This window comes from Gopherus evgoodei, chromosome 17 (genome assembly GCF_007399415.2).
Source record: "Gopherus evgoodei ecotype Sinaloan lineage chromosome 17, rGopEvg1_v1.p, whole genome shotgun sequence".
Lineage (NCBI taxonomy): Eukaryota > Metazoa > Chordata > Testudines > Testudinidae > Gopherus > Gopherus evgoodei.
In genome coordinates this window covers 6,130,842-6,202,205 of record NC_044338.1, presented here as the reverse complement: position 1 = coordinate 6,202,205, position 71,364 = coordinate 6,130,842, and the positions used below count along the sequence as shown (strand labels likewise).

Here is a 71,364-nt window from a genome sequence, read left to right as displayed (position 1 = left end):
TAAAGAGGCACTAGGTAAAATAGGTCTATTTTATAAAATAAGCTTGGCCATTTTTGCTGGCATCTCCTTAAATTACACCAAATTCCATGATGATGCAAGGAATAGATTAGAGAAAAATTAAAACCTTTAACAAAATTTAAAATCTAAATGGCTTCCCCCCCCTTTCTGCTCTTTATTTCCTTTTTACACTTCATCTTAAACAATGAAAATAGACAGGTCTGTTTTTCTTTTGTTGCGAGCCAACTCTTAATGCTTCACTTTACGTTTCTCATACAACGCAGGATTTTGATTCATTAACATTCAGTTACCAGTGGTACTTTTTCCTCATAAATTGCAAAATCTTCCACTTTACCGTGTCATTTTCATACTGTGTTCCCCAACAGAGAAGGAATTGGTTTTCCCCTGCTGATAGAACTAGGTAGGCAGGGCCGGCTCCAGGCCCCAGCGCGCCAAGCGCGTGCTTGGGGCTGCATGCCACGGGGGGCGCTCTGCCGGTTGCCAGGAGGGCGGCAGGTGGCTCTGGTGAACCTCCCACAGGCGTGCCTGCGGAGGGTTTGCTGGTCCCGCAGCTCCAGTGGAGCATCCGCAGGCACGCCTGCAGGAGGTCCACTGAAGCCACGGGAACGGCAGAGCGCTCCCCGCAGCGTGCCGCCGTGCTTGGGGCGGCGAAATGGCTAGAGCCGGCCTTGTATGTAGGACAGTGGAGGATCATTTTAAAACAATACCTCACAGCTGTTAGATAATGAGAGTAGGGGTGAAATCATGTCCCTTTGAAGTCAATGGGAGTTTTGCCATTTACCTCAGTGGGGCCAAGATTTTATCCTATGGGCCTGATCCAAAGCCCTTTGAATTTAATGAAGACTCCCATTGACTTCAATTGGCTTTGTATGAGGCCTAGGTTTGTATCCATGCTTCTCTACCAATATTAATCCTAATTGGTGCCTTTTTGTCAGTGCTGCTTTACAGGCTGACCAGCAAGGAGAGTAATACTACAGCAGTTTCATTTCTGGAAAACTTAGAGAAGACCCTCTCCGCAAGTGCATTCATAGTTCAGCGTGTGGGATTTCCCAAAACCTCTTAATCAAAAGCATATGATTTCCAGCAAACTTAGTAGCCATGTGAATCTAACACAGCATCTAGAATTAGCTAGACTGGTTATTTTAGAACACCTACGAAAATTCCATTACTGCCATTGGCACAGGCCGCATTTGGAAAAATGTGCCTGTTAGAAAGGTCTCTTTCCACCAAGGAAGTTGTTTGTACTGTTTTGCCTCCAAAAGCATGTGAGCCCTTCTCCCAGGAGCACTCCCATAGTAAGTGGCTTGTTGGCCTTTCCATTGTTCGATAAGCGTTTTCAAGATCTGCTCAACAGCTGAACTTTGACTGTTGTATTGAAGACTATACTGTGGTCTTTAGAGGGCCGCTGGGGTGGGACACTGCACCTACAGGTGTTCCTGTTGTTGCGTTTTTTCTGGGAAAACTCTGGGCAGGAAGAATGTACCCAAGGGGCCACTAAGGGAGAGGACACAGAATTAGCAACTGTTCCCACCCACTGCAAGGATGTGTGCTCCCTCAGCTCGGCCCACATGCTCCAGCATGACATGTGACGGGGGGGTGAAAAAACTTCAGTGGAGCTATAAAAGCAGAGTACATTGCAGGACTCTAGTCCAGAGGAGACTAAGATGTGGGTGACTGTTTCAAGAGAGAGATAATGGCAACCTGCTAGCCAGCTTGAGATAATGCAAAGCCTCTGCGCCCTCCTGCCTACCTCAGAATCCAGATGTTGCCTTCTCCCATGTGCTGAATAGGAAATCCCCCAGAGTCTCTCCCTGAAATGCTCCTTATTCCCCCAGTGCTGTCCCAATTCAGACAACAAAACACATCCCACAGCTTCCTCTTTCCATTGCCAGAACACCCGGTGCATGCTTTAGTCTGGTCTGGGAGATCTTCCCAGAGAGTTCCCTGTTCACATAGAGAAATTCCCTGGTCTTACATGAACTCTTCTAGATGTCATCCAAGAGTTATTTTCAGCTACATGCTTGTTCAGTCTGCAGTACATTCACACATTTGGCAATGTTTTAAAATGTGGAACTTAAAAAAAAGCCTAAAATGTTAAAATCAATATTTTAATGATTCATAAAATAAGATTATTCTAATTAAAATGGATCCTTATTTTAAGCAGTTGACAGCTGCTCTCTGCTTTCATGAGAACAAATATGAATATGCTGCGCAGATGCATCTAAGTTAACTGAGGGCCAAATTATGCCTTCAGATATAGCTTCCGTCAGAGCTCCTTTGCACATGTATTTCCAAGGTCAGAGTTTGGTACTATATGGATAAGACATTCTGCAACCAATAATAAAAAGATAGGGCCTGGTTTTGGTTTTAAAAGAGTCTTGAGCCATCTTTTAGTTTGTGCCTAAAAATAACTGAATCCACAGGTTGGGTTGTTTGTTTTGGCAGGCACAATCAAACAGTTAAACTAATTAAATAGTTTATTGTGGGTGCAATTATTTGTGGGCCTGCAAAAATTAAAAGTCATTTCAGCTGCTTAAAGCAATGCCATCAACTTTAATCTGTAAAAACTGACTAATTTGAAAAATGTTGAGATCCTGGTGGAGCGGACAGCCCAGGTGTTCACCCCTCTTCTGCCATTTCCTTTCCCTCTCCCCCGCAACCCCAATGACTCATCTTCACTTTCTAGCAATGGTGAAACTTGTATGGACAAAGTATGTTCATACACTCCACCTTTCCAGCCCTCTCTGCCTCTGGGCCCCTATTTAGAACCAATCTCAAACATAGTCCCTTTTGAGATGTTTGTGAAGTATTTGGATACACATTTGGGGTTTTCTGAACCTCCAGTTCCTGGGTGGAACTGGGACTAGGATGGTGGACATACAATAGAAAAAAAAGCCTCCTCTCTTGATTTCTATCTGAATGTTTTAGATTCAAGAGGCTCAGGTAGTTTAAATAAGCATCTAGGACCAGATCCTCAGCTGGTGTGAATTGTGACTCCACTAACTTCAAGAATTATTCTGAGTTTCACCAGATTGTCATCTGGCCTCCAAACTTTTGTCTGTTTCTCCAAACCAAAGCCACACTCTGAATCATTTGAGCTTTCTCCATCAGGGCATCCTTCTCTCTCAGGAGAAGAGCACTGAGTCCTTCTGTAGCTCTCCTTACAGAAGGGTCACTATGTCATAGGTGTTCTGTTGTTGGAATCTATACCAGGATGATTTTGCTCTGCAGTACTCCAAAATGAAGTGCAGAGATGAGGAACTCAACAATACTGTTTTTGGCAGAGGTACACACTTTAACATACCCCCCCCCCACACACACACACAGACAACAAAACTGTAACAGCACAAAATGTGTCCATTTCCTGAGTTATACAGTACCTTCTTTTTCTAAATTTGGATAGTTAGGGGATCCAATCAGATGGAGGTGGGGGCAAAGCAAGTTTTAGACATGAAAGAAATTGCAATGGTTTTGAGGTTTAGGCGTGTCTGAAATCTCTCATTCAGTGTATCAGTGAAATGATGCCCAGACTGTGAGGTAATCACCATATTTATTATGTTGACATTGTGGAAGCTTTTCCATGATCAGATTGTTTCCTAGGACTGTTGAGTTGGGGATGGAAAAGCAGGCAGTGCTCATCTTCTCACTCGTTGATTGTCTTGAGCTGCTGTGATCAGATGAAAATAAGATGTGCTGTTGTATTGGTGGGGGACGTGGGCCCAGACCCACAAGGGGCTGAGTGCTTTCAGCTTCTGTGATTTTAGCGGGAATTGAGGGTGTCCTGCGCTTTTCAGGATCAGGATCATACTGAATAGACATGCTTTGAGCCTCAAGCAGTAGGGGTAAGCCTGTATATTTCCTCCAGGACTTTTGGGCAGAACCAGGCAACCTGTGGAGCTCTGTTTCCAGCAAAGTGGCAGAACAAAGTTTCACAGCATGGAGTTGTTAAGAGTTGTGAACATACAGAATAACATTTGAATTTGAATTTCCCTGGGAGAGGGGTCTCTAATGAGCAGTTAGAGGCACTCCCACAACCCTAGAACAAGAGACCAGAATCAAGGGTTTTAATATAGTGTTTTCTCTGTAAATGCTTTTTGGTTTCAAATACACAGATAGGCTGCTTGTGTAACTGAAGATAAAAGATAATTCTGCTTAATTACATGAAAAACATATATGCACACTGGCTTGCAGCAGGAAAACAGATATTAAATATGAGAAGGTACATTGTAGATCTCAAGATTTGAAAGCAGATGAAACCAGTTGGGATACTGAAGAGTAAACTTTTAGTAGCAGCATATTGTGACTTTGAAGTTCGGGATTGTTTTTTTCCCTCCTCTTAAATCAAAACAATTACATCTGCTTCTTCATTTACAAGGGAGAGAACACACACTTTTGGAAATCTTGCATGAACAGTTAGTACATTTCACACTGTGTGCTTCGGCTAAGGAATCTGTTTTCTATAACTTTTAGATTGTTCTTTAGCTTTTGAAACTTCACATACTAGCTAAAATGAGCAACTTGTCTTTTGAAAGTGCCATTTAAGTAGCAAAATGTCCTAAACCTCTTTATAAAAATATACAGCTGTATGAAACTTGAGATTCGTTTTTAAAGCACTGCAGTCATCGTGAAAGTGCCTATCATGAAGAATATTGTCTCTCTAAATGCTTAGTCCTTTATCTGGTGCACTTTTAACCTTCCATAAAATGTTCAGAGTTGAGCCTGGCTGTATGCCAAACATTTGGGTATCTTACTGTTTATGTACCTAGTTGTTGGGGGTGTTTGGGGTTTTTCTTTTTAAAGAAAACCCAACTAAGCTCCATTTATTTTTGCAGACAGAATGCTTTAAAGGTGCACACATGAAAATGTTTTATTCTTGTCTCCACCATCTCATCTTGCTTGAAGTCAGTCCAGACATTTATGTAAATTCAGACGTCCTCTTAATTTTTGTACGTGTTATTCATTTGGCATTTTAGCATTGAAATAATGCACTACAAAGTAACTGTGCAATCTCAGTTGACTTTTGATGTTCAAAAGACTCTGTCTTCAGCCCTTGGGGTACGTGTTATCTTCTATATCCCCTCCTCCAAGTCATTGGACCCTACCGCCTTTTTTTTCCTGACACGCCAGCTTTCATCTCCCGTGCGTTACATTATAGAGAATTCTAGTGGATTCAGCCTTAGAGTTGTTGTAAGATAATTTGTCACTAATATTTTGTATAGGCCACTGATTTCCAATTTCAAAGACAGTGTTTGCATGTCTTTTCTATTCTGAAAATGTAATGTAGCCCCTTCTCTTGGGTCTCAGTATCTTTCCCATTGGAATGGTGTGAAACAAATTCAATACAGCGATATCTCTGCATTTCCTCTTTTCAAAGTTGTCTAAGGTCCGTTTACTCAAACAGCTGGTAAAAAAAAAATTGCTACAATTTTTAGTTCTTCTGGGAATTTAAAATTTCCCACTGGAGCGTCTTTAAATCAGAAATTAACAATCAGACTATGGTTCTGCTGCTCCCAAAGCACAGCCCCTACCACTTGAACTCAAGGAGAATCATCATTTAGCTCTGATCAGGCCTCTGACACACATCTAAGCAATTCTTATTCTGTCCAATAGAGGGCAATGGTGCACCTATATGTTACCCATTTCATTGCCACGAGTTAAAATTTTAACACCTGAGAAGGACACCAAGTTTAACTATTTTCAAACTTTATAATCTGATGCGAAACATCCTTCCATTTGCGTAATTGCTGATAAATTTATGACAAAATCTCTTTTTATTACTGGATCTGAATAAAGGGTATGCCCCCAACTGGCTGTGTAGCAGTTATACAAACACAGAAATGAGACAAGCCTTCTAATTTCCAGATAGAGGAGACATACATGCCACTAAAAACAGCAGTGTAGGGGTGGCGACATGAGTGGCTGGAGGAGCTAGCAGCCTACGTATGTACCTAGTGTCTTGGACAGGATCCTACTTGGGGCAGCAACACTTCTATTTTTAGCACACTAGCTCAGTCAGAGCTAGTGCCGGTATGTTTCATTGAGATGGAAATTGCACCTCCAGCTTGAGGTGTAGACATCCCCTTCAAGTATAGATCTCTGTAAATGAGAGCAGACTCTGGTCTTTGGAGCTTCATGAAAGTTCTCGTGTGTGAAGATATCCGGTTCAGTTCAGTAACTGTAGCAACGTTACAATAAAAATGCTTTATTAATCCTTGTGTTGGGAAGAATCATGTAGTTCATAAACATCTGCAAAAGCAGATCCTCAAGACTTCCGCTGTGTTAGTATAAGTTGCCTTTTACCCTTCATTGTACATGGGACCCTTTTGGACATGAATCCAGATGGCAGAATCCGCATAATGACTATTTATTATTTGTAATAAACAGTGCTTAGGATTCAGATAGTGGAGACCGATTGTGGCAGACACTGTACAAACACGCATTAAAACAGTCCCTGCCCCAAAGATTTTACAATCTCATAGACTCATAGACTTTAAGGTCAGAAGGGACCATTATGATCATCTTGTCTGACCTCCTGCACAATGCAGGCCACAGAATCTCACCCACCCACTTCAATAACAAACCCCTAACCTATGTCTGAGTTCTTGAAGTCCTCAAATCATGGTTTGAAGACCATCTAGGTTAATAACAAGAAGATATAGAGCATCCCTACTGTCTAATACTTGGATATTCTAAGCAAGAGGACATATACAGTGCTCTGATTCTGAATAGCATAGCTCCAGGGAGGGCTATTTGCTTTTCTTCAAAACAAAAGAAAGTTGCTTTGATTGTTAAATGAGTTCTAATTTTTCCCTCTGAACGGTTCTTCCAAAAGTTGCTCGTGTCCCCAGTGAAGTGTCTTCTAACCTGGCCTTTTTAAAGAGCGACATCTCATTTCTCTTTTCCTATGGTAAAACCAGATACCGGGTTTGCATCCTAGTTTCACAAAAAGGCGGAGTAAATTCCAGTGCTTCTAAGCACTTTCCATTTAAATTTGGATTGGAAAGGACCCTGTGCAATAATCGCGGTGAATGACAGAAATGGAACTCAGAGCTTCAAACATGAGTTGCTAATATGCCATGCCACTTTCTCAGTTCCTAGCTGTTGATGGAGTAATTTCCAGTGAATCTTCAGATGTCTGATAGACTTTCCAACGTGCACTAATTCTTACACTTCCCTCCCTTCCCCCACATCTCAGACCCTTGCCGGAGACCTTGTTCCTTTAAAAATGCTGTCTCTATAACTCAAAAATACTCAGCACAGAAAAAGAAAAAGGGAACTTGACATTAGTTGAGCTTGAAAGGTTTGGTGCTGTGAAAAGTGACTGACGTGTGAAAAGAGGCTACAATTAGTTCTTTCCCCAAGCACTCTTCCATTCAGTCCAGGGTCACTCCTTCAGCAAGCTGAGGGCTTGAGTGTAATGTGTTGTGACAGTTTGAGATGATGAAGAATAATTCTTGTATTCAGAGTTGCGGCTGCTTCCCCACTACCCTGACACATCAGGCTGGCTGTCATTGTATCATTTATCCAGGCTGCATCTCTGCCATGCTGTACAGGAATTTGTGCAATTCTCAGTAGGTAGAGAAAAGGGTCAGCTCTTCCAGAAATGATTTTTGAGGATATTTTGAAACTGGGCTTAACACCCTGTTGTAGGGGAAGGCAAACAGAGAGAAAGGAAAACCCATTAGGAGAATAATGTACTAGAGATGAGATTTTTGAGTAGACATAAAGGAGATACCATGGCTTCAAGTGGACCACTACAGAGAGAGCACGAATAAGAAAGGCAGCATAATTTATAAGTGTTCCGGGCAAAAGAGGGCCATATAGATTTTCTTCAGGCATTGAATTAATGTGCCATATAAAATGGCTTCACATTTAGGCTTGGCAGGACTTTCTACCTTTCTAGATTTGCTGTAGTCCTTTGACAGTTCCTGAAGCTTTTTCGAATTGAATGTACAGCAACCTGGCCTGGACTGGTGCCTGATGTAGCTTATTCTGCTCCGACACATTCCTGAGGATCACAAGCTTTGAGATAGGGCCATGTCCTGTCCATTTCCCCCTTCATCCCCCCGTTTGTCACAAAGCTTAATAAAAGCAGGGGACTATTTTTGCTGTACGATGGGACTGCAAGGTAGGATCAGGCTTGGTATTTGAAAACCGAAGGTAAATATTAACAGAAATAAGTGTTTCCTACCAGTTTCTCACAATTAGCTCAATAATGCAACAGACTACAGCATGCACTGTGTGCACTGAAGGAAATGTATCACTGATGCAGTTTTCAGCCTTTGGCAGGGATGAAAACAGGATGGCATGGGGAGGGAGTTAATGGAACACACACAGCCCTGCATTTGAGTTCCTATTGCTCTGTTAATTGCAGTAGTACCTGAAATGTGATCCACACTTTCCAAGCCCAGAGGAAGACATGCCTACTGTCTAACCCTGGCTCACTCCCTGCAGCTGTCACTCAGTGGTCATCCTCTCACTACAATTCCACAGCTCTTAGTACAGGTGCCCAGTTTACCCCAGCTCTCTGATTCAGCGCAGCCCCGGATTGACAACAGGAGTGAAAGGACGATTGATGAAAAAAGCTGGGGCCTAGGGAAGGCCAGAAGAAAATCAGGAGTGTTATAGTTAGGTGCCTCTCTGGGGCACCCATCACTGTGCTGTTCTCTCTGTATACATGGTGACTGCCTGCACCCCCTGGCAGGGTTGGGCCTGAATCTAGTGGCCTGTTTATAAATGAGAGTGGGGAGGTCATTTGGTTTACATGTGGGACAGAGGCCAAGATTTTCAAAAGTGACTCGTGCCCAATGTGAAACGCCTTAAAGAGGCCTGATTTCCAGGAAGTGCTGGGCCCCCACCCTTTGGAAATCAGGCCCCCTTACGGTGTCTTCCTAAACCATTTGTCACTTTTGAAAAGAGTGGCCAGAGTGAAAGCAGAGAGAAGCCTCTTCTATGAAAACAGATGACCAGGCTTTGTACCATATACCCTGAGGATGGAGGAATATCCTCTCAGCATAGATACACAATACGGTGAGAGGCGGAGGGATGTATTCATCTGTGTGTAGTGCTTTGAGTGTATGAGCACCAGCCCTCTTTCCCTAGGAACTGTTATAAACAACCACTGATAAAATGAATATCGTCTCGGTGGGCATACAGACTTTACACATCATCCCACTGCGTTAGTGAGTCGTTGCCAAATCTGGTAAAATAGCTGCTATTTCAGTGTGCCTGGTGTTTTGAACTTCATCTGCAAGGCTTAGAATGGCTGCAGTGGTATTGGTGTAAGGAGTGGTGTCTGTTTTCTGAGCATGAGGAGATGTGATAGCGTTCGTCTCTGAAATTTACAGTGAAATAAGTTTTGCAAACTAGTCACCTCCCTGCTGTAGCCACTAGAAACACTGCTTCCTGCAGCATTTCCACTCACGCCTTTTCAGTCCTGTCGACTTTTTTTCAGGAGAAACGAATTCTCTCACTCCTTCTGCACTGGGAGATATTGGTCCTTGTTCTGGTCTGTTCTACACTAACATGCCTCCATTGATTTAAGAGGAGCTTAATCCCGATTTGCACTAGCAATAGATGAGAATCAGTCCCACAGCCTCCCAGGGCCACAGAGCCACAGCGACACAAATCTGCACATTCGCTGGTAGAAGATCATGGCTGACAGTTTTGTCTTTCTTTCCTTATTTTTTTGAGCCCTATGGAGCCTGTTTCCTTTGAAATCTGGTAGATGTGCAGCACTGGAGATTAGTTTTTTGTTGTTGTTTCTCTCCTCAACACAGTTCAACTCACATGTGCCCTGAAGCCCTCTATTATTCTGTGCTTCCCATTTGCTCTGCTGGTGGCTGTTACAGTGAGCATCAAAAGGGAGGAGAGCTCCCCTGCTTTGAGCTCCCCTGAACTGGCTCCCTCCTCATCTTTTCAGCAGATGTTTCTGCCTATTTTTTTTTCTAGGCCAATCAGAACTTTGAGTCATTTCCTCTAGGGATGCAGGCAGGTTTTCGTATTTATGTTTCCAGTGTTAGAGTTTATTTATATTTGTGTTTATTTTTCACGGGCTTTTTAATTCCTCAGGGAGCCATTTAGGGGGCCAAAGTAGTGCAAGTGCTGGTCTTCTCACAGTATTTCATTTCCTTGATAATGGAAATGCTATGAGAAGAGCAGGTCTTGTGTTATTTTGACCCCATAAATAACTCCCAGAGGCCCCCTTTTTCCTTCTCCTCTCCATTTTGCAGACCCTGATGACTCAACCCCGATTTTCTTGCCTCAGCAGAAGCAAATTGAAGTTATCGCAAATAGCCAGCAAATCTATAAGATGGAATGTGTTTTATGTGAGACACGATTTGTTGGCTAGTGTACAGGCCACTTAAAGTGTATCATAAGAAGTTGTTTTACAGCTACATTTAAGGAAGTTAATACATCTTGGCAGTATATACCTATGGAAATGTAGATGAAATAACCTGCAGACAACCTAGGGCCAAGTCCATTCCTGTCTTAACTCACCACGGAAGCCAACAGAATTACACCAGGAACAGATCTGTCTCCCAGTATTTGAGCACTGCTAAACTTGTGACCTCACACAGCCAACATAAGCAAGGATGTGCCAAGCTGAGGCTGCCATTCTGCCTTTCGCTCACTTCCTTCTGCAGCTGGACTTTGGGTTTCATTTTGAGTGAACTTGGCCCTCTGTTTATCCACAGGACAGGTACAGCACAGGCAGCGGCTGTGCGAGCTTCCTTACAGCCAGGCCAATGACCTGGGGGAGTCACCTCTGGGGTTGAGAAGGTACTAGAACAATATGTTACACTTCCATAGTGCTGTGCAGTAAAGGATCTCGGAGTGCTTTCCAAAGTTGGGTTAGTAGAATTATCCCTTTTTACAGACGAGGAAGCAGACATGGCAAGATTAAGGGCTTGTCTACACTTAAAACACTGCAGCTGTGCAATAGCACCTCTGTAGCACTTCAGCGAAGACACGACCTACACTGATCAGTGAAGCTCTCCCGTTGGCAAACGTGCTCCACCTCCCTGAGAGGCAGTAGCTAGGTTGACCCATTGACCTAGAGTTGTGTGCACCGAGGGTTAGGTCAGCCTAGGAGTGTGGATGTTTCACACGCCTAAGCGAGGTAGATATACCAACCTAACTTCCTAGTGTAGACTAGGCCTCAGACTTGCCCAGGGTCACAGAGGAAGGCAGTAGCTGAGTAAGGAATAGAACAGAGGTCTCCTGACTCCCAGTCCACTAATAGTCCTCTTTCTTCAGCATTTAGGGTTGCACCCATTCAATCCTTCAGCTGCCTGCTGAAATTGCCAGTGAGACCAGCATGTGAAAATGGTTGTTTTTATGTGAGCATCCGTAGTATGATTGCCAGATACACTTCACATATGATCGTAAAGACCGTTGTGATCTGCCAACCTGGGCTGGATTTGAATTCGCAACCTAGCAAAAAGGCTCATTATCCCCTGAGCCATCCATGCCCCCAACATGATGTCACTTTTGAGGTCTATGCATATTTTAGAGGTGTGCTGTCCCTCCCTCTTCCCCACTGTATAAACAGAATAGTTAAGAACAGAACTTTTAGGAGGGAGATTTTCAAAGGTACAAAAAATCTAGTCCCCATTTGTGCCTTTGGAAATCTCCCCCAATTTCACCGGCTTTGCTTGGTTTATGTCACAACCTTAACATTACTTAAAGGAGCTTTTTGTTTTAATTCCTTTATATTCTTTTTAAACAGTAGATTTTAAAAAGATGGAAAAGGGAAGAAGTAGGAAGTAAAACCTCCATCATTTAACATTTTTCCCTGTTTTAATCATGATCGTATTGTATTTTTTGAGTGTTAAACAATATTGGACTGGGAACCTTTTATTTTCTTTAAAATACATAGCATTTAAAAATCTATTGGTCCTTTGATAAATTAAGTCCTATGCTAATGCCTCATTTCAAGAGTTTCGATTGGCAGAGATTTTTTTTCCCCTCTGAACTGTACATACATGAAAGAAAGACATGGTTTAAAATGAAAATGCTGAAATGTATTTAAATAGGCACCTCCTAAGGATTGTTTGACAGTCGTTCGAAGGAGGATTTTTGTGTGCTCATGATGGTTCATAGTATTCTCCTTGGAAGCGTAGGTGGTTGTCTTACCAAATTTTGATTTTGTCTCTAGCACACATGCACGTTGCTTTGTTACTGCAGGGTTCTTAATATTTGCTGCTGGAATTGATTTGCCTTTAAGGAAAACAATATTGAAAAAACTGCTGTAAGGAAGATAGACATATTGAAAGGCTTTCGCACAGACTGCAATGAGATATGAGAGAAAGATGGCCAGAGGTTGAGTGAAAGCTTGCTCTCATTCAGATCAATGGCAAAACTCCCATTGACTTCAGTGTAACCAGGATTTCACCCTCGGACATTTTCCTTTTAACCATCAAGGGTACTGTTACTGTAAAGGGTAAACAGTACAAGACAAATACAATGATTTGTTTATTAACTAGAACGCAGCCTTTCTGTGAGCCTGCATCTCTTGACGTACACGAGCCCCAGAAGACCATGGAAGCTGGTTCTGTCAAGTCTTTTCAGAAGATAGACTGGCCATTTGGCCCTTCCCCTCCCTACAGCTGGGTAGTGTGAAACAGCGTAGTTACGGAATATTAGCACTTTTTACTCCACTACTCCCTATCCTGAGCCTGTCCTCTGTTTTCTACCCCAAAAGCTGGAGGACAGTCTTCAAGACAGTGGGCCATTGTGTTGTCCCTGGCAGAACTTCAAAATGGAGCTTATGTTGACTTTGAACCACACATCCTTTTGCCTAGGGAGGTTCTGGTATCTCCATCGTTGGAGGTTCTTAAGAACACCTGTCAGGAATGGTCTAGTTATTACATAGTCCTGCCTTGTGTGCGGGGGACTGAACTAGGTGATCTCCCGAGGTCCCTTCCAGTCCTACACGTCTATGATTCTCCCCCCCTTTAAAATGCTTCCTTATCTGATTGACATTCAGGGATGTAATGACCATGCTGACTTTGTCCATTGATGTAATAGCCGTGAGCCTGATGGCCATATTTACAATGAGGTTGGTCTCTGGTGACCAGAAAATGCCTACGCCCACATAGTATAGCTGCTCTGAGGGGTGGAATAGGGAGCAGCCTCCCCAGGTGCATGCAGGGGTAGAGAGCCTGGGTTCCTCTTAGTGGTGCTTTATTATATAGCACTTGCGATTTGAGTAATGGTACCTTACATACCAAAGTATGTTGCACCTCCGCCTTGCTGTGTAACTGGCTCCAGACAGAGCAGAATGTCCGTAGGCTCTAGGCCTCGTTGTTTCCTGTGTTTTGGATGGATCCCTGAAAGGAATCCATCTATGAAACTAAAAAGACCTCCCCCTCTGCAGAGGGAAAGGGCCAGAAGCAAGCAAGGGGATCAGCTAAATCTAGGAGACAACAAATGAAAATACAGGAAGGTAACATAGGTCATAGGTTTAAAATCAAGGCTTCCAAAGGGGACACAGAGCAAAGAACCCCAGACAGTGCCCACTGCTCCTCAGAGGAGTCCAGGGAGCCACTCAGAGGAACTCTGCCAGGAGACACACACAGGCTTCAGGGTGAGAACTTCCACCCAAGGCCGGTTGGTTTTCTGATGTGCTCCTACATGCAGCCAGAATTTGGGCCTTTGTTTCTACTTTAACCTTTAACCAAGTCATACTTTGTTCATTCTCATTTTTAACCTGATTTGTGTATTGTTGCATTACAGCAGCATGTAGAGGCCTGAACTGAGAGTGGGGCCCCACTGTGATGGGCAGTGTACAAACACTTAGCAAGCCTGGCTCTGCCCCAAAGAGGTTATATCTAAATAGACAAGACAAAGGGTGGGATGGGGAACGGAGGCAGAGAGAGGTGAAGCAGCTTGCCCAAGGATCACACACGGAGCTCGGTGTCGCCTGACTCCCAGTCCAGTACCCCATCCCTAAACCTCAACTCCTCTCCAATTTTCTTATGCTTTTCTCAGTGCTGTTTTACTCTCCTTGGCACTAGCCCCCACGGTGTCCCTAGCGGTGATGAGAAGTATTGCAAACAGCCTCCCACAAAGAGTGCTCTTCTTCAATGACTGTATATTGGTTTGTAATGGAAAGGGTTTTTTCCATTTCATAGCAGCAGTAAACTACGTACAGATGAGTGGCCTAATCTGCAGAGGTGATGAGCACTGAGAAGAACAGGAGCTACCATTGCTTAGCACCCCTGAAAAGCCTTAAGACTTTGATTCTCAGGAAAGAAATCTCACTTTAAGATACTAAGTAAATCTCTGAGGAATGGCAAATATAAAGGCACTGTTACTAAAAGAGGCTGGAGTTCTGTAACACCTCTGCCAGAGTCTCATGCACTCTTCCCCCCACCTATAAGCTAGCATTTTGCTGTTCAGCATTTGGGCTTTGGGAATCCACAGTACTGAGGAAAAATAAGGGCTGCTTCTTCCTCCTTTTTTTTAATGGTCCTGAAAATGCAGCACTTGCCTGAAAATCAATTATGGTTTTTAAAAAAACGAGAGAGAGAGAGAGAGGAAAGTAACCTCGTTAGGGGTTCAACAGTCCTAATGATGTTTGATTGGAGCCTACCCGGGTTCTGTCTTCTTGGTGATGGCTGCACAGTGAGTGAAAGCTCTGACCTGAGACATTTAACCAAAGCCAGCTGTGTGCAAGGGGAGATAAAAGCACAAAATCAGCCAGGATCAGTGCAGTATTCATGTGGAATATGAAGACATTTATACATTGTACATTCCTTAACAAAACGCTGGCAAGAAAACCATGATTAGGGCATTGTCACTGCTTCTTACAGGTTGACAGGCTTCCTACAGATCTGTTTCTTCGTGTAACCTATGCCAATTATCTCCCTTGCAAACTACTTCCATGATCAGGTACTAAATTTGCCACATCTTACTAGATGAGGTGTGAATTCAAATGGATCTATGATCCCATCTATGCACATGTACCTCGTATTAATGCTAAGAGGAACTGCTAGAAAGGTACTTGGGTGGGATGGTTTTTGTCTTAGTGATGAAGCTTGTCACTGGGGCAGTGCATTTTACTTATATGCTTGTCCTTATCTCTGAGTCTCAGCACAGCAGAGGGACTGTTATTGTGTTTATAATTGAGGTAGAATCCCATTGTGAGACTGAACTCCGTGAATGCAGCAATACAGTAAAATTTGGCAGTGAACAACATTTAGAATCATTCACCCAAATCCTGCAGTCCTTGACTCACTTCCTAGCCAGTCCTTGTTCATGAAAAACTCCCATTGAAGTAAATAGGGAAAACTCTGTCTGTCTGTCAGTCTGTGTGCTCCATGTGTTTATCCTATACCCATCACCATAGTACCACAAGTGCCTTTCAACATTATACCAGTCCGGTCAACGGCCTACAGATAGACTGAGGGGTTTTTCCCTCTCCCCCCCTTTCCCATAGCAAAATTATTAGGGGCTTCACATCATAGGTCTTACCCCTTTTTATCCCTCCAGCTTGAGTAGAAACAGAGTGCAGAGCGTGGGCGTTGGCCCTCACTTTGCAACTCACCAGAATATTTGTTGTAATCTGTCACTGAGTGGCTGGGAGAGGATGCTTGTGCTGTCCGTGGGGTCCTGCCTAATATCACCGCTGCGTGCCGTCGCTGAGTGCTGCAGAGTGTGAGACTTCCCAGGCAGCGTTTGGATTCAAGTGGCTCACGCAGAGTCAGAGTTAGAAATGATGTTCTGCCCACACAAAAATATGAGTGTTTCAAGAGTTAAGACCAGCCCGGGAAGGAATGATACCTGTGTGATTGCAAGAGTAGTAACCTTAGATCCCTGGGCCTGTTTACAGGCTCCTCCAGCCCTATGCAGTCAGTACAGTTTCATCACCTTTTAGTGATGTAAATGGATGCTAACCATGATCATTTCTGCTTTCTTCTTTTGCTTTGAGATAGTAGTCCCAGCAGACAATCACCCAGGGAAGTTTGTCGTTTCTGTTTGCCTCAGAAACCACAAAGATGCTTTCCACTGTATGTACAGCACAAAGAAGTTGTGGAAAATCCTTTTTGAAATAGGCTGTTGAATTGCATTGGTTGCGTGCAGTTGTTGCAGGTCACAGTTAGCGAGTATCACAACTGAACTCTTTTCTAGTCCAGTCATATCACCAGCTCTGCCTGTTAAGTGAAATTATGCCATTGTTTGTCAATAGGACTTCTATAATTCTGCTTAGTTCAATCTTGCAGATCTCCAATTTGGGATCTTAATATATTGCAAATCAATGTACTCGTCCCAAAGGAAGTGATTACACACCACATCTGAAATTGAAATACAAGGTTTAGATGTCTTATTCAAACTCCATTTTTATTCAGACTGAAATATAAGCCTAGGAAAGAAGTAGATGTGATGCCTCGGGAGTGTTTCATCGAATCACCCAGTAAAAGGTGGATGACGAGTGAATGCAATGTTAGAACAGCGATACAATAAACAGATTTGTCAGTAAATTGGCCTTCTAATGGCAAACGTCCTTCTTTTATCTGAAACATTAACCAGGGCCTGTTTTCTCGTTCCATTTCAGAGCTTCAGCGAGAAGGAAGCATAGAGACTCTCAGTAACAGTTCTGGTTCCACCAGCGGAAGCATTCCACGCAATTTTGATGGTTACAGATCACCTCTCCCGACAAACGAAAACCAGCCTCTAAGTCTTTTCCCTACAGGATTCCCTTAAATTAGCGAAACATACGAGGAGAGATTCAGACTGGCTAGCCAAATGTCGCTCCATCTAAACAGTTTTGATGTGTATTTCACCCACCCGTTAGCTGCACTGCTGGATGGTTCTCGTTACACTAATAAATATTGACGACTCTTCTGCTTAAAGTCTTCTTAAAATATATTGACAATTTATTGAGTTTGTTTTCCTGTGCAATATTGATAAGAAGAGACTCTTTCTTCAATCCTTACAGCTTGGTGGCTTCTTTTCAGTGTGTTCAGGAAGAGACTGTTTAGAGGAGAAATACTTTTAAAACCATTTTTTGGTTGAGCCCATGATATTACAACCATTACTTGCTTTTTTGTGTTTAAAAAAAAGGCATCTGCATAACTTGAGTGGTGAATTAGCCATCCAGCCAGTGAATTCTAGCTGTTTGCAAAATTGAGGAGCATTGAAGAACGAACTGATGGGAGTGAAAACTTGAGGACTGTCTACGAGACAGATGGCAAATAGGACTGATACGTTATTACTTCGTTTATGTATCTCTTGTCCTCCTTTGGTTCCCTGCTGATATTAATAGATGCCAGGAGTATTACAAATGAAGAAGTTTCTTTTTTGTTCTTGAGAAGAATTATCTTTATTGCTCCAGTTTTATTCTAGTCATGTATTTTAGAAATGTTCTTAATTGACTAACAAAGTCATAAATATCTCCTGTTCAGTTATAAAAATTGTTCACTGGAACGCTACTAGCTGTCCAAATGTGCATGTGTCATTGAATAAATCTCAGTTTAATCAAATCTGCTTTTAGTGTCAGTGTTCCTGTTGTGTCAGTAAAGGGATTCTCAAACTGGGGGTCATGACCCCTCGGGTCACGAGGTTATTACATAGGGGGTCGCGAGCTGCCAGCCTCCACCCCAAACCCAGCTTCACCTCCAACATTTATAATAGTGTTAAATATAAAAAAAAAAGTGTTTTTAATTTAAAAGGGGGGTCACATTCAGAGGCTTCTTGTGTGAAAGGAGTCACCAGTACAAAAGTTTGAAAACCGCTGTGTTAGTAGGATGTGTATATGCTCCATATATATTCCTGTATCAAATAGTATGTGCTTATTTCCCAACATTAAGACCTTCCAGGCCTTAATTAAATCCACCCAAGAGCACCAAACTAGGTCTGTTGCATCCTTAACTGTCAGCCATTTATGCCAGACCAAACTTTTGGCTTAAATTAGGCACCTTGGATCAAAAGAAATGAATGACAGCACTTCAGAAAATCATGCCAACTATTTAAATGCCAAAATATGGGTTTAGGTGCCTAACTTTAGAGTCCCGAGTAAGAACATTTTGGCTACAGTTCTTTGCAAGTTCATTTTTCTGTTCTTTTTTGTTATAAAGTAGTTATTTTTTAAAAATAATCGCAGTGAACACGTGTTCTAACCTGATAATCTGTTATTCATGGAGATAACGTCCAACGCCGGCTACTTGTACCTCTTTTACACTTCAGTAAAATCCGAGACACAGAGCCCAGGAAATTCCATGATGAGACCTTTGTGGAGTCTCCAATGAATTTGAAGGGGTCGCAGGATGAATGATCCTGCCAGTCTTCACAGACTGTAGTGACAAGAAGCTTCCACAAGAGACAAGAGATGGTTGCAAGGAGCCTCTGTTCTCTCCTCTGCTGACTTCTGCTGCCTTCAATGTAGGAGCTATGACTTTTATACCAGTTGGGGATCCGGCCCATTGACTTCAATGGAGCTAAGCTGATTTACATTAGCTGCAAGGGCCTGACCCTCTGGTTTTGGACTATTGACTGCGCGGCCATCCATTAACATCTGTTGCATTAGATGAAGTGTTAAGTATAAAATGAAAGAAGCTGCAAACCCATATAATATACAGATATTAGTAGGAAACAATTCTAGTGACTGCTCATGTCCAGTAGCCACATAAACCTCAGTATTTCAGCTAATTTTATTTTTTTTAAAGAAACAGAAACCCAGAAGGGACTAACAGCTTATGAAATTTCCTTCTGACTTCTTCTTTTTAATATAATCCATTTTGAGTCATGGAAATGAAAGGAAACTATCTAAACCCACAAAGCTTTTTGCACTCTTATGGCTTAGAAAGAACCACATTGACTGATGTGAAATTGACCGTCTTCTTCCTTTGCCCCAGTCCCCAAATGCCAAAAATCAAATTCACGCTCAGGCTCAATTTTTTTTTTCCCTGACTGCCAAACCTCTGATTCTCAGAAGATTTTTCTTCTGTCTGTCTTAAAATCCACTAAACAATGGGAGTTTGCGGGAAAATTTCAGGTGTTGATCCAGTCTTTAATCAGTCCTTTTTCAGGCAAAAACTCTCTTTTGAAATCAATAGGCATTTGCCTGCGTTTTTGGGGAGGACGTCCTTGCAGATCTAGCTAGAGTTGTGCTGACAAGGCTCTGCTGTAATGCTGCATTTCTTTTATGGCTGTAAAATAATGGATTGAACTAAGCAAAGTAGGCTAGGCCTGGCATTGTGAACAAATGGAACCACAAGGTCAAGTCAGTCCACACCAGTTAGGATTTTTAACATAGTTCAAGCCAAAGTCAGTTCCAGCCGTTCAAACAAAATCTAGATTGTGTTGTCACCGTGATTCTTGTTAACTTTCAGTCTTTCCAATGAACGGCCATAAGGGACAAGGTTCTTTTAAGGAAGGCAACTGCTATGCTTCGTATTCGCAGAGCCTCATACAGCTTGGTTGCTAGCTCTGTCTGAACACGCAAAGTAGGCGAGTGCATAATACAGCCTGGTGTCACTGGAGATGTGTTTGTTGTTGGCAGGCATTAAATCCCTTTTTATAAGTGCTGCAATACAGCCCTGTGGAAATCCCCAGGCTGTAAGAAGCGCCGTTGAATCAGGATGTTTTGTTTAAAGGGCAGGGGGATTACAGATTGGGGCAGTGTCCGTTTCGTTTATTGAAAAGATTGCAATGACTGTCCTATGGGCACTAGCCCCTTCCCCGGTCTGGGAAGAAGGGCTAGATCTCCAAAATTACCAGCATGCATCGCAGCTGAGCTGGGTGTTTCCTCTAGTAATTTAGGATTAAATTGATACATTCATATAGATGACCTAACAGAGTAGCTGCCAAGATCAGCTCTCCAGGTATATTCCATAGAAAGCTGAGTACTTTGTAAGGGGAACTCCTTAGGCCCTGACTCAACCAGGTACTTCAGCATATGCCTAATTTTAAGCACGAGTAGTTCCCATTGAGGTCACGGTCTTAAGTACCTTGCTTAATGAGGGTTATAAAGAATATCCTCTTTGAACAAGGGGCCAAGTGTTTTGCTGGAACAACACCTTCCCTCCCCTCTCCTCCCTCATTTGCCCTTGGAGGGGTATTCGGGTTCTAGCCAAGAAGGAAGCATGTTGCTAGAAGTCCATATTGCATCCTATCTACCTGGCTCTTCCATTCTCATTTGCACTGGTGTAGCCACATTGAATTTGAGCATGAGACATTGTAAATGAGAACAGAATTCAGCCCTCAGGGTCGTCCTTTCTGTGAAGAGGCTACTGACAACCCTATATGGCTGTGTCTACACTACCATGGCCCAGGGCTGCAGCTACACCGCAGTAGTGTAGATGTTTCCTACATCGATGGAAGGGTGTGTTTTTTCCCATCAATCTAGTTCATCCACCTCTCTGAGAGGCAGTAGCTAAGTGGATGGAAGAATTCTCGTATCGACCTAGCTGCAACTATATGGGGGGTTAGGTCAACCTCAGTGTGAAATTGCTCACAGTCCTTTATGAGCCCCTAGCTAGGTCCATCTCATCTTTAAATGTAGATCAGGCCCAAGAGTTTTCTGGATCAGGCTCTTAGACTGTAAGCGCTTAAGGACAGAGACTCTTACTGGCTGGCACATTTTGATCCATTGGACAACTGAGCCTGTAAGTTGAAATCCTGGCCCCATCAATGTCAATGGGACCTTTGCCATTAACTTCAGTGGAGTCAGAATTTCACTTTTAGGGCCTGATCAGGAAAGTGGAACGACTCCCATCGACTTCAATGGGTTTTGGATCAGAGCCTTACAGTGCAGTATAACTTATCTAAGGCATATTTCAGAAGGGCTGTATTGTCAGACAATGCAGTTTGTAACATGCAGAAATGCCATGCCACGATATCAAATGCTGTCTCAAAAGGAGTCCCAAAGACCTGCTGGACTTGCAGGTTTTTTAAACTGCTTCCAGTAGTTCCTAGTGGCCCTCCTGCTGAGTTCAAAAGGCAAAATGTCTCATTTAAAGCAGGACTGACTGTATATCATCCTTAGTATAAAGTGAAGCCCTTCTATTAAAGTTGGGGTTGGATTTCATGAATTAACATGAAATATTGCTTTCTTATTCTACCCTGGTTTCTGTAATAAACACAATCATGTATTATACATAAATCATATCGGGGGATCATTTCACTGCAGACATAGTGGAAAGAAAAAGATCTTCCAAATGTGGCAGTTTGAAGTTCATATTCACATTGTTTTAGAGTTAATGAGAGAGCGAGGCCTGGACATAGCCAGCAGAGCGAGTGCTGCAAACTGTAGAATTTCAAAACGCAGCCAATAGTTACCGCAAATAGTTTCTTAGAATAGACAATAGTTTGGGCTAGATTCGCCAGTTTGCTTTGGCTGTTTTACACTGCTCTGGCACAGCGAAGCAGGCATAAACCCAGCTTAACTGGGTGGTTAAACCATATTTACGGCTGTTTGTGTTGCTGGAATGGCACAATGCTTCCCAAGCAAACCAGGAACTCTGGCCCTTAATATTCAACTCTGAGAACTGGTGATCTCCAAATACATTGCTCCCAGCACAATTAATGAAGCTGAACTAAACACGAAGATCGCTGGTATTGGAGCTTCAGGTAGCTCAGACAATAAAATGAACTGACCATGTACCAAAGATCTCAAAAATGCGCACACCACAAGTTGTGACTAGCCCATGAAAGTCATCCTGAAGATGGATCTTTGCTTTTAGGGGAAAAAAAGCTATGAAAAAAATGAATACACACCCCACGCCCATATGCACCCTGATAAATGTGTGTGTTGATAATCATTTCATTAGGCTGTGATTTGTGTTTTGAGGAGTATCAAAACTATTCATGTGACTATTTCACTGGATTTCTTATATCCCTGCTTTGGAAAGGGGAGAATCTGTGGCTTGTTATCATGAGGGTTTGCACCATTTCCTGTTGTCTTTCCCTTATGCTCCTGAGCTATTGTAAAAATGTTCGGTATCTTCCTCCAGGTTGTAATCACGTCACCTTAATATTTCGCAGCTGCTAAGGGTAACTTTAAACCGAACCATTCGAACACTTAACGATTATCAAGCAAAATGTGATTTTGAGACCACAGCTGGTTTTGAGTGTTAAATGAACAACAAAAACAACAAAAGTTGCTTTTAACTTTGTCCAAAACTGGAATAAAGTTCTAGAGCTGAAATTGTGTTTGTTTTGTTAGTCCACTACAACGATTCAAATTGTATGTCATAGGAAACAGAACAAAAAAAACAACAAAAATACCCAAAGAAAATTCACAGTTTGTTTACCTGCGCCAAAAAGACTTTTGGTTAAGTCTGTGTGTATCTAGCTGCAGATTCTCACCTTCATTAACCATGCACTAAAATTATGCTTTCCAACCGCAGTTGCTTTTAATCTACATCACTATCACCAACTGTAATTAAAAGCCAACGAGACGACTTAGTCCCTGTTTTCAGTTGTACTTGTCATCTGCCGCTTCCTCGGCGTGTTTTGATCCCATGATTGATAATACTGAGGGGCAGAGACTGTTGGATTGCATTTTTCATGCCACTGTTACACCAGTTACAGGCTAGTACAGTGTTAGACTGTTTTTTCTCTTGCCGCAGTACCAGACTGTAGAAGTGTTGTTAAATCCTGGCCATAATGCATAAGAATAAGGAATTAGGCACTCACGGTGCTATATTCCAATGGCACTGCCAGTTCTTTGGAGAAAGAGGGTACAAGAAATGCCTGCATCACATTGCCAGAAAAAAACTCTTCACCAAGCAAAGTGGCACATGTCTAATGAAGCTGATTGCTGGGGCAAATGAGACAGACAGGGCTCAAGTTTGATTTGACACCTCCTGAGGCTGAGGGCTGGTTTAGTGTGTGTACATTAGCACCCTCTGAATAATCTATACAGTGTGGAAGCTAAGCCTGAACCTTGCAGATTAACTTGTCAATCAGGTCATTGATCTGGAAAGTCTCCAAGCTGCTCCACAGTTAAAATGAAGTAAAAAATGTTGTGTCTGTCTGTCTGTCTGACCTGTATTTGGGGAACAGATTTTATGCAAAGCTTCTTTGTAAATTCATGCTAACCCTTTTAGAAAACTGCACGTGGTCAGTACCTTCACTGTTACTCCTTTAACATTAATTGACGAAAAGGTGAAAGCTGTGGCCGGACCTCCATCGAGATGATTCATCACTTCTCTAAATCAAGTAGCCCAGCCTGTACTTTTCCAAACCTGAGGCTAAGAGTTAAACGTATGCATTTAACTGATGCTAATTCTGTCTCTTCCTGCCCAACAGGTTGGTCTTGTGGAGATGTTCAAGGCGAGCAGGTTACAATAATATCAGAAAATAACATTACCCCAACAAACGCTAAGTGTACATGTTAAAAATGGGACCAAACTGGAAACCTCTGAGCTGGATTGTGACCCTGACGGAGTATGGGAGTGTTTGGGTTGAGGCATTCTACAAATATATGGATGAGCCTCTGAATTCTGCTAGAGATGGGGTTCATCTTGGGGAAATTCAGATCTGGGATATTGATTCGTGTCCATCTCTCATTGAAAGTGATGGCTCTATTAACTTTACACATTTACAGCACCTGTCATCCTAAGATCTCTTGTTATTTTACAAGTATCAATTAATAAAGCTTGAACCATACCCTGATGAGGGAAATAAGTATTATTCCCATTTTACAGATGAGTAAATTGAGGCATAGTAATGTTGTGACTTGCCCAAAGTCACACTGGAAGTCAGTAGCAGAATCAGGGTTAGAACCCAGGAGCCCTCACTTCCAAGCCTATTATATAAGACCTAGACCATTTGATCACTAATTACTGAGAGTGGTAAAGGCACTGGAGGATTGTTTTGTTTTATTGTCTGTCTTGATGGCTTTTGGTAAGACAATGTAGCATGATGCCATTGCAATTTCGGACCTGAGCTTACGTATCAGTCTCTGTTCATCATTGATCGGTTACTTTCACTGATATTTAATGCATCATTAAAAATCCCAGGTTATTTTTCTGCTGAGAGTGTTAGAGGCATCAAACTGCATAAATCACAATGACTGTGTTTGTGACAAAACCAACCAACCAAAAATCCCCTGGATTTAATGTTATGTTAATTCCTGGGTGCTCCTCTCTGTAGGTTCCTTGAAAAATAATTTTCACTTTGATGATGTTCCCTGTAGAAAAAGTAGGGCCAGTAAATAACCCTGATAAATTGAAATTTGTGGTTTGTTCTGGTATCTGTATGAGAAGGAGGGAGAGATTTAAACACGGACCTGCAGAAAGTAGAAATGAATTCTTTTCTTTTCTTTTTATGTTATAAAACATATTGTCAGACATGGCAAAGTTACTACACAGCAGATTATTACTGTTTCTTATTTAGTTAATATTTATCTTGCTGGATCCAAAGCTCATTGAAATCAATGGGAATCCTTCTATTGACTTCAATGGGCTTTGGATCAAGGCTTAGGGGCGGCGGATCTATCTGGATTCAGTCATACACTCCACAGCTCAAGAGACTCAAGTCCTCTGGCCACAGAACAAGTGCAACACAACAAGAACTGATGCAAGTTTCCTGATCCCTGATTCCTTAACAATGTATCTCAGCCCTGTCCTGGAGAGACCACCTTTAGGGAGTTTAGTCTGGAAGACACATTTAATCCTTAGCGCTTCTGCTGAGAATGCGAACACAGGTGCCAGCTAAAACCATTTGTAATAGTTGATTTTGTGATGTGAACACATGGCCATCAAGAAATACACTGAAGCCCCATACCAAGGTTGGACTGGAGTTAAGTTTTCCAGGGCATTTGCTAATTAATAATCATGTAACACATGAGGATAACAGTCCATCCTAAGCAAAGTCAAATCCATATTGCACCAAGACACTAAAACCTCTCTGCAGATTGGAGGGAGAGAGAGAGGAGGGATGCGGACAGCACAGGGAGAACTTCTGATCTAATCCGCTAAGAGCTAAGGCAAGTGTAGGACCAGCTCCTCCAAGTCAATGGAGCATGGTCCACCAGCTGAGGATCTGGCTCAGTGTATTTAATCACCAGTGGGCTTTCCAGCACAAGCAATGCAGATAACTGTCTAGGCGCTCATGCAGACTTGTAACTCATTGGTCAGACCAGTCTTGTCCTCCTCCTGGACGAGAGGGTGAAATTATCGCACTGGGATGAAAAGTGGTAACTCTCCTGGCAATGGGGCTGGATGGGAAGGGAAGTCATGACCTGAATTCTTCTCTTCCATCCCACTTCTGGCAGCTGAAGGCCTCACTTTTGCTGGAAGCCGTGCGCAGTATAAGGCCTGCCCTGCAATGTGCCATGGCAAAACTTGGGCCGAGGGTGCAAAGCATCTCCGAAGTCACTGGAAGCTGTGAATGCTCAGCACTGCGTAGGAGGCACTCGGCACCTTGCAGAATCCAGGTTTTTATGTGAAAAAAAGGCTTCCGTAGTCAGACAATATAGCAGATACAAGTCCTAAGGCCACCTCTAATCTTGAGCTAGAGCTACATGCCATCAGGGTATGGCAAGGCACCGGGGAACAAATCTAATCTCGGCCTAAGCAGCTAAAACACCCATTGAAGTTAATGGGAATTGTGCCCCTTTGACCAGGACCATATTTGGCCCATCAGGAAGACAGTTGTTCATACCGAAAAATACCATGCTGTCTTGTAATGGATCAGCTGTTTAACAGGCAGCCAATGTAAAGCTTTCATCACAGGGGATACATACTGTGAAAATTTTGTCTGAGTGATAAACCTTGCTCCATGGAGAGCCTTCTGGAGCCTGGGTTATCTGAGTCCTGCAAGCACAGAATAGCTTAGAAGTGACAGCCCATGCCCTTGTAATCAGTGAAGTAACAGCAATCACAGCCAAGCAATAGGCCTCAAATAGTAAAGGGTGGAGTTATATTAGCCACGGAAAGAAAGCTTGGGAAATGGATAAGGCCACTGAACAATGTCCGCAAATAACCATTTGTTCTCATCAAAGGAAACAAACATAACTATCTCCACAGCGTTTATCTTCCAAAGGTTCTGACCCACCAATCAGTCTGGATACCTGGGCTGTTATTGCTACTAACAGAGCCGTGCGCATGACCAGGGGGTTTTGGGGTCAGTGGTCAAATCAAAAACATAATCATTTTTAATTTTTTCAGGTTGAGCTGAAATTAAAAAATTTAAACAAAATGAAAAAGTTGATAAAATTTAGTTTTGGGTTGAACAAATCATTTCGTTTCGATTTTGAAGGTCTGATAATGTTTTTAATCAGTTTTTAAATCAAATTGAGAGCAATTTCAACATAATACATCTTTCTGAAATGAAAAGTTGCAACATTGCATTTTGGAAATGCCCACATGACCCAGTACCAAATTTTTATTTTTATTTTTTCAAGTGAAACACTTTGCCAAAATCAACCTAAGTTCATAAATGGATTCAGTTAACCCAACTCTGTAATTACCTTTTTTGCCAAAAAAAAATTACATGAAAAAATGTTGCCTAGCTCCAGCTCCAGTTCCAGTTTTGTTTTGTGCGAAAGATCAGCGAATCTGGCTATTGCTTGCGTATGATTATTGTTGCCCATGATATAAACGATGGGTATCAGAATGACAATGCAATATAATTTACTGGTACCTTGTGCTCCCTGCCCCCATGCCCTCATTTGTTTTTCTCACCCACTTGTTACATTTTCTCATAACCTAGATTGTGGGCTCTTGGGGGCAGTCTTCTTCTTATATGTCTGTACAGCACCTGACACAATGGGGTGGATACTTAACTAGGGCCCTTGGCTGCCAGTGCCATGTAATAATAATTAAAAAAGGCCCACATAAATCAGCGAGGAGATTTTGAATTTTCTGAGGCACTTCATGATAATGAAGTTGTTTTTAATGTGCTTAAGTACAAATACTAAGACTGGCCACAGGCCAGTTATATGGTTAAAATTAATTGAAATTAGTTGAAATTAATTTCTAATTAATACATTCAGGGCTGGCTCCAGTTTTTTTGCCGCCCGAAGCAGCGGGAAAAAACAAAACAAAAAAACGATTGAGCTCCCTCCGAAGTGCCACTGAAGAAGAAGAGATGGCGTGAAGGACCTGCCACCGAATTGCTGATGACGACTAATGCAAAGCGCGTGATCAGCTGACGATAACCCTGATGTGCCACCCCACTACTGGATGGAGTGCCGCCACTTTCTATTGGCCGCTCCAAGCACCTGCTTCCTTCGCTGGTGCCTGGAGCTGGCCCTGAATACAATTGAACAAAAAAACCTAAATATCATCACATTAAAACCCAATCTATAAACAGGAGAAGAAAATTTTTCTTTTTAAATTAGCACTCGTAAAACATGAACTGGTAATGGCTAAACCACAATATTTTTTTCTTTGTATAGTATCCAAGTGCTTTCCTTCAGGTAGTTGCTATTGCTGGAAATATAATGAAAACAATTTACCAGCAGCCCACCACCCCCATTGTAGTAGCTGATTCACTGTTTGGCATGCATCTATAACCAATTTTAAAACAGACATAGAATGCTAGAGTGATGAGAGGGCTGAGCATAGGGCTGGATGCCAGGAACTCCCAAGTTCAGATCCTGGCTCCTAGATCTCTGCCCTGGGGCTCGTCACTTAATCTCTTTCCTCCATCTCCTCTTGGGTAACCTGTGAAAAATGCTGGCTTGTGTCTCCTTCCTTATTGTGTCATAAGATAACCAGAATACCATGTGCAAATGAGACAATAGTATTTTCAGTTTTGATCCAGGCATTGTACAACATCATGAAAATACCTGCTTCTCTTTTCTCTGAAAATTCCACTTAGAAGTTTGACAAGAGAAGGCCTGTGTCCCTGAATTCCCCTTGCAAAGACATTAATAACCCCATGAAAAGATCCTGGATGTATAAAGGCCAATAGTTACATTACATTAATCTCAGTATTTCCCATGATATTTTATATTTGACGGATTAAGCCAATATGCTAAAAAGAAAAAAAAATGTAAGTGAGCGCATTAACTTTCAGACAATCTGGGAAATGACTTTGGCAAGACTTAGCTGCAGCCTGAAGGTTCTGAGCCAGATTCTGAGTGGTGACTGCAGCACCTGCAATGCATAGCAGAAAACAGGTTGCCTTGATCCTGCTTCCTTCCCAAGTTGTGGGTATTCCATGGCGCAGTCATGGAAGAAACTGGATCATGGTGAAACTGAGCCTTTTCTGCTCATTCACTTCCCTCACCTTTCTAAACAAACCTTCTCTGGACTTTGGTTTACATGGAACTCCCTTATGCTGAAAGCCCAACAGCTTAACCAAAGATGGGGGAAAGTCATTTCCCCATATATACAATTGCCTGGAGCATGTAACTGCTCCTTAAATTATTCCTACTCCTAGCATTACAGTGTTCAAGTGAGCTTTGTGTCGGGCTGGGCCAACAGTGCCAACCCCAAATATACACACAGCAGAAGTCACACGCCTTAAAATCATGAGACTGAGATAAAATTCATGCATTTTTTAATAGGTTCTTTTTATTTGCCTGATAGATTGCGAGCCTTTTAGATGCAGTTGGATCATATTTTCAAGCTGTTCTGCACAAATCCGAGAGCTAGCAACTTGCTTTGATTTTTTTTAATGAATGTTTAACCCCATGATTCCAGGAGCTGGAGCTTCAAGACAAAGACGAACCATTGTGACACATGTGTTAAAGCCATGAGTATTGGTGACATCATGCAGGTGAACACATGATGTTGTCACGTTTGCAGCTTGTGTTCCAGAAACTCAGCTGCCTCTGGGCTGGGCTGAGCCCAAAGTGACTGTGCTTCCTGGCTGGGCAAAAGGGCCAACAGATCACCATAGAAACCCTGTAGCAACAGCTGCTCAATGTGTCCCATGCCTGCAGCTGCACCACACCTGCTTCTCATCTAGCCTATCCTCCTCCATTTGCCTGCTCTGTTCCAGCCTAGTCCCTACCTGCCTCTGGTCCTGACCACTGGCTTGCCTCTTGACCACGACTCAGGCTGTCCCGTTTGGTTCTGTCCTGACATCTGGCTCCAACCATTGGCTTGACTGGCTCTGCCTGCTGAGTCTACTCTGACCACTAGGCCAGACTCCTGCTCTGACCGCTAGGTTACACTGTCTACACCTTAGTGTGTGCGAGTGGCGATTTAGGGGAGGTTAACCAACATGAGCCAGAATTTATTACATTATCCCTCCATTTATGTCCAGGAAGGACCACTAGCATAATCGAATCGGACCTGAGTAATTCAGGCCATAAAATTCCACCCAGGAACATGTGGCTGAACAAGAATAAAGCTTTTAGAAAGATATCCACCGTAGCTAACAAAGAAGCTAGTGTGAAACAATTCTTCCAGCCCAGAGAAGATGGGATGTACATTGCTTCCAAGATGCGTCAAAGAGGAAAATAAACCCTATTGTCCTTATTGCCTCGTGGGATAGAAATGTTTTTGACCCCAGAGCTGGGCAGATTATTTCTTGCTGTGTTGCACGGCTGCTGAGGCCGAATGGCTCTGCACGCGTTCACCCTGTGAGGAACCCCAAGGAAAGCAGAGGAACTTCTGAGAGAATCTCAACAGGAAAGTCATGTTACTCTGGTCTTTTCTCAGCACTTTAATGAAGCATTCCCCTTCATCTCAAGCGGCATCGGGGATCCTTGCAGTATCAGGTCCTGTGTAAGACAAGACAGTGCTCAGACAAATGGAGGAGGGATTTCCTGAAGAGGTAGTGTCCTAAGGTGAGATTTGAAGGCTACGAGACAGATAGTGGTAACTAGAGAGGCCAACTGAACCAAGGGCAGGGTTTGTTTTCAACACAGAGGAAGAGAATACTAGAAAGGCCAATTATTATTGGTTATAAAACTAGGGCTATTACTATGTGCAATGTTTAGAGGTTTCCTTTAACCCCAGTGAGACCCCATTCCATGTCAGAATCAATTGCAGACACTGTGGCGTTTTATAGTGTGTGGCTGTATTTTCTCTGTGGAGATGAGTTGATCTCTATCTGGTGCTGAGTGTGTGCAGAGAAAGTAGCGAGGAGGGTTATGAACTGATTGGCCCCTCGTGCCATTGTGCTCACTGGCTTTTCTTCCCTTTTGGCTTTTCTTTCCTTGATACAGGTTTTAAAGTACCATGTGCCCAAGCGATTAGTGACCTAGCGGGAAGGCAAGCCCTTGATTTGTGCACAATGTATGATATGGCATTACCTGATTTTGGTGTCCAAAGGAAATGAACCCTGAGTGCCACCTTGCCATGCTGCTCAACCCAGGAGGACCAAACATTCTGAGGTGAGATACATTGAGCAAAGTTCTCCTTAGTGCAGGGGGAATGTTGATGCCAATCTTGTTCTCTGGAAGATCCATGTACAAACAAGGAAGCTGAGAAAAAAAAACAGACAGGAAGAAAACATAGTGAAACACGATGCACCTGGTTCACTCACCCTTAGCTCCCATATCCTGCTTTCCATACTCTCTTGTGACTAACACTTGGGACAGGCAACTAAGTCATGTAGGTGCTTTTGAAAATGCCACTGGTAGAAAACAGCCAGCAGCAGTAATAATGCTAGTAGCAGATGTATAGTGAAAATTTCCCCCCACCTCACCCCACCCCCCGCCAGGCAGAGGGGCAGCAGAAGGCCTATCTGCCATGTAAGTCCAAATTGCTAGCTAACAAAAGACATAAAATGAACTATTCTGTAAATGATACGACACCTCCTCTATATCGTCCCATCTCTCCGAATGGCCTTTAGAATGTAAGCTGCTTTCAGGCAGAGACCCTCTTTATTTCTGTTTGTCCAGCGATACGACACGTGGTGAGCTGCTTGCAAAATCCAGATCAGGGATGGTTCAAATTCCGGTTTCATTTCTTCCAGATAAACAATGTTTGTTAACAGATGAGCGAGCCAATGACTAGTGCACTGGACTGGGAGTCAGGAGACTTGGGTTCTAGTTGCTGACTTGGCCACTGACCAGGTTTCTGATCTTGCTCAAGCCACTTCACGTCTCTGCGTTCCCCTGGCCTCGTCCCTCCTCTGTTCAGCCTGTAAGCTGTTCAGAGCAGGGGCTGTCTCTCAGCTGGCCTTTGGACTGTCCTTGGCACAATGGGCCCCTAATCTCAGTGCGAGTTTGTAGGCATTTAAACCCAAACAACAGCCACTACTGGGAGATGGAAGGGGGCCTTATCCCAGCTCTAGATTAGTGGCATTTTGGATTTGCAAAACCTCAGGATGAAATGCCCAGCCGGGGAAGCGCTGGCATTTGCAAGAAGCGTGTAAAAATGCCACCCCTGGCACCAGTTAAGCACTGCCTTGCTGCCTCTGTTACCCTCACCCCTCTGAGCAGGGAAGAGGGAGTCTGAGCCTAAAGGAGGAAGGAAAAGAAACCTGGAGCTTGGGAGTGGTCGGGCAGGACAGCTGGCAAACCCTGGCTCCCCTTGCAGCCTGAGTGGCTTGTTTAACACACTCCTTGGTATGGGGGTGCATGGAACAGACCCCTGCAGGAGGCCAGGGAGCACTTGCACCCCCTTCTCTAGCTGTGTCTGTAGCAGCAATTAGCCATTTGCATTCTGGAGCCAGAGTTTGTCGGTGAGCTGGGCGATAACTGGATTTGGGATGGGCACATGGAGGGCATTCCTGTAGTCTCAAACCTGGGACTGGGATTGGATTGGCCTCGGACCCTCTGTCCCCTGCACACGCTCTGCAAGCCAGCCCAGCGCATTGCTGGCAGCGGTGTCGCCCTGCGTTCACACTGCAGCGCCGTGATGCGGAGCGGGTCTCTCGCCTTGGCTTTTAGACCCGCCAAGTTTGCACCCCATCTTTGCCTTGGGGGCGCGGCTGGCCCTGAAGTCTGGTTTGTACGAAGGGGGGTTCATTTCCCTGAGCTCAGGTAATTCACACTGAATAATCAATCCCAGGAATTAAGCCCCTTGTTCTGCTCACACGGTTTCTAGGAGCGGGTCAGTATTTCCTCACGTGGATTTGTGGTTTGAAATTCGGATTGTTGTATGGCTTGATCGCGGGTGTTTGATACGCGGCTTTGCTTGGCCACAGGTGCCATATGGGGGACTTCTGCTCCCGGACCGGATGCGTCGGGCAAGCACACCCGTGCGAGGAAATGTTTGTGGGAAGCGAATGCAAAAGGAGCAGGAGTGCAACCCAATCTAAAAATCCGGCAACGGACACAGAGAAAGTTGCCCGGTATTTTCCTGGCACTTTTCAAATTCCCATATTAACCATTATTAAAGCTGGGCCACAAAATCCGATGTGTGCCCGTTTGGGAAATGATTCTGCGCGCCTCTCCTGAGCATTCCCACCACCTAGTTTGCTGACACGATTATTGGTGGAAATCAAATGGAAAGCGAGGTTGTATGCGCTTAGCCGGTCAGGGAGCAGGGTGCTTTCTCTGACCTCTGACAACAAAGCCACGCAACTGGCATGTAAACTGTTCCCGATCAATTCACAGAATGAGGAGATCCGCTGAGGGACTCGCCTAACGAAATCGTTACGGAACTGCTGAGCTTCAGAACTGAACCGAATTCATTGGTTAGCCCCGGGAATCCGAATTTCGGATCCATCCCCGTTACACTCAGGTGCTCGCCTTCCGTCTCTGCTAGAATCAGATTTAAACTCTGAAATCAGCGGAGGCAGACGTGACTCGCTGGCACGTCTCAGCCGAAGGGTACATTTCAACCGGCCGAGAGCCACACCGTCCTCCTGAGCTGCCTTTTTTATTTTGCAACCTCTGCAGCCCTGTCTCGGGCTCCTGAGAAGTCCCTTGCGCAAAGCTGGCCGGATTCCTCTCTGCGAGGTCTGCTAAACCCGGCAGATGTAGGTGGTTTCTCGGTGCTCTGTTGCTGCCTCGAGTAGCCAGCTCTACCTCTCTAGCCCCTCTCCCAGACTAGTCAAACAGACAGACACAAATAGCTCGCTACGAGTTTTCCTGTGGGCTCCGTATTTTCCCTTTCAACTTGTTTCAATCACCTGTGGAGTGTATCCTCCGCTTGAGCACTGTGATTCTGTTGGGTTTACACAGGCTCCTTTCATTCTGCTGGAGAGGGGGAAAAAAGAGGGGCGGGCATACCCCAGAAAAAGGGCAAGACAGTGACTGAACAGCCAGCCAGCAAACTGACCCTGGGAGTCAGTAATCACCCCGGGATCCAGTCTACCTGCTTCTTTCTTCGCTGTGGGAGCAGCCTGCCCGTCTGGAACTGCTTCTCCCCTCCATCTGAATCAGAAAAAGGGGAGAGTTCAAATGTGACAGGTTCATACTGTCCTGATTAGGAGGAGTAGGGAGGGAGGCCGCATTCGCTGGCTCTGCAGATGCCCGGCCGCGGAGTTAGAGACCCGGCACACGGGTATCTGTGTGAGCAGCCTGTGTCCTTTGGGGAGGCAAGACACCGGGCTTTGCACCAGGAACTCTGCTGGGGTTTGGTCTCTGTGTCAGAAGACAGGTGTTTAAAGGGCGGAGTGGGGGGGGGGTCTGTATCTGTTGGCATCAGTTTTCAGGGGGGCTTTTAGAAATGAATAATAAAGGGAATTGATCGCGGGCAGCCGGGCATGCAGCGGCTGCTTCCTGGCCAGCGATCGCATGGGTGTGTTGCAAAAACTGCTGGAATGGTTGTTTTTGTTTCTCGTTTCATTTCGCTCAAAACACGCCCCCCCCTTCCCCAGTCATTCATTAATTTGATCACATCCAAAAGATGCTTTCAGAAACTTCACTGCTTGTTAAGTCTCCTCGCCTGATGCTTCCCATTCATTTCTAGCGAGCTATCGTGTGTGTGTGTGTGTGTGTGTGTGTGTGTGTGTGTGTGTGTGTGTGTGTGTGTGTGTGTGTGTGTGTGTGTGAGAGAGAGAGAGAGAGAGAGAGAGGGGGGGAGAGGGAGAGGGAGAGAGAGAGCGCGTGTGCGGGGGGGGGGAGTCCTTGCTGTTATTGTAACGATCCAGGTCAGACTGTTTTACATTCTCAAATCCTCACTTTTAATCCCGAAAAGGAGGGGAGGGGGAGCGCCCAACAGCGTGATTTTAGCAAATAGCATCGTTTGTTAATCTCTTTTATTTAAATGATGAACTAATAACAAATACAAGCTCTGGCGTTAGTGGTTCTGGCACTAGATTGTAGCTCGATTCCCAAGAACAACTGGGGAGATTGTTCTGTGTCCCCTTTCCCCCGAGGGGGCTTTTTTCCCCACTCAAAACCCAGCGGTTCACAGGAACACCTCTTGGGACAATAATCTGCAGGTTGCTGCTGTAACTTCCCGAAAAGAAAGGACCGCTAGCAATCGGCGGGTTATTAGACCCAGACGAGACACACCGCTGAGAAAATTCTAGGGATCTATGCATCCAGGTCTACCTATATCTCAAGAGCCGTATCTGTTAGGTATAATAGCTTCGTTTATGAATGTTGCTTATCGAGGCATCTCTGTCTGATAACTCTACATACACATATCGGTCTACCTGGCGCCGTCTCTGGGTATGGGTGTAGAGGGTGCACACGCAGACAGACTGGCTAAAGGATGACATGTACCATTTGACTGTTCTTACCTATAAAATAATTTAGATCCAATGGTTCTTTTCTCACTCCTATTTTGTTGGAAGCCGGCGGGCGTTTTCTGTTTATTGTAACCTACACGCACAAGTAAGTTGCATGTTTGGATTTGTGTGTGTGTGTGTGTGATGGATGTGTGTCGCAAACCGGTGCCGTTGCTAAGGAACCGATGTCTAAACATTTATCCAAAACACACCATCAGACTCCCCAAATGACTCCACTTCCCACCCCGACTCCAACAAAATCTTGGTAATCGTTAGCGTCAGCGAAATCATGTTTATGTCAGTGTGTAAGTACATTGAGGGGAGCTGGTGTCAATGGAAGAAGAGAGGGTGAAACTGATTTTTTCAAATGGGCTCCTAATGCTGTTTCTGTGCAGGTCTGGTGTCTCTACAAAATATACATAATACACACAGCGATAGGCGCGTACAAACGACACAGTATACACCTATACTTTAATTAGTTGTGAGCGTAGGGTATATGCGAATAGATACACACGTGTATGATTTAGGGCGAGGTTACTGCCTGAGTTTTGCCCAGATCCCATTAGAATAATGAGGTGAGGGGTAATGCCATTATCCCTTGTCTGATTATGCTGCATAGCCCAGTGTACTGGGCTCTGACATACTTTTTCAAATGGAATTTTTAAACACTGGGTTTGAAGCGATTTTTAAATACCAGCTCCTGTTTCGCACGGGGCTGGTCCCTCAGCCCCGAGCCTTCGGAGCATTTCGAAAAAGCTGCCATTGGAAATCTGTGTCTGACCTTTTAAGGAAACGGAACAGGAGCCAGAGCTGGGTGTGTGGCTAAGGGCCGGGTTTCTGACCGACAGTGGGGAATAGATCGATTTGGCTTTTATGCGTCAGTCTAGTTTATCAAGTGTGAACGAAGCAAGGGTTAATGAAGTCCCAGAGCTGGAGTCCCATGGGAGGGGGGAGACACACACTAAAAAGGGTTAATTTCGTCCCAACTCAGTGAAGACTTTTGTAATTGAAAATCAATCAACCTGCTGGACTGTTGAGAACAAGGTCAGAGCTCAATGATCAAAGCGTTAGAAAATAGTGGCGGTAAAAGGGGGGGAGGGCTGTGTACAGGGTGGAAAATAAATATCTCCCCTGACTGACCATTACATCCAGTCTGTCTACATGGCTAGATCTGGATACACACCGCCTCACACGCGCGCTTCAGGCCAGGAGGAATCCAGAGAATGTGCGTGGCTGATCTGAGTTTTGTACACACCGTGTGACTGGGGGGTGGGGGGTGTCTTTCCTTTGACTCCCACCCTGGCAGCCCTCACCGCCTTATAACACCCTAGCGTAGCCTTGTTACTAAGCAAGTGTTTCCTGGTGACATTTCCCCCTCCAGGAATGGTAGAGAACTTCCCTCCAGAGGGTCAAACGTTGGTGCCCAGATCCGAATGCTGCTGGCTCTGCCTCCCTCTCCTCTTCTGCCCTTTTGCAGGCTCTCGCATCTCTCCTGGCAGGATTTCGAGCCCTAACATACGAGCATGGCAGTAGTCATTGTTACTTAAAGTCTAAACTAAGCCAGACGTGATGTAGAAATCGCCCATCGTGGTGCCCGAAATGCGGGCTGACAATGCCAACAGTCCTGCACCGCACATGTGAGGCTCCGAGGCTTTGTTGTCCCGGGGGATAAGCGCCAAAGGAATAGGTTTACATGCAACTTTTCCTGACAAACAGTCTGGACACTGTGTTTATACGTTGCTCCACCCTGGATAAATAAAGTGCAGTAGAGTTTGTGTCTCTGTCTCCCCGCGTGTTGTTATTTTCCAGAAATCTGGATTACTGGAAATATTTTCTTTAAAGGCGGAGAGAAATCTAAACAGTCTGAAAAACGTGGTGGGAAGTGGTCGTGGAAGTCGGCAAAGGGGCTAGAGACGCCGGATTAAAAACGTGGGGCACTTTAAAGGGATTCCTCGCAGTTCTTTCTGAAAAGATGAAACCGGCCGCTAAGAGAAGATGGACGGGTCAATTTTACATGTGGCCCTAAAATAGATCGCGAGGTAGGTCCGTGTGAAATCTCCGGCTGCTAACTGGGCGCGGATACGATTCTAAAAGCAAATGGATTCGTATCTCTTAAGGTGTGTGTCAAACAGCGGCGATTCTGGATTTCTCTCAGGGCGTAACTGACATCAAATAGAGAGTTAAACTCTAAAGGGAAAATAAAGCCTATAGGTTCATGGCTGTAAGCAAAGGGGGGGGATGTGTACGTGTCAAAAGTACATAGTTTACTATAGTATGTGCATGCTTGAAACCCAGGTTGTTCAGTGCTGGGCTATAGAAAGGACCCTGGAAACTGCTGAGAGCAGGAATCTCTTCCAGTCCACCTGCAAACGCTGGGGCTGGGGGGTGGGCGGTTTCTGGTCAGGAGCAAATAGCCGGTGCTGCTGTTTAAATTTCCGCCTCTTAGGGATGAGGAATCGCCTTTCCAGGATCTTGCCTTGATTGCTGGGGGGTGTCCCTGCCGGTCCAAGGCCCAGAGCCCCTGCCTGAAAGGCGACAGGAGAAGCGGACGGGGCAGGAGACAGGGAGCAGTCGGGAGGCCGGAGTGAAACTGGAATGTTAGGGTGGTAATTGGGTTTCCAACTCCGCCGCCTCCGCAGGGGTGGGAGGGCAGGGAGTTTGCCAGGCCAGACGCTGCAGAGAAGGGAGGCAGCCCAGGGGGAAGGGAGCAGTTCTTGGACACGTAAAGAGAGAAGAATAAGGGTGAGGGTGAACCCGTGTCTGGGATTTTGCAGACTGGCTTTAAAGCATGTGTGTGTGTAGATAGGGATATATTGCAAGGGTGACACTCATGGATACTTGCCACACTCAGTCTTCCCTGGATCTAAATCTGATCCGAGTTACAAGCACTGTTGTCACCTCTTGAGAGATTAAAAAAACCCCAAATCTACAGGCCACTCGGCCCAACTTCTCTGGTCCCCATTCAATTTGCCTTGACAGCATTTTCTGGAGTGGTTTGTCCAACCCTTTTGGCTTCCCTGCTGCGTCTCTGCTCCCCTCCTCCGCCCCGGTTGACTTCCAGAACACTCGGGGCCCATGGGCTATCCCTGGCGGGGTGGGAGGGTAACAACTTGAGCCCGGTAAAATCTTTCTGGAAAATAACAATCCATGGCCAAGCTAAAAGGCGCGTTGTGTAGAGACAATCAGCTTTACAACCAACCCTGGACATTCAGGGGAGTGATCTTTGAGGAAATAGACTTTTCTCCTGCATGGAGTGGATTGCCTGGCCTCTGTCAAATACTGCGAGTGCTTTCCGCGGCTTGCGCGGGTATAAAATAACATATGTTGCAAAGAAGTGACAAATCAAGTGGCAAGCCCATCTGCTAGGCAGAAACCAGGGAGGCTGCTGCATCTCAGGTTATTAATCCGATTGTTGAAAAGCAACCGTACAGTGTTCAGAGGGAGACAGAGACAAAGGCGATGAATAAAATATTAGACATGTTTCATAATGAATAATAAAAGTTCTCGCCAGCCGGAGTAAGCAAGGGGCTGTGTTAATCTCTGCAGCAGGAGGGCGAGGGAAATACTGCTCAGACCTGTCCTGTCTCCAGGCAGGGCAAAACACGGCAGCGCTTCCCTGAGCAGGAGGGGTTTGCACCCAGTCAATGTCCTGCCCCGTGGCAGGGAATGGTGCAACGGGCAGGGGAAGGCGCCGGGACCAGGGTGCTTAATTGCCCGGCCGGAGCTAAAGTAGGCGCATAGCAGCTTTGCTAGCGGGATCCCAGGGGCGCACACCGCATTAATTCTTGAGACTCTCTAGTCTAAGCGGTTGGGCTCTAGGACAGCATGGAATCAAGTGACCCATTTTGTGTCACGCTCCCCGACCGAGGTTGCAGAGAAATGAGGTTTCTAAGCTGGTCGCTCTCTTGGGGCGCACGTGTCTTCACTGCAGCTCAGGGGGCGGCTCTTTCCTCACCTACCACGGGTTCGCGCCTTGGCTTTTTGCGAAGCGAAGCCACAGGGCTAAACCTCTATTGTTACTTCTATGGAATTATCGCCTCAAAATAACATATACATGGCGGGGGGTTGGGCCCTGGGTACTTACCCGGAGGGCATCTTGGGTAATAACAGCCCTTGAACTGAGATGTATCATTAATATAGATTAAATTCTAATCTATCTAGAAGTAGATCTCTCTACCTCTGTAGGTATGCGTGTGTATATATATAAATCTCTCTACCTCTGTGTGTGTATATATCAATCTACCTCTGTACATGTGTGTGTATGATCATTGAGGAAATAGACTTTTCTCTATACACACACAGACACACAAATTATACTCCTAATATATGCCTAATGTTTATATATTAAGCTATATAAATTGAGCCTGTACTCCTAACATTATATATATATATATAGGCTCAATATATATAAATTAGGCATATATTAGGAGTATAATTTGTGTGTGTGTGTGTGTGTGTGTGTGTATAGAGAAAATAAAGAAAAGTCTATTTTCTCAGTGATCATACACACACATGTACAGAGGTAGATTGATATATACACACACACACACATATATATATATATATATATATATATATATATATATATATATATATATATATATATATATATATATATATATATATATATATATATATATATATATATATATATATATATATATATATATATATGTTAGGAGTATAGGCTCAATTTACAGTTCATTCCAAATGTGTTTCCAATGTACCTTTTCACGGACAGTTTGCCAGATGAAATATCTCCTATTATTTTAGGAAGTGGCCCGGTGTCATTAAAATGCCACCGAAAGGAAAGCGCGAGGTGGAGCAGCCGCACAAAGAGACAGACGGCGATTTTTACATTTCTATTTGACGGACCAATCTAACATTATCTGCTGGGCGGACAGTGCCCTCCCCACGCTGGCTCCAGGCCGTTTGTTCTCTAGGGAGGGGGGCTATAGACCCAGCCGGGGGTGGGGGGTGGTAACTCTGCGCACCTGTTGGCCGTTGCCAAATCGTTCCCCTTTTCTTCCCTGGTTCCTTTTGGGGGCCGCCCCTTAGGGTGAATCTCACGTGCTCCTCTTTTCTCACGATCCCGCCGCAGGCTGCAGAGCAGAAAGCAGGAGTCACTCCGGCAGGACGGAAAGTCGCTCTTGCTTGCTCCTGAGCAGCTGCGACTCCCCAGCCAGCCCCCCGGTCAAACAGCCTGTTGTCACTAACAACACTTCACTGCAGCGTCTCCTGTGCTCCTGGGGTGCTAGTGAGGGGGGTGATAGGGGTGGGGGCAGGCGTGTATTTCAAGCCCACTCCCACCTGACTCTTTCTCGCCCCCCACCCCAAGCCACGAGAGGAAGAACTCGGTCTGAGTCTGTCCGGCTCTCACTCATCACAGCTGCCTTAAAAATCACCCCACTCCCTGGCTCTGAGTTTCCTTCCTTGTACTTCCCGCCCCCCCCGCCCCTGCTTTTGGAGGATTGACATGGTCCTTCCCTTAGCGAAGTGTCAGCAGAAGCTCGATTTTCAGCCCAGGCGCTGATGGCACCCAGATTTATCTTAAAATTAGCCATGGCAATCCCTCAGCTGTCTCCACCTTATCTGTTTTCTTCCTGATCCTGCAATCCAGGCAGAAAGGGCAGATCTCTGTATCCTGAGCCAATACGGGAAGGACACCACCATCGAGTCTGTTTTTTTGGTAAGGGATAGGAGATCCCCCTTCCAGTGAAAGTTCAGATCGATTATTGCTGACAGCTCAGGCTAGGATCCCAGGCGGTCTGAAATATTGGCCCCTTATATCACATGTCTCTAGTTGAGGTCGTTACACGTTGGGTTTCTTTGTCCTGGAGAACAGATACAACTTAGATAATGTTTTCACCCCTCTAGCCATGAGGCTAGATTTCTGATTTCTGTCTCCGTGGGGCTCCTGGGATATTTGGCAAAAGCAAAGCTGCCAATTTTCCTTTAAAAACCCTTTTCCTGAAAACTGAATTTTCTCAACAATAATTAAATGGCTGCCTGTGCCTCTCTCTCCTTTAGTGAGGCTGGTGAAATGCACCCCACAGGTTGAAACAAACAAATAGCGTTGATGGGGATAGTGACGGGACCCTACCTCTCTCGCCCCTCTTAGTTTGTTTCAACCTGTGACGTGCATTTGTGTTCTGCTCCGAGCTCACTGTGTCTGGTGAGATTCCCATTCATTCCCTATCGAGCCCGAGCTGAAGCTGGGAGGAGGGAAGAGGAGAGAGGAATTGCTGCTTGTGAGAATTGTTATTTTTCATCAATCACTCGCAATTTGTCTAAGTGCACAGGACAGGACACCAGCAGCCCTGCTGACTGAGGTCACAGAGACAACACAGTCGTGGAGAAGAGCAAATTGCATTCGCTCACGAACTCCCAGATCCAAATGACTGGCTTTGCATGAAGAGGGGAGAGAGCGAAAGGTCCATGTGACATGAGGGAAATATGAAGGACTTTGACAGGTCTTAAACGGCCTGGCGCCAGGGCCTAAGTCTACAAGCTAAAAATAGAAAGGGGGCGAGGAGTGGAGATGGGCAAAGATGAAAGAGGGGCAGAGAGAAAATGGAATGGGAAATTCGGTTGAAAGTTTAGAGGTTTGCTTAAACTTTTTTGGGAGGGGAGCTTTGTCCCGGCTAACTGGGGGCACCAGGGAGGAATCTCCTTAAAAGACTCTGTTGCAAGGCTTACACCCTGGGATTCAGGCAGCGGGTTTTCAAGCAGACACACTGTATGAAAGCTGAACATATTGTTTTATATGGATAGCAGTAATCTATTGTAATGATCGATTCTTTCTCCTCTTTCCCCCTGGCTTCTCCTCTTTGAAATGAACCCACAGCGGCTGGTGATCTAAGCTAAGCCTCCCTTAATGCTGGGAGTCTGTTTCATGTTTCATAAAGTGTCGCGTTTTAGCTCCCCGATCTGCAATCCTGATGTAAAGCCCAAGGCTAAGAGGAAGAGGGGGGAACTACAAACAGAAGACGTGCAAAGAAACCCAGGCCTTGTAAACAACTGTAAGTGGCCCTTTTCCCCTCCTGATCCCCCCATCACCACTGTTTCACCTCGAGGATAGGGGTTATTGTTAAGAAATCGTCTCTATTTATATAAGATAAGTCATCATTAAAAAGAGAGCTAGTCCCAGAAGGTTACAGGAGAAGGAAATGGCAGAGAAATGATTAGATCAAAACGCAGAGGACAAAAAGAAGAATGTTCTTGCTTTGTATTTGTGGAGCAGAGAGAAGCCAAATCTTTCCCCTGGCTTCCGACTGAACTTCGTGCGGTGTGATACTAGACATGTAACCCCCATATAGTGCTCCATTAACCCCATCCCACGTGGGGGTGTCCTATGTACGATAAAGGACTCCTCCATATTCGCTTTCACAATCTCACCTCTCTACATTTAGTAGAAGGCCGTAATTATTATAAAATCAAGTAGGCCAAAAATCTCATACAATCATTATGGGGGAGATTTTTTGTAATTTTTGTAAAGGAGATCTCAAGTGCCTTACAACCCTCCCTCCCCCCGCCCCACATCTCAGTTCCACTGTCTTTGGGATACGCATTTGCATGGCTTCAGTCTTAGTATTCACGCTGATTTTTTACAAATTATTTTCAGAAGAGTATTTCTCTCTCCGTTTACATTTAGCAAGGTCTGCAATTCCTACTGCTCTGTCCTGTGCTGTGCAGGTAGCCCTGCAGTTTGATCCATCACAGAAGGGTAATACGGAATATAAACCCCCCTTTTGTGTGTGGGATTTTAGCAGCTAACAAAGTCATGCAATCGAATTTTTATAGGAATAAAAAAGGAATAAGTAACTCTGGGTCTTAAGAAGCACGGGTGCATTAACAGATTCAATGAATACGGTGATTGTTAATTACGGCTGCCTAGGTGAATAAGGAGAAAGATATTTTTGATCAAACAAGATCTGAATCTCTTTCGGCACCGTGCAGGTATATACATCCACCTCTTTCTTTGCCTTGTTCCTAATCTATAATGATATAACATATCCAAGCACGGCTTGGATATGGTGGTGGTGTTGGAGTGGGCGCAAGAGGAGAGATTAATTATTATTCATTATTATTATTTTATTATGTATCTTGTTCAAACGAATTAGGAGAGCGTAAAGAATCGGAGCAGCCTCCTTTCTGGAAAACTTAGAAGTGTTGTTGCAAATAGATTTTTCTAACACTTCCCCCCCCCAGCTAGAGGTAATTAAAAACACGGAGTAAATTGTTCTGGGTGATACCGGGGGGAAGCTGTGATTTTTTTCTCGATCTGAGGCTGCCTTGTTGCAGGTTTGCATGTGCAGCTTTATCAGCCTGGGCTTCACAAGGCCAGGACACTCGGGTTCCCGTGAAACAGGATCCTGGATTGATTCGAGTTAATGTCCTCAATACACCCAGTGCGAAATATTATTGTCACGCCGAATTTCAGCGAGAGGACTGGCCTTTCGTTTGTGTTTGTAAGCGAAGCAGTTTACAGTCATCACCTCCTCTGAACTGCGGCATGCAACCGCCCCTGACCTCTTTCAGGCAGCAGAGAAGAATATACATTGATGGCTCCCCAAAACAATCCTCTGTAGGATTTTCAGAGATGGAGTAAGGGGATGATTCAGATGATTTATTTATTGCACGGGAGCTGCTTTGTAAAGGGGTCGGCATTAATTCACAACAGCTGCACTTATTATCAGCCAGATTCGAAGTTTGCGTTTTGCGCCTTCAGACAAGATGTGAAAGTCCCTAGGACGTTCAGCACCAGAGCTGCCCGTTGGGCTGTTTGCAAAGCCCCCCGGACTAAAACGCACCGATTTTGCTTTGCGGCAAAAGCCCCGTTTTGTTTGGACTGGAATGCCGCTGCCGTCAGCACATTTCCGCAGAGGCGAAAATCCAAAGTCCAAATTGTGTCTAAATGTCAACACGTCCTGACCCCCCATCCTAACACCTTCCCCTGGTGCTTTAACAATCACCTGCGCTCTGGTGAGCTCCAGTGATCCCCCGCACCCCTCTGAGCGTTCCCTGCTCCCTACTCCAGCTCCTTCCGGGCCTCAGCAGCAGGTCGCAAGATCCAGGGTGTGGGTTTGGATTTTGTAAGGGGTCAGGCTGGGCCAGGCTGGGTTCTTATCCTCCCCCATCAAGCAGCAAGGAAGGGAGCGATAAAACCACCCTGGACAATGGCAAGAGGCGAACCTGCCGCAGGACAATGGCATGTTGTGAAGTGTCCTGGATAACAAGTGCTGGGCTTTGATTCGGTTTCCCTTGTGGCGCCAGTCAGGGGCGGCCCTCGGCAACCCAGCAACATGTAACAACCACTGGGGGGTAAGGGGGGAGCTGATCCTTGCTTGGCTTTAGGTTCCTGCTGCTCCATCTCGCCATCAGCCCCAAGCCTGTGTCCTCACCTGGCTGGCTAAGCGAGAACAGACCAGGATCAACTCCCCAGCAGGCGCAGCAGTGAATTCGCCCCCAGCCCTGAAGGAAGGAACGGGGGTTGCTTGCACAAGCGTACAGGGAAGTGACACGGATTACGGGAGGCAGACAGGGCAGAGTAAGGGCCTAGGTTCGCCGCTGGCCAGAGGTTGCAGCCGGCCCGGGGTCTCTGGATGATGCAGAGCCAGGCATGACCTTGTGGACGGGCGGGTGCCCGGTACCCTGCGTGTGCCTCGCACGCACCGCGCCTTAAGGGCAGCAGGGCCAGCCCTTGCTCCGGAGGGCCAGATCTGTTTCCCGGCGCAGCAGGCGAGTGAGACGGACCCAGGCCTCCCCTCCAGTCTGCAGCGATCCCAGATTGCCGCTGCTGGAGGAAGCTCCCTCTAGCCTGCCTGCGCTTTGCTGCGCGCCGCGGAGGAAAGGCGTAGAAAGCTGGAGCTGGGAACAGCCCCGGGCTCGGCGGAATCTCGCTCCCCCTCCGGGCTCTCCCCGCGCAGGGGCACTCACAGGCTGCCTTGGCGGCCATCTAGGGGTCACACGCTTCTATTCACCAGCCTGAGGCGTGCAGGGGAGGGGAAGGGGAGAGGCATTTCTCTGGAGGAGGAGGGAGGGGACCGGCATTTGCACTGCGCCCATCGGGATTATTGGGGGCTTGGGACAGTTCCTTGGGGTGGGAGGGGGGCGATCTCCCGGCGCCCCCCTCCCCAATCTCCCAGGGAAGCGTCTGGGCCGACGATTAGGCGGCAGGGACAGGAGCCTTGGGAGGATTGCAGGGCGCTGTTTGAAGATTTTTGGGTAAATATGAAGTGACAAGAGACGGGTCTTTATTGTGGAGTCTCAGCCGCCTGGCGCCAAGCCCCTCTTCAGCAAACGCAGCCCCCGGTTAATCAGAACAGATCTCCAAATGGACCTCTTAAAAGGGACACACACACACCCTCCCCACCCCCAAACAATGGCTCCTGCGCCTTTAACCCCTCCGGGTGACACCCTCTAGCAGACTATCTATCAAGGGGGGGGGTGCCCGGCCATAATCCCTTTGCAAACAGACTCAGGATTTTCCTTCAAGATTATCTGCATCTAGGCGCCCAGTAAACAAACTCTCCGGATCAGTCTTCCCGGGGAGGGAAGAGCCAACCTTGAAGCATGCAGACCAGGGGGGGCTTTTTAACGCGGAAAACTGATGAATAACTTGTCAGGGGATTAGTTAAAATCCTGGGTAAAACTCAGCAGTCAGCAGGCTGCGGAATTTTTTAAAGGGACTATCATTGTCTCCCTGCAGCACCCTAAATTCCCTCTGTTATCAAACCCTCTCCTGCTGGAGGCTTTGCCATCTTCCCCCCCCCCCACACACACACACATCGCCAGGAGAAGCAGCGGACGGTGCCTTGATATCGCTCCCACTGAGAAAACGAAACCCCCCTTCCCCCCGCCTGACTGACTCCCCCAGAACAGATGGGTGACTGCCTGGGTCCCCTTCAATGTTTGATCCTCATCAGCCCCATCCCCGGGCACAAAGCAGCGCCCCCCCCCCAGGTGTCACTTCCCCAGAAAACTCAATGAGTTGCAAAACAAACCCCGGTGCCGCGGTCCAGGCTGGTCATCACTCACCCCGGGGCTTTTGGCGTGTGATTCTGGAGCTCCATCCCCTGCTGAACGCCGCCTGCCAGCGACCTAGGCGAGGGATTTAAAACGGCCATGCGCCGCGCGGCAGCCCCCAAATAGTTCAAGCCTCCCGGTGCCTCGCAGTTGCCTGCTCTGACGCCCTTCGCGGTCTGCTAAGTTCAGCAGCATTTCGCAGTTGCATCGATTGGCCTGCACCGCTCGCGGTGGTGGGCCCCACCTAGATTGAGTGTCCAGTATCTGGCGTAGGGCTGGAGTGATAGAGTTTCTCTCTGTCCCCCGCCCGCCCGCCCTCTACTTCTTATAAAATTAGGGGGTTGCAAAGAAGAGTCCGGGCGTTGAACTGCTAGTCAAAAGCCACTTTAAAGCACACAGCCAGCACGCCCTTTGCAAGGCACGTTAAATCAATACAGCTTGATGACTGCATTGTATGGGGGAGGGCAGGGTGGCTTTCAGATTTCTCTATCATTGTACACACATCACGCGCACACATACAACTTGCTAGCACACACAGGCGTATATGCACACGCACTATCTTAGCACAGATGTGTGCGCACACCGCCCTCTCGATGCACACACACAAAAACACGGGAACACGCCCGCTTGTAGATGCCTAAGGCGCATTTACACGTAATATCCCCCCGCGCCACTTCTATGACTTTTTAATCTGTGCAACTCCTGCCCTGCTCCCGCCCAGGCGAAGCTCTGTGTGTGTGTGTGTGTGTATGTGTGTGTGTATGTGTGTGTGTGCGCGCGCGCTCTGCTTTGCACTTCTGATGTGGGCTAGCTCCTGTCTCTCCTGAGGTTTCCACACGACTCTCCGGGCTGCCCCGGTGCTTCTGTCAGCATTTCTCCGCCTGCGAAGCGCTCCCCGCCGGCAGCAAATTCAGCGCTGACCCGGTATGCGGAAAGGAGCTGGGGGGTGGGATTTCGAGCACTTTTCTCTGTCATTGGTTAATATTTTATTCTGTTGACATGTTTTCTTACTGCCGGTGCTTCCGACACCTTCTTTTTTTTCTTCCTTTCCTCCCTCCCTCCCTTCCCTTCCCTCCTCCCCCCCGCTTACCCCAGATCTTGGCCGGAGCTGTCAAAACCACGCCTATGGAGATCCACAATTGGTCTGAAACGCGTAAAATCAGCAATCAAGGGGGCTTGGCTCATTAGCGAGGGGATCAGCGCAGGAAGGACATGTGAGATAGTCACAGTTTTACAGAGATCAGGACAAGATCTAACCATTCCGCTCCGGGTCCTTTCGCCCAGCGCAGCCTGGCCAGCGGTGGATCCGGATCGCGCGCCTTTCTGACTCTCCGGGGGCGCCGTGGTGGCCGTCCCTCCCCCCCCCCCCCGACTCGCTGCGGTGGGGAGCCCTTTGAAAGCCCCGCGTCGTTCCGGGCCACAGCCGCGGTTCGGCTTTGGTTTCTATTTCAGTCCGGCGAAGGACTTTACTGAGCCCAGCGCCCGCTCGCCTCGCTGCAACGACAACAAAAAAAATATAAGGAGCTACCACTATCTCCAGCTGCAAGCGGGGAGTGTCCGCCGCCGGGAGCTGCTCTGACCCGCCTCTGCCTTTTCCTCCTCGCTGGGCCAACACCAGGGCGAGGGATCCCCTCTTCTCTCCTGGCTTTGTGGATGCACCGATGAGAGATCCAGCCTTCACAGGGACTGCAATGGCTTATCACCCGTTCCACGCTCCCAGACCAGCCGATTTCCCCATGTCAGCTTTCCTAGCGGCAGCCCAGCCGTCCTTTTTCCCGGCTCTGGCTCTGCCTCCGGCGGCGCTGGCGAAACCCATCCCCGACCCTACTTTGGCTGGAGCGGCAGAAGCCGGTCTGCACGTCTCGGCCCTGGGGCACCATCACCAGGCAGCCCATCTGCGGTCTCTCAAGAGCCTGGAGCCGGAGGAGGAGGTCGAGGACGACCCCAAAGTGACTCTGGAAGCCAAAGAGCTTTGGGACCAGTTTCACAAGTTGGGGACAGAGATGGTGATCACCAAGTCAGGAAGGTATGAACACCCTCCCCCAATACACACCCCGCTTGGTAGCTGCACAAGGGCCACTACAAGTGGTACAATCCCCCACTCTTCCACCCCCTCCTTGCACCTGTGACTTAGATGCTTTTTAAAAGAAGCCACGTTCAGGATGAGTCGATTTCACTGATTAAGGGGCCCGCAAACCGGATTGGGGATTTTTCTTTCTTAATTTATTTGTATTTATTTACCATTTCCCCCCCTCCCGAGGGTGGGAGGAAGCTGCTGATGGGAAAATCTGATTCAGTGACTGAAGTACAAATAAGAAATAGAGGGCTAGGGGGTGGCTTGGACTTCGTGGATTTTCTCCCCCACTTTCATTTTTTAAAAGAAAGAAGCAAGATTCCAAATCCAGTGTGTATACAGCAATTGAACACCTTGCCCTCAGATTAAGTAGTTTCTACTTGTTTAATTTCGTAACTTGGAAACGATTTGGTATATGTGGTGCTCCAGCACTTTCTTCACTGCATGACTGACCAATATCGAGAGTTGGCTTTTCCCCTCCATATACCTGTATTTAAATATTAACAGCCCCTTTGAAAAATAAACATTAAGAAAATAGGTTTGCAATAGCCCATCTCCCCACCCACACACTCCAGGTATCTCTGCCTTCAATCTTTGCATTAGCTCTCTTTTATTTTACAGATAGGGTATTTATCAATTCAGCGTTGGTATTGTTTTCCCAAATTCTTAGAAACTTGCTCCGTGAAAATATTTAGTTTTGGGTTTTTTTAGGGGAAGGAAATTGCTTTAACATGTATCCAGAATGAATTTTGATCTCTAGTCTCAATTTCCTGAGAAATCCAAGTTGAGATTTCGACCTTTTTTGCTCATTTTCTGTCATGCGAATGAAGCGAAACTTTGAATGTAAAGATTTGAATGGTTAGATTAAAGGGGGGGAGAGAGAGACAAACCTGGTGTGTGCACTTTTTAAAAACATGGCAAAACTCGAAAGAGCCCAGGACGTAGATTTCGGACCTGTACCAGGCTCCCTGAACCAGGATTTAATCTCTACAAGAAGGTCTGATTTTCATAGCAGTTGTGAGACCACAGACCTGTTCCAAATTGCTAGTTCGGTGTGAGTTAATTTTTAAAAATTCACTTCTGCCGTTTTGAAAGCGGAGGCCCAGGATCTAGACTCTACAGTGTAACGACATTTCCAGTTTACTTCGCAGTGGGCACACAATGGATGCAAACCCAGAGAGAGACACAGGGCTGGGGGTACGCAGTGCCCGCAGCCTGCGGGTTATAGGTCTCAGACTCTGCTGCTGCTTCTCTTCTGGTGTTTTGTAACAAAAGCGAGCAAACTCCGTAGTGCTTCGGGTTATTTTTAATACGAATCCATTCTCTTTCTCTTATTGTCTTTTATTCCCTTAGGAGAATGTTCCCCCCGTTTAAAGTGCGTGTGAACGGCCTGGACAAGAAGGCCAAGTACATTTTATTAATGGATATAGTGGCTGCGGATGATTGCCGGTATAAATTCCACAATTCTCGCTGGATGGTAGCCGGGAAAGCGGATCCAGAGATGCCCAAGCGTATGTACATCCACCCGGACAGCCCTGCCACAGGGGAGCAGTGGATGGCGAAACCTGTTGCCTTTCACAAACTCAAGCTCACTAACAATATCTCGGACAAGCACGGATTTGTAAGTATCACCTCGACAGGGGGCTGTGGGGGTCATATTTAGGGCGGGCTGTGACGGTGCAGGGAGCTTTTTGGCATTGCCACGAATGTCTCGCTAGCTGCCCGTTAAGTGTGGCGTGTTTGTGCAGCTGGGAAGCTAGGCATGAGTGAGACAGAAACTGCATCTTAATACATGGGTTGTTTAAGAAAAAACCCCACAAAAACCAGCCGCTGTCTTCACCAAGGAGCAAAGGGAAACAAACGTAGTTCTAGTGGGCACATTTCAAAAGACATCTATCGATCACCGGGGTTTGTTTGAAAAAGCCAACCCGCGTCAAAATTCTGGGAACTTACTCATCAGATATTGTCGTTTACGAGGTTCCTATGTACTCGCTAAAAATGGACCCAGAAGAACCCACCTCTTATCAAAACGGAGGAAAGCAAGGGTGCCTGCGCCATGAATTTAACTGCCCCCCTTAGAAATATGCAACATATTTTTCCCAGCAGACAGCACAATTTGAATGTGCGCTTATCATCTGTAAACAGTAAATCACCAGCTCTTATCACGACATTTTAATTCATAACACACATGGCGGGCCTTAAAATGCATGGGATCCATCACTCTTAATTAAGATTAATCGCCGTGTCGATTATGTGTGTATGTGCGTACACACACCCCCTAACATGTTCTCTGGGGCCTCTGAGTCGGTATGAATTGCGAATTTCAGACACATGTTGTAAATGTGAAAGGATTCTCGTCGTGTTAGGCACATGCTAACTTCACCGCCTCAAATGTCTAAGGTTGGGCGGAGGGTGAATGGAAGTGGTTGAATGTTATAGATGTCATGGGTTTTATCATTTGGAGAGGACTCTGCCATATCCCCATTTCAGTGCCAGGCTGAGTTATGGAAAACCATGTTGTAAAACCCATTAAACAGTGTGGTGCAGGGGGATACAGGCTCTGCGCCATAACAACAAATGGAAATTTTTTTTTAAATCAGCTTTGGAAGGAAGAACTCTGAAGAACATGGCGTTGTGGGTTTAAATGCTTACACCGTTTGCTTCATGTCTGACTCACGCAGGTGACTGCCAATGCACTTTTACAACTCATTTTCCTCCCTTAAAATATGCCCGATCAATTTCCTTCACTGGGCCTGATCCTGCCAGTCCTCACTCACTGTAAACCCTCCTGGATTTAAACGTGAGCTGGAATGGCTAGGAGATTGCCTGCAGTGTCATACAATTACCTGAGTTTATAATGATAATTGCTCTAACACTTGTCACTGCGAGACTGCAGTGCAATTTACTTGGCAGACCAGATTGGGACGGTGTGTATGAGAAAGTGTGTGTGGGGGGGTGGGAGGTTTACAGCTGTAAAAATGATTTGGGATTAAATACAATTGCCGAAATGAGGTCGGGGGAGACTGTGATCTCTGAGAGGTTTTCAATATGAATGACCGTTTTTATCACTGGACTTTTTGGTGGAGCAATAAAGGAAAATAGAGGGTCATTTCATAAACCCCTGTTTGGTTTGGTTTTGGATGCAAAATCGCCCCCCTTTAAATGGAAGGTACGAGGTGTCTGAGGGCAACAGGGTAGCCATGCCCTACAGGTGCAACTGAAGGAGATGCTTGCCCGCATATGGGCAAGGCTGGGTGTCAGCTGCAAAGTTCGGTATCTCGGGGATCTTGGTTAAAACCGGTCTTGGTATGTTTCAGCTGATAAATGGCTGAAGTGACCCACCTGTACTTAGTTTCTCTGGGTGTATGGAAAGCTTCTTTTGTTGTTCCAGGAAGCAGAGTCTCCTTGCAGAGAAGCATCTTTTAAAGTCTATCAAATGTTCCTATTTATTTTTTTATTGATCATCTTCCTCGCCTAGTGGATAAAAAAAATCGAAGTGTCTTAGCCATTTGCAAATATCCACAGCATAGAGCGGATCTGAACCAGGGAGAGAGATGTTTATTCTTCCATTAATGCCCGGTGAAGGGGGGCGCGGAGGGAGGGAATCAGAGCTAACAAACAAGCTGTCTTTAGCCTTTGGACAAGCATTTGGGGCGATAAAGAGAAAGTTCATCGTCCTATGGTTTTGATATGGTAATTAACTGGGATTTGGAGATGGTGGTTTGTCAGTCAATCCATGCCACAGGCAGTCAGCGCCCACTCAAGAGTGGGTGGGGGCTGCACCCAACAGCAATATGGGCAATAGAAGGCATGAAAAATCTCTCAGGTGAGGAGTGAATAAGGATCCAGATCCTTTTTCTAGCTAGGACAAGAACTGGACCGTTTGACAATACAGGGCGTTTTGTTTGGAGAATGCAAAGTGTAAATCAATAGCGAGAGAGTATCAAAAATAGCTTTTTATTATTTAAGGGAAGCTAGTGTGATCTACCATTTTTAACGGTTCCTCTTCATCAATTAAATATTTTTGGTGTGTGTTGTTCTCAAAAGGCTGGCGTGTATTAAATCGGAAAGATCAGGGTTTAGTCTGTGCCATCTGGTCACGGAAGGGATGAATTTTTTTTAAGGAATGCAGATTTACAGCCTGAATGGGAATTTTTGCACCATTTCCTTTATAAATCCTGTCTAGATTACATCAATATAATATTGATCTGACAGGTCACCAGCAGGTGACTATTTTGGGGTTAAAAAATTTTTTTATTGCCTTGTACAGCAAAATGAAGTGACAATTATTTAGCCACTTGGACAATAGTATTTTACAATAATTAAGAATTCACCAGCCAGCAACAAATTTGTTTCGGTAATATCGCATTTAATCCTGAACGCATCAGGTTACTGAGTTATTACATCAAGAACAGGCAAGAAATACTTTAGTTGTGTGATTTGAAATGGGGGGAAAATAATTTAGAATTCGCAACAATTGTATTCTTTTTCAGAGCAATTTAAGCTAATTAAAATGTGTATTTGACTCTTCTTTCAAATTGTGGTTCTGGTTTAGAAATATTTCCAAATGCTCTAAAATTAAAAAAAAAAGAAAGAAGGAATACAGAATTGCTTTGACTACTGGCGACAGTTTCAGACACCTGGCTGGGGAGCAAATGCTTGTTCATCTGTAATATCTTCATCTAAAACATAAAATCCACGTGGATCGTGGCGTGAAACAATCCTTTCGCTATTCCAGTAGCTTACTTGGGAACATATTTTTTTCTGTTGCAGTCAACTGAAGTGAACCCACTTCTGCATTGCGTGAGATAGTTTGATATAGATTGCTAGAAAATATGCAGTGGAGACTGGGCTCTCCCTTCATTCTCAGGATTGTAATAATCTGGGGAGAGAGATTTTGCCTCCTTATCATTGCAGTCATCAGCCTGCAATTTTAAAGAGCATTTACAAAGAAATTGCAACAAGCCTTTTTCTTCCAAGTGTCCTGATCAGCAGAAGCCAGATTGTAAAAAAAATGACTTCTTATAACAGGGGGGAAAAACTCCTTTTGGCATGAATGGGGGAAACCTGCTTAATATTTGATAGCAGGCTCTGGATCTAGAAATTCTGCAGGGGAGATTGGTTTGTATTTGCTGGATTTCAGTCATTCGCTCTTTTCCTAACCCACAGACCATACTGAACTCCATGCACAAGTACCAGCCCAGGTTTCATATAGTGCGAGCCAATGACATACTGAAGCTTCCGTACAGCACATTCCGGACCTATGTGTTCCCTGAAACGGACTTCATAGCAGTCACCGCGTATCAGAACGACAAGGTGAGGGGGTTGTTGTGTCAATTAACCTTTTATTCTGGAGCAGATGCAGGGATCCGATCCTGCGGCCACTGAAATCCCTGACTTCAGGATGGGCTCAGGATCCCCCGAGGAGGAATCCAGGCAATGGGATTTGGACAAGGACTCCAATGCCCTTATAAGTCTCCCGTTCTGCTGCCACCTACTAATATTAGCCTGTTTCGCTCGCGGTTGTTAGTTTTAAAGAGTCCAACTATTTGGAAATCGAGTTTGCGAACTCGGGGGAGATAAAAATCAAAGACGGGAGTGAATTGTGTGTGTGTGTTTGCTGCTTCTGCCTGCGCCAGCCGGATGACACATGCTGCTCGGGCTTCAGACAAATCGGGGGGCAGGGCTTGGGGGAGCAGAAGGGAGAGATTTCAGACAGGTGCCCCCACGTGAGGAGGCAGTACCCCACTTTCCCCCCCCCTCCCGGGAGCCTGGGTTTTTTTTCTTTTCTTTTTTGGTCAGTAGCTTTCAGATACTGAGGAGATGGAAATGATGAAGCATGAAGAGGGTTGGAGGGAGTTACCTCTAAAGGCAGCCTTTGCTGAGGAGCACAGTTCAATGACCAAGAAGACGGGCTAATTCAGTATCTTTCCAGATTAAGCAGGGTTAGCCTTTCACGTGAGAACAGCAAGCAAAGCTTTGGAGATGGGCGGGAAACCTTTGATTCTGGTGGTGCTTTAGCTGGGTTTTGTTCTTTAGACTTGACCGGTTTTTAACACCCCCACCAACCCTTTCCCAAGAGGTTCCCCCCCCCACACCTAAAAGCTGACTGGCACCTCCACTCCTGGCGGCTGATGTTAATTGACAGGCCTGTCTGAGGGTCCTGGTGGGCTTGTTTCCCTCGTAAAGTTTATGGCGAAGAGTCACAATCGATTACAGAACACTTAGGCTGCAGCATCACCGCAAGCTACCGCAACGCAACTCAGCACTTTCTGCAGCCTGGTTCTTTCTGCTGAGCTCCATGCACTAGGGAACCATCCTGCAAAAAAACACACACACACACACACACACACACACACACACACACACACACACACACACACACACACACCCCTCTCTCTCTGCAGGTCTGCAAGATCGGAGGGTGTATCCCCAGCCGCCACTGGCTGCTCATCTCTGCAGAATAAAACCCTGCTCTGGAGCGGTAGTTTTGATCAGTGCAGTTTAAGGGAGATGGATGAGTGGAGCGAGGGCTCTTTAGGGCTGGAAAGGGACTTGCTAGGTATGCACTGCCTCTTCCCTGCTGTCTATATTGGCACAAAATAAAACCTGCTTGGTGGAAAAACTGGGAAGTAGAAGCGGGATTAAGCAATTTGTTTTTACAGAAATAATGTGGAGCAGATCAAACATGCATTTTTAAAGCAACCAGCGAGGGGACATATTTCAAAAGCATGAATTATTGAATGCCCTCATGTCGCCAGCACCAGAAGTTAGTCTCTGGGAGAGATAAGAATAGCTTTTAACCAACACAGCAATGTTTAGTGCCATCTTCCCTCCAGGGGGCCGTGAAAAATAACTTCCTATCATTAAAGCTCTATTAATAATTCAGGCCAAACCTCAGCATCATTTTTAATAACGCACGCCGTGTGTTAAACCGGGGATCCTGTGTGTTTCAAACCCTTTGAAACAGAACCTAAATAGGACACTGACATTCTGCACCGTTGAACTTTGGAGGTTAGCCCAGGTCAAGCGACCAAGCTACAAGGTTGCTCTTTATTTTTATTTCCCATCACTTTTTAATGACTAATATTTGTCTCATCGTTGCTGGTTTAAAGGGCAATTTGACATGTATTTCCACACAGTCCAAAAGTGTGTGTGTGTGTGTGTGTGTGTGTGTGTGTGTGTGTGTGTGTGTGTGTGTGAGAGAGAGAGAGAGAGAGAGAGAGAGAGAGAGAGAGAGAGAGAGAACATTTTAACCCTTTCTGCATAAAACCTTGTCTCTAGGATAATTTATGCAGTTTATTGTTGTTGTTGTTTTCAGATCACCCAACTTAAAATCGATAATAACCCGTTTGCAAAAGGATTCAGAGATACTGGCAATGGAAGGAGAGAAAAGAGGTAAAATTGTTATCGGAGCTAGAATATTTTAGTCTAGTGGGTAACGTGGATATTTATTTCTTCCTTCCCTTTGTTTTTGAAATCCAAAAGTTTCTTGAGAGATTTCAGTGGGGATTTAGTTTAGCCCAAAGTAATATTTACAACGGGTGCCGTGAAGCGATTCCACCTTCCCCTATCCCCGATAACAAGGTGGAACCATGAGTGCATCTGCTGAGATGCACCACAGAGATAATGCTCAGTAATGACTTTTTCTTTTTGAAGGAAACAGCTTACTCTCCCCTCCCTGCGGATGTATGAGGAGCAGTGCAAACCTGACCGAGATGGGGGCGAATCCGATGCTTCCTCGTGTGATCCTGCCCCAGTGCGCGATACACTTCACTCCCCATTGGGTACAGCCCCTAGTCCCCTGAGACTCAACCGCAGCAGCAGAGGTAAACAGACAGTTCACTCCAGAACTCAGCATGTTAAAAGAGGAAAGCAGTGATTTTTCTCTCTTGCCTTCTCTGAACAAAAATGGCCAGACTCGAATTTGATTTACATCCTAAAGCCTTCCTAGGAATGGCTTCGAATTTACAGAGGTGTAACTGAGGCCCCAAGGTTGTTAAGTCAAATCAAAAGAGGTATTTGTAAGTCAAATCTGGAATGGAAGATGAGGAAGAAAAGAATAGATTCAAAAATTGTAATTTAAGTAACTTTCCTGATGTGACAGATTTCAGGTATGTCTTGGGTCCTCATTCCAATGATATAGGTGCTGCTTTTAAATACAGATTAAAAACAGGTGTGGAGTGAATTCCATCCCACTTTGGACTGATTGCAAATTCAGGGTTCAGACCACTGGGAAGAAATTGCACAACCCAAAAGAGAAAAGGGTAGAGAGGTTGATCAGTACAACACAACCAAATGTTACAACTGAAGAAATGTAGCTAGGGGGGTGGGGGGAATGCAAACCTTATTTACAGATTCTAACATTTTCCTGTTGTAAATTTTTGTAAACAACAGGCTGCAATAAATGTAATTATGATGTTACATAAGCCTTACTGGCTTCCAGAACTTCTTTCTGGAGGGTTACTCCCGTTGCAAAAGGTAAATTAACCCCCCCCCCCCACAACAAACCCTAATTTTTAAGAGGAGAGAACACCGGGATTGAACTTGGAGGCTTACATCTAGTAAATGAAAATAAAACTCAGCAGCTCTCTCACTGTAGTTTTCAGTTACCATGTGTGGCACTGACACACTGTCAGCGGATTTGCTGCTTTTTAAAAAAATCCCTTTCCTCTATTTTATGTCTGCATCTTTGGCTTGCAAAAATTAATGAAATTGCAAAAATATTATTTACCTAATACCAGGGTTTATGACACACCTGGCCCTCTTAAGAGCTTTTCAGCTAAATCCATTAAACCGGCAATGAATATATACCTCAAACCAAGGAATTTAACTTAAGCTGCCTCAAACTTTTTGCTCTCTGAAGCACAACTAGTCCGATATTATTTAAATCCGGATGTGTGCAGTTACCTGCCAAAATGGGATCTTTGCTACCTCAGGCTACAGAGATGCTTGTATGCATGATCTATTCTGTGGGGAAATAAGGTTCAATTCACTATTTTTCCTCTACACATTTAGGTGTATTTCGATCAGTGCTTTTTCAGAACAGATCCTGCCATACTTATTTCATGGTGACTGGTGATTTAATCTGAACAGCCCCCTCCCGTTCTAATCGGTCCGTAAAGTGCATTTACACCCAATCTAGCTCCACCATAAATGAATCCATTCTTTTCTAATACTGCACATACCCCTTCCTTTCTCGAGGGCTTTTGCTTTCTTTTAACCCGCAGAGCACGTCGTGAGCTAGGCAGACCAGTGTGAGGATGAAGCTAATTGATAGGAAACTGTCATATATTTTGGTACCCTTAGCAAATAGGTTCTTCTTGTTTGGCAAAGCGGTGCTAATCCCCTGTGCCTCACAATTACCAGTTCATAAAGGTCTGATTCTCGCCTCCCTCCGCCCCGAAAATAGATTGAATTTCTTCAATGAATAACCAGGGTTTTTTTCCCCCAAACGGTGGGGATTTTAGCAGCAAACCCCGCTCCCCCAGTTTAGTGCTGAGTTTAAACAGACCCAGGCAGAGCTGGGGATGGCAGGTTGCCACGGGTGTGTGATTAAAGGAGGCAGGAGGGGGTTGAGCAGCAGGGCAGCCTGCACTGGGGGTGATTCCTGTGGGCCCCCAGCTGTGCGCGCCCCCCGGAGCACGGGATAGGCCCGCGTTTCACCCCCCCCCCTTTCCTTGCAGAGGAGAAATCCTGCCTGGAAAGCGATCCGGAGCTGGAGAAGCTGCCCGAGGAGCGGCCGGTCAGCGGGCCCAGCCCTGGCCCGGAGGAGACCAGCCCGCGCAGCAGCCCGCGGCTGCCGGAGGAGCGCAGCCGGGAGAGACCCAGCCCGGAGAAGCCCAAGGGGCTGGAGAAGGACAAGCCCGAGGGGCGGCGGAAAGAGCTGGACGCCTCCAAGAAGGAGGCGGAGGGCGGCGGGCTGAGCAAGGAGCCCTTCGCCCCTCTGATGGTGCAGACGGACAGTCCCCCGCACCTGAGCGCCGGGCACCTGCAGAGCCTGGCGCTCTCCGGCCTGCACGGGCAGCAGTTCTTTAACCCGCTGGGCGCCGGGCAGCCGCTCTTCCTGCACCCGGGGCAGTTCGCCATAGCTCCCGGGGCCTTCTCCGCCATGGGCATGGGACACTTGCTGGCCTCGGTGGCCGGCGGGGGCCTGGAGAACGGAGCCCTGGCTTCGACTCAGGGGGCAGCCGGGAGCGCCACCCCCTTCCCCTTCCACCTCTCCCAGCACATGCTGGCCTCTCAGGTAAGCGGGGCTCCCGGGAGGGGCTGGGACAAGCCGCGGTCCCCCCCCTCCTTTAACATCCCTCCAAACTCAACCCGGACTCCGATCTACTCCTTCCCCGCGAATGTATCCCCCATTTCACCCCCCTTATCCCTATCTGCCTCCGTATCTAACCCCCCTTCATTGCCCCCGTTAACTCCCCCCATCTCCTGCTTAGAAATGGGGGGAGGGTCCGGAACCTGGGGCAGCCCCTTCTCCCCGCACGCCTTTATTCGTACCAGGGCAGAGCCCAGCAGCTCGCCATGGGAAGCAATGGCTGGGCTGGGGCAGCTCTTTCATCGTGTCCCCAGGCCATCCCCCCCACCCCCGCCCCCTCTCCGGGTAGCGGGAGGCTGGGTTGTTACCGTCACTATCCCCCTCCCCGGTCGCTGATTGAATCCGATACCGCGTTGCTTGCTTCAGATAGGGCCCGGCTGTTTCACCGGCCGGAGAAATGCGGCGGGGTGAAGCAAGGTCATGTTTCGGATCTTGCTCTGCGGGGAGCAGTTCTGCGCGGTTCGCTAGCCAGAAGGGGACTTCTGAAAACACAATAAATCAGCCGCTCCGGGAGACAGGGGAGACTGAGCGCCTGAGAGTGGCGTTATCACCTGCTTTCCTCTGCAGGAGCAACGCTGTTCAGCTGCCCACCCGAGGGTCCCTTGATTTCTATCAGTGACATTTGTCTCCGGCCAATAATTGCTCATATCACCCTCCCCTTGGCGCTGTAACACTGTAATTCGTTTAGATGCAGCCAGATCTGAATGGTAACACATCAGCCAGTGGAGATGCTCGGCGCTGACCCCGTTTTAAACCCCCAGCTACAGTGGCATTGAACTGATACAGAATAAAACGTGTCTAGCTCCAGCCTCTCCTTGGGTGTGTCAGAATCGATAATGTGCAGGAAGCCAGGACTGAGAGGAACCCGGGCTGACCTCGCAGTGTTATTACTTTCCAGCTGCTTGCTTGTTTCTACTGCAAACAGGAGACACATGGGAATTATGGGTGCGCCTATCCACTTCTGTGCCTTTCCCTAGCTTTGAACAGGGTGCTCCCTGCCAGGGTGAATCTTGAGTCAAACCCAGCAGGCTGGATCACTGCGAGAGGTGGTAGCTGCCTTCAAGGCCCATTATGTCCCCCCAAATCAGGGGGGGAGCAACTCTAGTAAGTGGAAAGGGCCCGATTCTGCCCACTGACTTCAATGGGAGAAAGATCCAGCCTATTTCCATTGGCCAAAACGAGGGTTGTGCCATCTTCAAAATGGCTTCTTCTGTTGCATCCTGAGTTTTGTGTGTGTTGCCCAACCCAAATATACCAAGAAGTCATTTAAACGGTCTAATTTACCGATCCTACTTAACTATGTGTCTTAATGTGATTAAACTTGTGTGAGGATGCACAGACATGGGAGACAGGCTACAGCCCAGAGGGAAGATGCTGCTTTTGATGTCCTAGTGGAGACCCATTCAAGGCAGAGCCTGGTTGTGGGATACTGCTCTAGCTTTTGAACAGGCTTTTCTCTGGTAGGGGTTCCAGGCTGCCCAGCAGACATGCCAGTTAACTTCATTTCTATTTATCAGGTCTGATCCTCTCCCCATTTATTACAAGATCCTTTAGGAACTCAACAGGTTACCTTCATCCCTACCTATTGCTTGAGCAGTGCCCCAGCCTAATTAAGAGGGCATTGTTTCTGTGCCCAGGACTGTTTCAGCAGGTTGATTCCTTTCATGGTTCCCTGATGTTTAAATCTCTTTTGCTGCATACAGGGTGTATTGTTCCAGTGGGAAATTTGGAATAAAAGGGTGCAGGATCCGATATGTGGCAGATGTTTGTCAGCAGAGAGGAGGCACAAATTTGTGGCCTCTCTCCTGGCCCAGAGGGATGGAAAGTGCTGAGCTGGGTGGGCGAGAGTGTTGTAAGAAAATATTCCATTTCCATTAGTTAATGAGTTTGACTTGATTTTGCGCTGCTGGCGGAAGGTCATTTATGCTCCCAGAGGACAGAGAAGCTCACCCAAGGCAGAGACAATTGACAGACAAGCTTCTGTCTCTTGGGCTCCTCGTTTGGAGCGATACACAGGAGCCTGGCTACTTGGACTTCCTCCTGGGTCCTGGGGATGAATGCCCTGGTCCCAGGCCTGCTGTCCTTTCTCTGGGGCATTGGTTGGTTCCCCATCCCAGCTTCCTTCCAATGAACTGGATGCAAGTGCCAACCCCTCTTACCCGGAGTCTGCTCTCTTGGCCTGTTACCTTGGCAGTAGATTCTCTCCTAATCCCTTGATTTCAAAGGTCTCAGGGGGGCTCACCTGGATTTTCTGGCTGCCTGGGATTCTGTCCCCTGCCCCTCAGCTTGCGATGGTGCCAGTTCCCACCGCCTGGCGCTCTTAAAACTCTCCTCCTTTGTCTCTCTCTTGCAGGGAATTCCGATGCCCACCTTTGGCGGACTCTTCCCGTATCCGTACACCTATATGGCAGCTGCAGCCGCTGCCGCCTCAGCGCTGCCAGCAACCAGCGCAGCTGCGGCCAGCTCCCTGTCCCGGAATCCCTTCCTGAGCAGCACCCGCCCTCGCCTGCGCTTCAGCCCGTACCAGATCCCCGTCACCATCCCACCCAGCACCAACCTCCTGACCACCGGTCTGCCCGCCAGCCTGAACCAAGGCTCGGAAGGCTCCAAACCCAGCAGCAGCAGGGAATCCAGCCCCCTCCCAGACCTCCCTTTGCACAAATCAAGCAGCCAGAGGGGCTCCCTCTCTCCCAAAAGCTCCCTGAAAGATTCCATCAACGAACTGCAGAATATTCAGAGACTGGTCAGTTGCTTGGAGAGCCAAAGGGAGGTGTCACCTGGCAGGGAGTCCCCCAAGTGACTTTCTGAGCTGCCAACATGCTGGCCTGGAGGGCTGAGAAGCACTGGGATTTTGTACAGCACAGTATAAATATTTATTTAAAAAAAACAAGGGAAAAATGGGGAGGGGGCAGGCAGTTAAAGACAGGGATACAAATGTGATCCATCCAGACACCCAGACAAAGCAGAGGCCAAATGAATGATCCGCAAGCAAAATATCCCATAGCCAGGATAAATTATGGGAGACTATTCCTTCCCCTTTCCCCACCACTCTCCACCCAGACCCAGGAGAATATAATGGATAGGATCTCCCCTCCCTAAACCCAAATCAGGAGAAAATATGGCGAGTATCCTCTCCCCTCCTCAGTCCCATTGGTTTGGACTCAAAATACATCTGGAAAAGCAAAAGGACTCCAATCTACAGCGTAGCTTCCTTGATCAATGGATTACCCAGAACACATGCAATTTCCAGGATGGCAAAAGAATGTATCAGTCATTCCTTTAAAGAGACTGCGGGAAAGGTGACCGATGTTTTCTATAGGGACTGATTTCTGAAGGGAGGAAGATGCTTTCAACCCCCCCTCCTCACCTAAAACAGGCAATTTTAAGAGGAAAATAATAACTCTGGGTGAGGCTAGTGACTATGAACATGTGTGTAACCTGATTTATCAGGGGAAAAATGGAAATAAACTGTCGTCAGCTCTGTTGCATCCACCACTGATTTCAAAGGCCACCAACACTCAGAACTGGTACAGGCAGTGTGACATGGCGGTTTTGGAATCTACCGGTGTACCAGAAAAAAAATATTTATGAAATAAATGAAAATTTGTGTAAATAAGCTATAAGGATCCCAGAATATGCAAATTGGTATTAATTTATTCAGTTGTACATTGGTGTGTACATAATATTTAGAGTTTAACTCATCGCATTTAATTTTTTTCATTTTACATGAACATATATATTGTAAATGAAAAAAATATTTAGCTCTTTGTGATTGAAGAAGATCTTGGTTTCTTTAACTGTGTTTTAAAATGTTGCTTATCCCGCCTGTTCTTTAGGACAATCATGTGCCATCAGTATACACTTTTCAGTCATTAAAATCAGAGTTTATTTCTTTAATGAACTCTTACAAGGAAAAAAATCCAATGAAATTATCTTTACAGTGCGGGGTATAGGAAATGCAGGAATAAACCTCAGGTTTTTATTTTTCACTCCAGAACAAAAAAATAAATATAATAAATTTAAATATCACACAGACTGTGCGCTATATTTGTTTTAAAATAAAAATATACAGGATTTGAAATGTGCTGGTTATTCGGGTATCTATCTGTTCATTTTTTGATGAATTCTCTCACACCTTTCAATAAAAAATATTCTAAGAAGCTTTGCAAGTTTGGTGTTTTTCATCTCTCCTAGTATTTCGGAAGGATTCTGTGTGGGTTATTTACTTTATTCTAACTTTTGGGAGTAGGGAATTCTGAAACCCCCGTCCCCTTTGAAATTTGAATAGCCCAGCATGCATGTGGACTTCTGAGTGGAGATTTTGATCACCCTAAGAAATTAAAACCACTAACAATTTTTTTCTAACGCCAGGGCTAACTACAACTGGGATGACATCATTCTTACCAAGAGTAAAGCCTTCAGTTAACTCCAGTAATACAGGTTCATGCACTGAACTTGCAATTAGGCAGTTGCTTAACTTTAGCACGTGAGCAGTGCTGACAAGTCACGTGCTCAACACTTAAGCACCTGCATAACTGGTTGCGGGGCCAGGAGTCTTTATTTTGCTTTAATTAGCACAAAGGATTGCGCGGGGGGGGGGGAGCAGTTTGGTTTTATATTACCCTCATTCCCTGCACCTTTGACTTAAAAAAAATCTAAAGAGTAAATGATTAGCCCAGGGGGAGTAACCGAACTAGTTGGGTCAAAATGTGGATTTTGTATAGCCCTCGATTCTCTGCAGGTCTGTGATGAAGGACCCATTGCATTTAAGTTCTAACATCTGAAAACCCTGGTATGCATATTAACATACTGTACTTGCCCTAGTTTCATGGATCCAACAGCTCCCGGAGAAGACTTGAGTGAGTTCAATTACCATCTGAAGACTTTGAATCTGAAACGTGGAGACTTTATTAGGTTAGGCCTATTTTTTATATATATGTTCGTTATTATTTTCAATTAGAGGATGTGTAGAAAGTCTGTTCTAAATCCTGCGAGCCTGCATTTAATTTTGATCAGGAAAGATTAAAATGCTTCAATGCATATAAACATCCGTTTTGTATTATTGAGATATAAACGAAAAGAAACAGTCTGATTTAAAGCGACAGCAGCAGATACAGTTTCCAGCGACAGTGTTGCAACATTTTGCTGCACTTTTTTTTTAAGCTTAAAGCACACACATAACATAAAATCAGATTTCCCCTTATTGCCAATGTAAACTGTTGCTCTTTGAAAACCATTTTGGCTAAGCTGCCTTGTTTATTTGCAAATATGTTTCCCATCTCGGCGGAAAGGAAGCCTTTTATTTTAATTTGACTTTATGACGTTGGATTTTTGTGTCTTATCTGTCAGTGGTTTGTTGGAATTCCCCTGCCACCCCCAATATAAGTTGCTAGGGCCAGATTTTATTATCTAAATGTCCCTCTTGCGAAATGTGTGGCTACCATGTGTTGAGAGCAACGTAAAAAATGGGGATATTTTGTGAGAGTCTGCATCAAACCGAGGCTCCCAGGGAACAGTCGTACACCTCGCATAATCAAAGACACCTCTGCTACTCTTGCAATGAGGACCCCCAGGGAGCAGCAGGCTCTGTTGGCATTTGATCACATGAGTAGCGAATGTCTGTTCACCTGAGCAAGGGACGCCAAAGAACCTCCTCAGGCGAATCAAGTGAATGTTTGCAGAGTTGGGCCCCTAACCCGTCCGGAGCATGAATTCTCACCCACGCAGCAAACACAGCACGTTCTGTTACAGAACCCTTCCAACAGCTGCTAACAAGCTGCGTGCTATTAATCATCTATCCAATTAGCATTTCTAGGTCAAAAGATACCCGGTTAGAATTGTTTTAACGTGGGTGCGATGGCTGTTTTAGGCAAGAAGAGAGGGAGGTAGCGTCTCCCCGTAAATAATACTGATTCTTACACTTTGTCTTGTTTTAATGGGCTAATTTTAGCTAGTTTGCTAACAGGTGTGAAGGACAAAGGGACTAGAGAGAGGCCCTTGGTTAGTCATGGTTGCAGCTTGAAACCAGCTAGTGCTGCCTGGAGTTCTCCTTGTTTGGCAAGACACTGGAAAAAAACCAGAGAGACGTTTCTAACTGCTACCCAGGTAACCGGGCCCACAAGCCCAGGATTTTCTCCTTTCTGTTAATTGCTGAGGTTTTATATGGGATCGTTGCAGAGCTCACGACTGGCTTTCACATAATTTCCCACTCTCTTTCGATCAAGGATCTAGTGTCCCTCAGGTATTAGGCGCGCACCCCCCGCCCCTCCAGCTTCATCCTCCAGAAGCATAGGTCCCCCTATGAAATCTGTTTAAATTGACCCAGGGCCTTATATCTCCAAAGAGGTTGGGAGGCCCTAATATCTCTCTGGTTTGAGAAGAACTTCCCGGCTTGATGGTAAAGCAATAAAGGATGACATAAACAACCCTTTTCTTCACCAATTACCCTTTTCTCATTCTTTGGAAGATTTATTAGCCAAATTGTTTGTGTTAGGAAAAACTTAGTTTACTGGGTCACTCGCAAAGCGGTGTTGTGTGTAGGGCGCCCTCTGCTGGCGAAATGAGTTACAAACACGCAGGAGGTCAGTCACAAGAGTGAACTTTCTGCTTGGAAACTGGATGTGTTTTCTAGGTAATTGTTAGTTAAATTTGTTTCGTTTATACAGTTGGTGCCTTTTCCTTATTTCAATTTAGTTAAAATATTCTCCCATCTTTCTTAAAATAGTATAATCAAATTTACTGTCAAAAACATAACCTGCTGGCCAAGGCTGGTGTATTGTCATATTTGTTAACAGTTTAAATTTGGGATAATCTAATGTTCTCATTTAAAACAAATATAAATTGCTTAACTGACAAAATATTTTAAAACAGTGAAGCTGGATGTGTGACTATTTGAGGTCTAAGAGAATAGAATGGTGAAGTTACCGGTGCAATGGTGTTAAGGTAAATCTAATGGGGTAATATTGAAGACTGAGCAATGGATCCCCCAGTTTGAAAACTACTTTCATGTGGGGAGGGAATAAAATGACTGAAACAGGTTTTCAGAATCATTTCTGAATAAGTATATTTCAGGATGGGTAATATCTTGAGTCTGTTTTTGTAGGAAGTATATGGAATATACTAGAAGGAAATACACTTCACAAATACCTAGCAAGAAAACAATGTTTACATTTATGTTTAATTAGAGAAGGGCTGGCTTGGGGGAGAGACAAGGAAGTCAAGTTTAAAATAAATATCTATAGGGAAATCTCTCCTATTCACATCCCCGGAATCAAGAATAGAGAAATCAGACCTATTCTGAGGCTACGCTGGTAAATGTTTAAATGTTTGCTTCCTTCTTGCTGTGAGCTGTTGTTGAGATGTTGGGGTATAAAGTTCCAGGGCTAGGCAAAGACTATTTCTAGGCTGGCTGTGTATATCAGGAAGTTCCTCCGTATCCTTCAGCTAGGAAAGGATTAGGGTCTCCTTTACACTTTCTTGTAAGAAACCATTCCACTGAAACCAAACTAAAGGAAACTGTGCTTCTTCGCTGCCTGACAGACATGACTATGAGGCCTCAGGAAAAGCCCCACTGAAATCAATGGACTCTGTGTAGGCCCATGTCATTGCAGAATGGGGGTATGTCAGCATTCCTCATGCTGAAATCAGTGACTGGGATCCCACTGACCACAGTGAAAGGAGGATCTGTCCTTTCACACTGGTGGAGCTGAAGACAGACCCTGACCCCAGGTATGTAAGGGCACAGTAGTTGCCCAGTACTTAGCCAAAACTTCCATGGACGTCAAACGTACAGGGATGGAAAGTGTGACCTCCCAGAGCAGCCTGACTCTCCCTGCTTACCAAAGGGGCATGTCGATTTTTCATTTGTGGCAGTGAAAAGCCTTCCAGCAAGACCAAATCTGCCTCCCTCGCAGCCAGACAGAAATTGAAGCCATCGATAAAGCCTATATTTAAGCGACTTACTTAACAACATAAGTAACCGTTGGCCACACGCTGCCTTTTTTTGTTATAAATGGATACATTAAATTACTCTGGTCTGACACACCCTGTGGTATAATCTTGGTATGAAGTGACATTGGAGATGCATGTAATTCTGCACATCACAATGCCCATGGCAAAACTCTGCCTTAACTCTGCTGTCCCATTGCTCCTGGAAATGGAGTGGTGTTTGGTGCTCTGATCATCCCCTTGGGCTCAGGTATTTGTAAGACATATTGGTAGCTATAATACTGTGTCTGATGCTTACTATACATCCCACTCGATGGCTGAAAATTTCCAAAGTTACTTTGAATGCTGCATCAGTTTTGTTGGGTATTCAACCTGAACATTTTTAAAGGGCTGGTTTTTCTCCCCCATCCCACCCCACCCTAGAGGATGACTGCTTTGCACAGGGGTTGGCAACCTTTCAGAAGTGGGGTGCCGAGTCTTCATTTATTCACTCTGATTTAAGGTTTCATGTGCCAGTAATACATTTTAACCTTTTTAGCAGGTCTTTCTATAATATATAACTAAACTATTGTTGCATGTAAAGTAAATAAGGCTTTTAAAATGTTTAAGAAGCTTCATTTAAAATTAAATTAAAATGCAGAGCCCCTTGGACTGTTGGTCAGTGTGAGTGCCACTGAAAATCAACTCGTGTGCCGCCTTCAGCACGTGTACCATAGGTTGCCTACCCCTGGCTTAGCATTTGCTGAAAACCAAGCTCATTTAATGTGTCTCAAGGTGAGGCACCTAATGTTACTGACCACTCTTGAAAGTGGTGGATTAAATGTGCCCAGTGCTCTGCTAGAGAGATGTAAATAGAATCCTGCCCTGAAGGTCTTGCAGTCTAATCCTTGTGGGGTTCCTCCTGCATCCATGTAGAGCCACATCATTGGAGTGGTTTGACATTGCAAATGCTTATGCAGTGGCACATGCAACTCTGTTCCTGGCCTATTGAGCTAGTCATCATGTGAGTAAAGTTACACATGTGGGTTGGCAGACTCAGGGCCTATATTCCGGCAAAAACCTGGAGGAGAGATGCCAACGCAGGAAGGGGCTGTGTGCGGGAGAGGACAATGTGGGGTGTTTGGGGTGGTTAGTAAATGGAGTCTACTAGCATTATAACTTTAGTGACATAAGACAGCATTTATATGTGATATTAGAACAAAGGGGGCAGGCATACATAATGGAGACTCTAAACTGGTTTTAGACAGGCCATAATATGTAGTGTTGCCAGAGGTCCTCTTAATAAAATCAAAAGTGTGGCTTTTTTGCAACTGAATATGTTATTGTGGGAGGGGAGAGAAGAGAGTGAGTGAGCCAGATTCTTCTGCTCAGGGTCTATTCCAACAGACAATTAGCAATCCTCCCTTGATTTGAAAGATGGCACAGATCTGTCCATACCTGTTTGAAAACCCAATTTCAGTTTTTTAAAGCTGTTTAGTTTTTATGCACAAGAACAGGGTAAAAGCTGCAGCAATACCTTTTTGTGAATATTTTATTCAAATGTTAGAACAAAGTTGAGGCACAGGATTTACACTCCTTTCTCTATTCTTTTTCCATGAACACTTATGCAATCCAGTTTTATTACTGCAAATGCTTATGGAAAGTGGATTTTAAAGGCTTTTCACTATGAGGTATCATCCCAGAAATCTCATTGACATGCTCACCCTAGTAGTGACTAGAACATGACTTATAACCCCTGGCAACAAAGCAAAAAAGCTCAATTTTTGAACAGTGAGCCAGGAAGTCAATGAAATGCCCCCAAAATCCACTGAGTGATCTGGAATGATGAAGAATGAAAGGGAAATCAGACCTGCTTTGTGATTCTTTGTGAACAACAACAGGGCCAAACCCAATAGAGTAAGTTACAAGTGATTCTAATAACTCCGCGGGTACAACTACCCCTTAGGAAATGATGCAGAAGGCAGCGAGGGTCTGGAAGGAGGAGTGGGAGTCGGGTGGTATTGAATTCTAATTCTGCCTCTGCCTCTGGCACTGGCTCACGGCATGGCCTTGGCCAAGTTACTTTGCCGCTGTGGCCATGATTGGTGGGAGGTTTTCTGGCAAGCCTGCTGCTAATACTCACCCGCCTGCCGCCCCGGGGTGCAGGGTGGGTTAATTAAGCCGCGTCCTGCAGCGCTGTCTGCTCTGAATACATGAGCCGGCCGGGCACATGGACCGGAACCCTGTTGGCAGTGCGGTGATTCTGTGGCTACCCTGGGCTCGGCTGTATTTTTAGCCCTGGAGCATAAACTTCCGTGTAAAGCCTCTGGCAAGAGGGGGCAGGATAGGAAGTGGGGGTTGGCTGCCGGGAAGCGCTGATCACAAACCTGCTGAGGGGCCAGTTCCTTCCCCCCCGCTCGGAAGGGGACCAAGCCCCTCGCCGCTGCCCGGGGCGGAGCAGCAGGCGAGTGCGGGGGGGCTGCAGCGGGTCGCGGCTGCCGCGGGCGAAGGGGTTAAGGCTGGCTGGGAAGCCGGCAGGGTGGGAGCTGGCAGCAGACAGCGCTTTGTCCTGGGGCTGGCGCCTGACGCCTGCTCGCCGGGCACACCGCCTCCCCGGGCCGGGGACAAAGGCAGCGCGGCAGCCCCCAATTAGGAAGCCTCTCTCCCGGGCTCTCCTCGCACCAGCCTCCCTGAGCCGCCCGGCCATTGTCCCAGCCCCAGCTCCCTCCCAATTAGCGATGCTCACACGCGGGGGGAGAAGAGCCCTTTGTCTGCAGCGATCAATCGCTGATCGATGGCCAAGAAGCGCTGTTCCGGGGAGACAGCGGATAAAAGGCCAAGTTAACTGACTTTAACCCTCAGGGGCGAGTGGGAGCCCGGCCTGCTGGTCCAGGCAGCCCCCTCGGACAGGGGCTCTGTGAGAGGAGATCCCTAGGGTACATATACAGGTGTGCCAGCAGCCCCCTATATAGAGTCCTATATGATGCACGCGGGGTGTATAGCTAGGGCTGATGGCAAATCGGGCATTTCGATGCTATCTAGGTAACTCCTCGCTTTCTAGAGAGATGGACACACCCCTCTAGATAGACACCTACCTGCGTAAGCGTTAAAATGGGATCAGTGGGACATGGGCTGTATGTACGTGTAATGCAAATCTGTGTACAGAAAGCTGTGTGAGTGAGAGGACCCCCCCCCCCGTGTGTTCGTGTGTGCAGGGCAAACTAGGGACTGAAAAGTTTTGATTCACTCCCGTATGTGTGTGTGTATTTGCACATCCACACACAGAGATTTTTGACTCCAGTACTTGTGCGCAATATGAATGTCTGTGCCCACAAATACTGGAGTCAATAAAAATCTGTGTGTGTGGATGTGCAAATACACACGAGTGAATCAGAAGTTTTCAGCATATAGGTGCAATATGCAGTACTCACGCAGTGTGTGTTGGACTGACGTGCTTCTAAGTTGAGGATGCAGATGTACACGCAAGGTTCTGGGATCCACGTCATTGTATCTACATTTTGAATCTGACAATTTGCACTTCACACGAAATAGCTCCGGGCACGTGCATTTGCTGACACGAATACGGGTCAAATAAGCATCATCGCTAGAGCGGAATGGGCTATGAGTAAACCGAAGAACATCAATAACACGAGTAGTTGGTGAAAGACAGGTCCGTTTTCTTTCCCTTTGTGGAATCCATTGTGCTTCAAGAGAGTGGCATGCCGAGTAAATTCTGTGCGCTCGGGGTGAAGGGAAATGGAGAAAGAGAGAGTGGGGTCCAGATATTTCAAAGGATGCTAGAACAAAGTGCAGCCCAGAAGATGACACTGTTTCAGTGGCTGTTTCACTCTAACACCATCGTGAAGTGAAACTGATCAGCTAGTTCATCAATTGCCTGAATGCCAAATCATGCAGGGCACTAGAGGTACCGACCATTCATAATTCTCCCTTCTCCTGTTTGCAGGCTCCTGGGGTGCTGGTGTATGAGGGAGCTCCCCTGTATTTTGATTTCTGGGAGGTTCCGGTGTGACAGCAATGCTATCAAACCCCAGCAAGAATCATTTTGTCCTTGAATCCAGTTTAACTTGAAAGCTACTTGCAGCAAGCATGCATGTTCTCTGCAATGAAACGCTTTGCCGGGCTGTTTCTTTTTATTAATGCACCACTTATTCCAGGGATCCCGAGTGCCCCCAACCCCAGCACTTGTTTTTACCGCGGCCTCTTCTGGCTAAAGCAGATTCTCCTTCCTCTTTTGTTCCCCAATTACTAATCCAGGGACTAGGTCATTAGGTCGAGACGCTTTAAGATTTCTTTGGTCTCCTTTAAAAAATAATGGTCGTTAGCAGGACAATAATGGCAATTTCAATTGCCTGGAGATTAATCTGAGGCGGAGCTGCTAACTCAGACGTCAGCCAAGAAAGGGGATCGACACAAGGTTACATAAATGTAGGGCAGTTAGAAAGAGCGCTGGCCTTGCCCAAGTCAATAGAAGGGGCAGATATCGCTCCCCAGTGACCCAGCCTCTGCAGAGCAGAAGAAAAGGGGACAGGGGGTTTTGCAAAACAGATTAAAACTGACGGGGGGGGGGGCAGGGGTGCACATTGGAATGGGATGAGTCACTTGCAATGAGCCAGATTCTGTCAGTTGCCTGTTGGTAAATTCCAGAGTCATTCCCCCCTGTCCTGCTTGTGTCCCCCACCTTCGTCACTCTGTTGTGTTCCTAGGAATAGTTCCTGCCTCCTGGCCGGGTGGCGCTAGTTGTGGCTGAAAACCCAGGTTAAATGGCTTTTGCCCTGTTCAGAAACTTGACGGCGCAGGAGATTTTTGTTGGGCCATGGAGAGTTTGTGTGGCCGTCACTTTTTTTCGTTCTGTTTCTCTGTGGAAAGGGTTTGGGGAAGGCTGCATAGGCTGGAAGGTGTGTGGGGTGTTAGGCACTTTTGTTTATTCCCTGCTGTGAGGAAGCTTCGTTGCCTTCAGAACCTCGCTGGCAATCACTAAATTGGCTGATTGATTGTTGTGGGGGGGTTTCTCAGAGACAAGGCCTCAAAGGGTGCCCCAAACAGACCAACTCATAACAAAGGTGATCCAGAGCACTGAAGTCTTGCACTAGTCAATATTGAGCTGTACAGCCCTTTTATAAGGAAAACTTTATAAATTCTACTGCCCAGCTTTCAGTGCCGGCTAGTGAGCAGCAGTGAACTGAAATCCGACCAGCACAGCAGAGACAATGCTTCAATCCTGACCTGTTCTTGCCTCCTGCTCCAGGCAGATGAGACACACGCAGATCCTAACCCTGTTTGCTTTTCGTTAGCAATAGCCAATGTTTGGAGACTCGAAGCACCTGACTTTCACCACAGTTCAGTACCCACATCTCCAGCTGTAGTCGATGGGAGTTTAATCCTCTGGATACATATTTTAGCATATAAACCACGGGGCATGAAAACAATGGTAGCCCATATACCCGGTGTCCGGGTCTTTGAATGACACAACGAAGTCTGTTTGCAGATA

The 71,364-nt window shown here is 45.9% G+C and overlaps 2 protein-coding genes across 9 annotated transcripts in view; both read left to right on the top strand.

Moving 5' to 3' along the window:
- BCAS3 (BCAS3 microtubule associated cell migration factor) overlaps positions 1-17,498 on the top strand; it is a 488,600-nt gene extending 471,102 nt beyond the window's left edge. For 4 of the 6 annotated variants that reach the window (XM_030537160.1, XM_030537161.1, XM_030537162.1 and 1 more), the window contains one exon: positions 16,580-17,498. In XM_030537160.1, coding sequence (XP_030393020.1) covers positions 16,580-16,728 — 149 coding nt within the window. In that variant the 3' untranslated portion in view covers positions 16,729-17,498. The remainder of the gene's footprint in view (positions 1-16,579) is intronic. The other 2 variants (XM_030537164.1, XM_030537165.1) reach the window with 1 other exon arrangement.
- An 18,967-nt stretch (positions 17,499-36,465) lies between these two features.
- On the top strand, positions 36,466-61,518 carry TBX2 (T-box transcription factor 2). 3 transcript variants are annotated; one of them, XM_030536880.1, is made up of 8 exons: positions 36,466-36,545; positions 46,630-47,560; positions 48,962-49,229; positions 52,778-52,924; positions 54,930-55,006; positions 55,268-55,437; positions 57,295-57,854; positions 60,283-61,518. In XM_030536880.1, exons 2-8 carry the CDS (start codon positions 47,196-47,198, stop codon positions 60,727-60,729), a joined length of 2,034 nt encoding a protein of 677 aa, XP_030392740.1. In that variant the 5' UTR covers positions 36,466-36,545; positions 46,630-47,195; the 3' UTR covers positions 60,730-61,518. The 3 variants fall into 3 exon arrangements, with proteins under 3 accessions (XP_030392740.1, XP_030392741.1, XP_030392742.1); XM_030536881.1 differs by lacking the exon at positions 36,466-36,545 and adding an exon at positions 46,416-46,458; XM_030536882.1 differs by lacking the exon at positions 36,466-36,545 and having other exon boundaries at positions 46,627-47,560.
- Positions 61,519-71,364: the final 9,846 nt, after the last annotated feature.

What these genes read in the sequence shown, in the direction of transcription:
- TBX2 (XM_030536880.1), top strand. Translation starts at nt 47,196, where the DNA reads ATGAGAGATCCAGCCTTCACAGGGACTGCAATGGCTTATCACCCGTTC. An exon ending in CCGCGTATCAGAACGACAAG is followed by an intron (nt 52,925 to 54,929) that starts GTGAGGGGGTTG and finishes TGTTGTTTTCAG; the next exon opens with ATCACCCAACTTAAAATCGA. An exon ending in ACTCAACCGCAGCAGCAGAG is followed by an intron (nt 55,438 to 57,294) that starts GTAAACAGACAG and finishes CTTTCCTTGCAG; the next exon opens with AGGAGAAATCCTGCCTGGAA.